Raw genomic sequence first — 61,656 nt, forward strand, 5'->3', positions numbered from 1 at the left:
TTAAAAAGAAATTTAGAGGAATAAATTATTTTATTCATGTATCTGTGTTTTGATTTCTCATCTTATTTTAAAGTGCTTAGATGAATTGTGAATTCAGCTTTTTTTTATTTAATTAAAAAAACTGTACTGTCAGATCATTTTCTTAATCTATAAGTGATCAGTGATGTATTAATTGATAAGTTATTAATTTAATAATTCCTTTGTTCATCCTTTTATTGTATAATTATATACAATATCAATTAATTAATTGATTTATAGTTTAATTTATTCATTGGTAGAGGAATGAACTCATTTATTGTATGAATTAATGTTTGTGTAATTAATAAGTGCCTTATACTAACCTTCAAAACTTTTTGTATAATAGTATTAGAAAACAGGTACGTTAGAGTAGCAATATTACAGTACTAGTAGTAATAGGTCAAAACTAAGTGGACTTGCTGTCTTAAAGAAACATCTTCAAGATGTTTCACAGCTCATCAGAGTCTTGTATATCTGTTTTAGCAGACATCTCATGTCTCACACGTAAATAATTTTAAATTGTTCAATTCAAAAACTGATTTCAAAATGTCTGTCAACTGAATAATTAGTTAATCTGATGATGATGTCATCTGATTCATTTTGAAAATGTAAAACTAACTGAGTTAAGTTGAATGAAAACGAGAAAACAAGTTCAATTAACATGAGATACTAGGCTGAATCAACAGATAGATTTGCTGATAGATTGCTTTACTTTTACGTTAAGTTATCTCACAGATTCAGTTCTTCATTTCAAGAGTTTATAGCTGCAGCTACTGAAGCCATTTTGTACCACAGCCGGAGACAAAGAAAACATGTGAAACGTAAAACTGCGGGGGTAGGGACTGAGTATAACACTAACCTTCATCGCGGTTAGCATTGTTTTCATTATTATGAGATAATGATATTATGAGAAACAACCATGACTTACAAGTTAAACAAAAATGTAGACAAGTATAAAATTAATATCCAACTTTATTTTTATATTCTGTTCACAGCAATAAATGAATTTAATAGAATTATATACTGAAAATATAATAGCCTATTTAGAATATCATAAATATTTCAAATGCACTTATTTGACACTGTTAGTTGTACATTCATTCTCATTCTACATGAGTGGCTATAAACAGTTTAGATGGTGAACTGGTCTAGAAGTTGGTGCAGCGTAAGAAGTAGCTGTTCCTCAACACACGGTACAGCCTCCCAGTCCTCAGGTTATACTCATATATGTACGGTCCGCTGTAGATGTAAGTAAAACCTGCAGAATAGAGGCTCAATGTCAGTGTCTGTAATACTTAAAGGAATATTTTGGGAAATATGTATAAGCATTGGCTTTCTGTCAAGAGTTAGATGAGAAGACTTTCTACTGGAGGTTGTATGTTGGACCGTCTTATTTGATGACCCCAGTTACTACACCCGGCCAAAATAGTCCAACATATACTGCCATGTAACACCACAACTTCTCAGTTTTACACTTTGATTTTTGAACAGATTAAATTAAACGATATATAACATCTTCTTCAGTGAGTTTTGGAGGTGCTGGCAGGCAGATTATGGCAGATTAAGTAACCCGATGTGTCATGTACAGACATGAGAGCAGTATTGATCTTCTCATCTAACAAGAAATCAAGGAAGTGTATTGCTCAAAATGTGGAGGTAAAGGAGGACAGATTAATTTGTCTTAAAAATTATGAACATCTTGTTTTTTTCAGTACTCACCTCTGTACTGGAAAGCTGCAGTCACCTTGTTGGTCAGTCCAGAGAAGGTCTGATCAAGACGTTTGGGGAATCCCCGGTCCATCGTCCTTCTGGCCTCATCGTAACTGAAGAAACACAGACCGTAATTAGATAAATTCAATAAGTAAAAATGGAAAAGAATTGAATATTTTGAAATTAGAAATTAATATATACTCTGAACACACCTGAAGTAAGAGTTGCCCACGAAGAACAGAGTTTTGCGAGACTGTGCGTCATAGAGTGCAGCATCGATTTTCCTCACACTTCTTGGCAGACCTAAACTGGTAAGTGTTTTAGGATAGCCTCGTACTGGAGTATAGCCAGTGAAAGCCCACACTTTACGATCTGCAGGGAAGAAAAGATTTAAAAAAAAAAAAACTCCATAACCCAGGCAAACTTTGAAATGGTGCCAGATTTGTGCCTCGGGGAGATAAAGAAAACACAAACAGTACCTTTAAAGAGAAGGACTCTGTCTGACACTCGGCTCTCATAAGCTGCGTCGATATTGACAGGGGCACTGGGCCAGAAGTTTGTGATGAGACTTTGCTGAGGTGTACTGCTCTGGGGGTAGCTACGCCAGAAGAAGCTGAGAACACAAGACAGGTAATTATGGTGAGACAATCCTAATAGACTTTGTATTCAGGTGATTTAGCATTCTACTCTACAGAATGTCTGATACCTGTCCTTGAAGAAAAGCATCTCTCCTCGCAGGGTGGTGACAGCATCCAAGACCATGGTTGAATCACAGGCATCAGGGGTCTTGGGAGGCTTTGGTTCAGATACAGAGGGATCCTTATCAGGATTTGGGCCTGGAAATCAAACAAAATAAGTCACCACGTATTTAGAAAGCCCTGCATCACTGTGCAACAACGGTTGACAAGCATCACCCATGATTGTGCAAGAGATTCTCTAAGATTTTGACCAAACAGTGATGATCCCTCCAGTTAGCACTAACCATAGAGAGACTGGATGCCGTTGACATCATCCCGGGGCAGAACAAAAGTGTCAGGGTTACTGTATGAGTACACAGGGTACATGAGGGCACCAGGATCATCAGAGTGAGACAAGCCCAGAGAGTGGCCAAATTCATGGGCAGCTACCATGAAGAGGACGTAGCCTGTAGCAGAAAACACAGGTACTGGAAGTTAAAGCATGTAATGTCAAAATACATTAGTTTCATGCCTTGTTTCGAAACTATGTTTCTTAAATTGCATAATAAAAAAACAGTAATTCTTTCAAATATCTCTCTTTGCAGAGCATAAATAACAGACTTACCTGCATTTGAGCGGAAGGTGAAGGTCTCAGCATCATCAAAATGAGCATCTCCTCCAATGCCAGGAGATGGGGCGAAGGCATGAGCAAGAGTGCCATCAGGGCCATCAAAGGGGTAATAATCTCCATGATCTGTTGAGCAAGAGCATATTCATGTCAGGTTTTGAAAACAGGAAAAAAAAAATGTGTGCCATTAAATGTACATTTCAATGTTTTTTCTCCTGTACCTATTATATTTCTGTAAAATTCAACTTATCAGAAAGTGTTTCACAAATGCATCTTATTGCTAACTGTTGGATGATATGTGTAGCTCAGATGCTTTGTGGGGTATAACAACCACAGCCCTGTGCCAAAGGAAACACAGCCCTTTCAACACTTTCCTGAGCCTTTAAACACTTGAAAAACATCTGAAGGCATATGCAGGCAAGCGCAGGCATGCCATTGTGTAATGACTGTTGTCTCTTTGTTGTACTGAATGATATACAACATGTAACTATACTGTATGATCCACTGCCAGTCATCAACAGATAAATTACACTCGGATATACATGACAGTATGTGCTATAGCAGAGGTGTCAGAAAGAGCTCTAGGAGATTAACTCCTTCCACTGGAAAATAGATACCTCACACTGCACTTCCATATAATATATGTGATTTTTTGTTTCCAACAAAGTACAACCAAAAAACATTTGTTGATAATAAAAAAAAGTTAAGCATTACACTTGAATGAAAAGCAAACAATTACAAAAAATAAAATGAATAAAAACAAAAGCTTTCAGTGGTGAAATGTGCCGTTCTTTTGTGTACTTTCCTTTCCTTCAACTTTGTACTTCTACTCAACAACACTTCAGAGGGAAATATGGTGCTATTCTTTTTTTTACTATTTAACAATTATTTGGCAGGTTCAGTTACTACCAACTTTTCAGATGAAGAGTTTGAATGCAAAATATACGATGAGTTTATGAAAGATGATGCAGTGCTATTTGAGCCTTTCCCTTTCAAACCCAGGAGGATCTAAAGTACCAAAAAATGGCTCCACAAGACAGGACTACAGCATTAAAATTGTGCTTACATGTTTAATGACTTATAGTAGTTAATATTGTGATTACATTGTACTAAAATAATAAAACAATGTGAAAGGAGCCATTCTGCGTAATGAGTACTTTTACTTTTGATACATTTTGCTGATAATACTCCTTTAGCTTTACACTGAGCGTGTAGGACTCGGAGAATTTGTAGTCTATGGTGTTTCTACTTTTACACAAGTAAAGAAACAGAGTACTTTTCCCACTACTGAAAGATCTTTTGTAATCACCTCTGGTGCCAAAGGAGATCATGATGTCAGCAGTGCCACTGTAGATCCTTGTGAACCTCAGAGGAGTGACTTTGGCCCAGACCTGCAGCGCTTTCTCTATGGAGTCATCCACCTCTGACTTGGTCATGTCAGGTGTGTAGTTCTCAATCCTGGAGGACAGAAAAATGGTCAACAATATTATCAGATAAACTTACAATAATAATTCTTGCTCACACATTCTCTCTTCAGATCACTCACCTGTAGGTAAGGCTGTTCTTCTGCCACTTCAGGTTGTTTCCAAATGTGGAGTAACGGGCAGTTTGGGTGTCTGGAACGCCACAGCGAGGTTTCTTCATCATAGCCATGGTGTCAGCATCCAGCGTCCCGGTGATCTGGAGTCTGAAGAATCTCTGCATCTCACTCACTTTCTTGCTCATTGGGCCGATCCCCCGTCGGACAGTCGGACCGCTCTCCTCTGTTAGGTTGAAGAATTTCTTCAGGTAGCTCTGCATGAAGAGAAAAGTATAATACCTAGTTGTCACTAATGGTTTTTGAACAATGACAGTTCCCAAAATGTGCGGCTTCAACTCATCTGAAATGTAAAATACAGAGAATACATGGAGACAAGGTAAAGTAAACACACAAACCTCTGCAAAATCCTCATCCTGCACAGTAACTTCTGATAGTGGTACACAGTAAACTGCAACTACCAGGCTTAGTAAAATGCATAGGCTGAAAGACGTCATGCTTCCTTGTTGAATGTAACTTGTGTGTCTGCATGGGACTTAGCCTTTATATAGCTGAGGAGCGGATGTGTTGAGGTCTGAGTGGGCGTGTTGGGCAACTACTTGTTTTGAGTCAGTGCCTCAAGGAGTTTTCCATGTATGGATAACAGAAGCAGAAGATTGGCTTTGATTGCTCAGCCAACAAGACCCAATTCCCAAAACAAGACTGTAATGATTATGACATGACACATGACATATCAAATTTATGAGACAAACAAACATCAAATTAATATTGTAGGTACAAAATATTAAATAAAATAAGTGATATGGAAGTTGAAATCTTTTTAATAATCATAAAAATGATAAATAAAATAATCATATGTCACATCTGTTTAACTCACACAGATGCTGTTAGTATTGTGTAGATGAGAATGCTGATTCTTTTCTTCATCAGTACTTTGGTCCATACTCCTGAGCAATGGAACAATTGGTACAGATACGTTAACTGAACATTCTTCCTTTTATTTTGAAAACGTTTTTGCTGATTGTTTAATCTGTTACTTAAAGTTATGTTACGAGTAATATGCTGATATTTTACCCTGATTCTTAAGGCAGTATGACATGAATTTAAAGGTCTTTGCTCACACGCTGTGCTCTCTAACCCTCAGGCTACTGGGTCTCTTGCTAATAAGACAGTGATGTAAGAACACGGACAAGCTGGGTCATGTCATGAACAAAAAGCCCTGTTACCTCTCGCCTTACACCAGGGGTCATAGTCATAACAAAGTCCTTCTGACAGGTTATGGAGTATTTGTAGAAGCCATAGATTATCACTCATCATGTTGCATGACTTGACTCATCATGTAATAACTAGGCTTCATTATATTTTCTGCCGCAACATCAGATTTTCAACTTCATAGAAAAGTTGTGTATGTTTATTTCTTTGTATAAACTATGTTGTTATTTTTCATCCTTACATCGATATGTGTAATATTATATTCAGCTATGTATCTATTTAAGTGACATTTGTACATTATTGTTAGTGTAAAACTACATCGCGATTGCTGTTTCCACATTGGACGATGGGTTGAGGAGTACTGTCTTCATTGTGCAACTTATGTCTCAGGTAGATTGAGCAACACTAAACACAGACAGTCGGTGAGGAGGAACAGAAAAAATGAGCACCTTATTCTTTTCAAATTATGTTTTTATATTACCACAAAATATAAATCTTGGCATTTTGCCTTTAAAATCATCTGTCACCAGCTGAGCAGGAGGTTAAAAAAATATTAAGTCCACTTTTCCATTTAAAATGTAGAAAATGAATACCAGTTCAATATAGCACAATCCAATACAGCTGTTCTGCCCTAACGTTTCCTACAATGTTCCTATAATGTTCATTTATATATATGTGTGTGTGTGTGTGTATATATAAATAAAACAACAAACAATAACATCCAATTGACAAAAACTACAAATAACTCTAGTTTATTCATTTGTTTTGTGGTTCCAGGACAATATAATAAGTATCTATCTCAGGTGATTATTACAACATTGTATTACACACTGTATGAAATGCTGATGTTAATATTTTTGCATTGTTCATCAGTCAGTCACCACTTTATCATTCATCACAATGTGGTGGTTTATGGGTTCCTAAAAATACACACACGAACACAAACACACACACACAAACGAGGTGGCAGGAGGAACTATTCCCTCATAATACTGAGCTAACATTCCTGGAAATCCACGCACACCTCTGAGAACTCCTTCCTGTAAGGCAGCTTTTGTTTTTTCTAAGCTGTTTTAATCAATATTTGATATGAACAAAAGACCAAATGAGAGTCAAGTCAGGCCTAGGTTCACCTGACCTTGCAGCTGCCTTAAGCACCATTTTTTCATCTTTCAGCTTTTTATTTTGGTGTTCTGGCTCGCAACGTCACTGTTATGGATTCCTCTCACCTGATATTTTGAGTAGGCTGCTGTTTTAAGCCAGAAAGCTCTGATAAAACCACTGTCCACTACCTGCTCATCACCAAACCGCAGACAGACGCAGACACTCACTTGAACATAGAGGAGCATTTAGCAGCTAAAGAGATATTTCCCTGAGAGTTGGTTTAAACCAAAAACATCTAAAAAGAGTGTAAATGTTGGCCTTGGACATTCATTAGGCAAACTCAAAGACAAGACAAAATAAATGCTAATGTCACCCATTCTGTTGTATATGTAAGTACATAAAAAGCCCTTATACTGCACATGCTATAATGTTGTTGTTCTGCCCCCAAGTGGTCAACCATGGATTACTGTTTGATGTTAATGTTTTGATTTTCATTGTTTTTACTTTACACATGATTTTACTTAAATTATACAAATGCTTTGCGTCTTATGTGTCACAGGTGTGACTTACAGGTTAAATTTATTTAAATCTACTGGGGAGTGTACTGACCCAATAACAACATGCAAATGTGTGGTTATAAAATAAAATAAAAAAAAATAATTACAGATTAAAAGATCAGTTTTTAAAACAAAAAGTCCCAAATGCTCCGACCACTGACAAGAATCCCAGTGTTAACGAATCCAGGGTCCCGCAGCGCAGGCTTATGGGCTCCTCTGTAGCACCCACGTGGACCTTGGGGCCCTGCTGCCTCGTGCGTTTTCAACTGACAAGCAAAGTAACTCACATCAACAGACTCACCAGTCTCCGCCCTCTTTCCATCAAGAGTTTATTTGCATCAAGAGTTTGTTTGGAAGGGGTTGTATAGTCTTGAAGTCTTTAACTAAAAAGGATGAGCCCAAAATATTAATAAAACTAACTTACATGCCAATAAAAAAAAGACGAAGTCACTCAAATAAACCAAATGTAATAGAGAAAATAATAAATTAGAACATTTTGGCAAAAAAAAAAAACAAAACCAACAACTTACAACTAAATACACGGCAAGCAAAACAACTCAAATAATTATGCAATTAAATCAATATTCCAAACCAAGGCAAACATAGGCAAAACACAAAAGAAAAGCATTTTCCTGATTAGCAAGTTGCGTCTCAATTTCTTTGATGCTGACAGGTATTACTGCCAGGGCGAAACATACAATTTCATGAAAGGGAAAGAAGCGGGACTTAACTGGAGGAGGGGTGAAGCGTACATTCACCCATCCGCTATCTCACGACGCGCGTCCCTCTCTGCTGCAGCGGCTAGTTGTGGCAGCGTGCGTGTGTTTAGCCTGTTCGGCTCAGCCTCACTCGTGGTTCCTGCTGACTGTCCACCGTTCTCCAAACTCAATGTCTCCTCTGTTCCTCCGCCATTCTCAGCACGCACGTTCTGCACGCCTGTGCTGCATCTGCCGATTAGCTATGGAGGCAGGCAGAAGACGCCGCTGTGGAGCCCAATGCACCAATCAGCGACTCCTGCACCAAGGTGTCGTCTCGGGTTAAATGAACCCCGCGAATCTTAAGCATATTTCCTGGTCTGTGGTTCTCATTGAAAAATCACATCAGCCATGTTGCTTGTCACACAGGTTTAAAATAATGGTGTGGACTGGACTGACAACAGAAGCCAGTTGCTTAGTATCTGGACATCACAATGTGTTTTGCTGACAAAATAATTCCAACAAAAAGAAGTTGACAGTAACCCCGATAGCACAATAGATCCGGCCTGTAGTTTGGCCACATGCTTGTTTTCTTCTGGACCAGTATACGCCCATTTCCATGGCCCAAATCTGGCCCATGCTACTTCCACATCTGGACCAACTCTGGTTCACACACAGAAACTCTTGTGGCTGTGAGACAACACCAGGGGATAACAGCTGAATCTGCCCAGAAGTGGAAGTATATGGGCCAGACTGAAGTTTCATTTTGCTTTCTGGAAAGTTAGACGATAAATGACTTCGTTGAAAAGCTAACAATCAGTAAAATATACATTATCTATTTAACTGACATATGTATTGAATAAACACACTCATATGAGTTTCTGTGTTGTGCCAAACATTTAACCAAACATCACTTTATTTGATCATCCACAGTTCATTAGTGACTTTGCACAGTCAGTCACCTCACATACAGAGCTTTATATCGGTTAGTTTCCATGCCAACAGAGGCTGACAGTCATTTGAAAATGTGCTAACACATACTGTATCAATATCTTCTTGTATGACATGAGTCTATAGGTCGGTCAGTCAACCACTGACTGACCTACAGTATAGTGTGTGTGTGTGTGCGTGTGTGTGTGTGTGTGTGTGTGTGTGTGTATGTGTGTGTGTGTGTGTGTGTATGTGTGTGTGTGTGTGTGTGTGTGTATGTGCGTGTGTGTGTGTGTGTGTATGTGTGTGTGTGTGTGTGTGTATGTGTGTGTGTGTTTTTATAACTATTGGATAGATTGCCATGAAATTGTTTATACACACCATTGCTCCCAAAGGATAAAGCCTACTGATTTTAGCAATCTCCTGTCCTGTAGTCCCACCATGAGGTAGACATTTATGGTTTAAAGTGAAATATTTGATCACCATTGGGATGGATTGCCATGAAGTCTGATTCAGACATTCATGTTCCCCTCAGGATGAATTGTAATGACTTTGGTGAGCCCCTGACCTTTCCCCTAGCGCCATCTTCAGCTCAGCAAATGTAATTTGTCCAGTACTTTGTTTCATGACTAAGTAATTGAAAAAATAATGACATTATCATCAGCCTCAGCTGTACTTTGTCTTCCAATTAGCAGCTCGTAGCATGCTAACATGTTAAACTAAGATGGTGAAAATGGTAAATAATATGCCTACTAAAGTCTCAGTAAAATTAGTTGTTAGGTGCAGTGGTTCTTGACATCTGTATAGTATTACCAGTTGTCTGTTTGTATGTTTGTTATTGTTCTTCCTTCCTTCAATGTTTCTGTTATGCTTAACAGATTAAATATACTGTATTACTGTATATTTCCATATTTGTACTGATTAGCTAAAATTAGTCTGTTAAATTTCAAATAACCAAAATTTTTTAACTGACCAGTGGTAACTTTTTTCTTATATGAGCCAAAAAACAAATGTCAGTCATAAAGCAATATCCTGGCAGAGTACATTGTCTTTTCATCCACAATACTTCTATGAAAAATGAATAAAACATAATTAAATTGCACATAGACAAATTTTATTTGCTAATTCATGTAACAATTTATCTTGACTTTGTCACATTTTTGTAAGCAATTTTCATACATTCATAGATTACAATTAAGTCAAGTTCCAAAGTTCAATAATACATAAACAGTATTGACTTAAATACTTAACTTAAAGTAGCAAAGGCTGACCTCACAAAATGCTACTCTAAAAGAATTAAAAAATATGTACAGTATTGTTGCTCAGGCATGGGATAAATCCGATGTATACCCATAAGTGTGTAACAATAGGTTGCAATTATATGTTAGAAAATACAAAATTATTAATCAAGGACACTTTCCTTTGGTGCCTTCATTGTCATTCAGAGGAGCTACATAAACTGCCTGGGCAATGAACTGGTCTAGACTTTGGTGCAGCGTAAGAAGTAGCTGTTCCTCAGCACACGGAACAACCTCCCGCTCCCCAGGCTGTACTCAAACATGTTGGGTCCACTGTAGATGTAAGTAAAGCCTGCAGGACACAGATGTTAGATGTTAATCCCCATGTTGGGTTAAGGCTGGAAGGACTCAGAACTGTAAACATTTTGTCATGGAAGTAGTCTTGACTCGGAAAACTATGAAGAAACTTGAATGTTACTCACCTCTCAACTGGAAAGCTGCAGTCACCTGGCTGGGCAGTCCAGAGAAGGTCTCATACACCTGTTTGGGGAATCCCTTGTCCATGGCCTTATTGACCTCATCATAACTAAAGAAGAACAGACAGTAATTAGATAATAATTAGATAATTCACCATTTAAAAATCTACATCCACATCATACTGAAATCAGTCACCTAAATTAATTGTGGTTCACGTGATTTAAACACACCTGTAGTAATTGCTGCCTACAAAGAACAGAGTCTTGCCACTGTCCACGTCATAGAGAGCAGCATCGACTTTCTCTACGGTTTCAGGCAGACCAAAACTGGAAATTGACTTAGGATAGCCAGACACCAGATCGTAGCCACTGAAAGCCCACACTTGACGACCTGCAAAAATGAAGAAATGAAGGATTTAGAAGAAAAAGTATTTTAGTGACTATGCGTACAGGCAAATAATCTAGACCTGAAAATAGTATGACTTTAGTAGCTTTGGGTGGACACAGAGATCACGTACCCTTAAAGAGTAAGATCCTGTCTGACTCTCGGCTCTCATAAGCAGCATCGATATTGACCGGGGCTTTAGGCCAGAAGTTTGTGATGAAACTTTGTTGAGGTGTATTGCTCTGGGGGTAGCTACGCCAGAAGAAGCTGAGAAAAGACACAACACAAAAATCAGTTCAGAGGCCTGCTCTAGTGTAAAGAAAAAAAAAGAAGAAAAAAAACAAACTTTTTGGATTGGACATTTAGTTATTTGAACATTCAGTGTCTGCAATACCTGTCCTTGAAGAAGAATATCTCTCCTCTGAGGCTGGCAACTGCATCCAAGACCATGTTTGAATCACAGGCATCAGGCGTGGTGGGAGATGTGGGTCCAGGACCAGGGTTCAAAGTGTTTTCACCTGTAGGTTAAATGAAACCAATGTCACATGTCATTGTAGTCATGTGGACTCACTGAAGTTTGTGCAGAAGTTATTCGTCAGATATTTTGACCAAGTGCTGTTTGTGCAAACAGACAGTGATTTAGTTAGTTAGTTAGCACTAACCATAGAGAGACTGGATGCCGTTGACATCATCCCGGGGCAGAACAAAGGTGTCAGGGTCTCTGGATGAGTACACAGGGTACATGAGGGCACCAGGATCAGTAGAGTGAGACAAGCCCAGAGAGTGGCCAAATTCATGGGCAGCTACCATGAAGAGGATGTAGCCTACAAAAGAAAAGACAGACTTACTGGTAAGTTACAGCTCCCCTCAGGGAAATCAGGTCCAATCAGGTCACATACACTGAGGGAGAAGTAAGCCAATACAACAAGACACTATTCCCTAAATAACAGACTTACCTGCATTTGAGCGGTAGGTGAAGGTCTCATCATCATCAAAATGAGCATCTCCTCCAATGCCAGGAGATGGGGCGAAGGCATGAGCAAGAGTGCCATCAGGGCCATCAAAGGGGTAATAATCTCCATGTTCTGTTGAGCAAGAGCATATTCATGTCAGGTTTTCTAAATCTAATACAGATACAAAGAAGTAGTTGAATTAATGTAAAAAGCAAATGAGTGCTGGGTTTTTAAAAAGCATCCTCCTGCTACGATTGATCAGCTGTCCAATGTGATTCAAGACTCAGAAAACATACATTTAAGGCTTAGATGTTTAATGGGACATCACAATGAACTGAGTGAGAGTTTATAACTGGCAAACTGCTCTGTTTCTTTTGTAATCACCTCTGGTGCCAAAGGAGATCATGATGTCAGCAGTGCCACTGTAGATCCTTGTGAACCTCAGAGGAGTGACTTTGGTCCAGACCTGCAGCGCTTTCTCTATGGAGTCATCCACCTCTGACACAGACATGTCAGGTGTGTAGTTCTCAATCCTGTAGGACAGAAAAACACAGAGTATACTTAGATAATCACATACTCTGCCTGTGGTTAGTCTCTCTAATACACTCTTCAGATCACTCACCTGTAGGTAAGGCTGTTTTTCTGCCACTTCAGGTTGTCTCCAGTTATGGCGTATAGGGAAACCTTGGTGTCTGGAACGCCACAGCGAGGTTTCTTCATCATAGCCATGGTGTCAGCATCCAGCGTCCCGGTGATCTGGAGTCTGAAGAATCTCTGCATCTCACTCACTTTCTTGCTCATTGGGCCGATCCCCCGTCGGACAGTCGGACCGCTCTCCTCTGTTAGGTTGAAGAATTTCTTCAGGTAGCTCTGTAAGAGAAAACAAGAGTTAGATACGTATGTATGTATCAGTTGGCCTTGGAAGAAGGGATCTGTTTGTTAACAACAGAGATTAAGAAACTAAACTTATTTGTGTCTTTAACAGCGTAACATTAGGAATTCAGAGAACTTGAACATTTGCATGTGCACAACTTTGATGCAAAATAAAGTACATGCATGAAAAAGCAAAGCAAGTATACGCACCTCTGCAAAATTCTCATCTTGCTCAGTAACCTGTGATATTGGCATGCAGTAAACTGCAACTGCCAGGCTGAGTAGAATGCTCAGGTTGAAAGTCTCCATGTTTCCTTGTTGAATGTAACTTGTCTGTGCTGGAGGCAGCGGCTATATAAGCTGGGGACTGGCCATGTTGAGCAACTAGCCCCTTGAGTCAGTGATTTAGGAAATATCCCTTCTATGGATAATAGAGGAAGTCAAGGTCTGATTGCTCATCCAATGTAAATGTTTCACAAAACCAACACTGTAATCATGATGACAACACATTTGCTTGTTACTTGTAACAGATGATGCTGGTGATTGTCCCAGTTGTATTCAATCTGGGAAAATGGCTCAATTGCCACTTATCAATGAAAACAAAATGTTTTCCAAAGAAAAAAAAAGAAAAGAGTACCACATTTAACCACACAATATAAACAATTTTGAGAATTGCATCTGCATCCAAATGTGTATCAAAGTACTGAAAACAGTGATAGCATTGTAATGGTAGATATTTTCATTCTAGAAACTGCAGTTCATGTTATAATATGTCAGAAATATGCTCTACCATGCAATGTAAGGAAACCCAAAATCCATCTGTCGAGGAACATTGTATGATATGATTAAAAGCTCCAGAATCACTAAATGGACTTCATTGTGATCTTGTTTTTGATTTAAAAAATGTCTGGATTTGCAATAGATTTGTTTATTGTGATATTAACTAATTTAATTAAACTGGTTAAGTAGTTATTAAAATAACAAAGAAATAATTGAAAAACATGTAATCCTGACCTGAAATGTAACATTATATGCAGCAGCAACAAACGAAAAAGCACATACTGTTTGTTACATTAAGTATCAGGCACTTAAATACTGAAACACAGTGTAAAATGAATGATGACTTTAGTTCCAACAACATTTTTCTCATTTTTTGTCATTCTTAGTAGAGTCAGTCTGTCTTCAATAGTCCCACAAGCTCTCCTCCAGCCTTCATGCCTCTGCTGACAGCAGTATGCCCTGTGAGCAAACAGACATGACGTGTCCCGTCATCATCAACAAAAGCCCTGTTATTGTACATTTAAAATTAAAAGTTCTGCCAGGTAAGGGAGTGTCTTATTAATGCCAGTGATTAGTCATCAAGCTGCACAATATTATTCACAAACCGCATCACAAAAATCTAGCAGCCTCTAGAATAATATTTATCAACATGAGATAAGAATTATTGTTGAGACTGCTTGACTAATGTGAGTCACTTGCAGGATATTATGAATATGGCTTCGTCATCATTTCTGCTGTAACTTCCATTGATTTGATGAAAAAAATTAACTAAGTTCAGTCTATCACCTGTTCCTGAGTCAACTGCAGGTGGTTAATGTCTGTAATATTCCATCACCTGATTATACATTAATGTTAATGGAAAGCTACATTTTGGTCAGTATTACCTAATATTGGACACTGAGAGGAACAGTAATGATGTTGTGCCATGTATTGTCTCAGGTAAATTAAGCAACACCCATAAATGAAGAAAGTCAGACAGAATGAAAGTGTTGTGATAAAAAAGCAATGATTACGAAAAATATGATGAAAAATATAAACCTTAACAAATTTTCCTCAACATCAGTAAACCAATGCATCACAGTGTCACAGTGGTGCAAAGGTAGAAGCACATTTAATATTTTGTGGAGTATATTTAGAAGAAGTGTAAATGCAGAAACACAAAAAGCAAGTGATGAAAAAGGATATCTTTCAAAGAAGTGTTGGTATCATTAAAGAAAACATCTAGCAGCAATATCTGAGCAAAGCACATATATTTCAAAACATGTATAAATTCATATTTCAGATCAAACACAACAAAAACCTGTATTTTGATACAATGTACACATGCTTTTATTACAACATTGTATAAAACACTGAGGTAACGCTTTCAACCACTTCCCTACATTATTCATCAGTAAGCCTATTAGGTACATTGTGGTTATTGCTGAATATACAGTTTTGTCACACTTTATGTCACATGACATGGCCGAAAAGACTTGAGGATGTGAGCCAATGATGGGAGTAAGGCTGGCAGACAAGACGTCCAACTAACTTCAAGGTTAAGGAATGTGTAGTCCACTTTAAAGGTGTCTGATATTGTAGTATCTGGCAGCCCCCCCTGGGGGGGGGGGGGGGGGGGGGGGTTCTGTGCTCTTGCTTCACAGGTGAGAAACTCACCATATTTAATTTTGATATTCTTCTTCTTTTTAGTGCCAGCGAGGAATATACTGTATATTTATAAACTTAATTTCACTGTAAGACCTGTGCGCAGCGCATTAATTCATTCACTCAACCCCCCCCGCCCTATTCACACTTTCTCTCTCTCTATCTGTCACTCACTCTTTCTCACTCACACACACACACACACACACACACACACACACACACACACACACACACACAAACACACACACACACACACACACACACACACACACACACATACACAAACACAAGCATATTGACAACAGACACGTGTATCCATTGACTTAAAAACAAGGAGACATGGAAGCACATTTTAAAGCCAGGTATGAACTGACTTAGAGCTGACCACTTGTGATCGGATCAATGGAGACGCATGTTAATACCAGGTGTGAACAGTTCTTATGAGTGTGTCGGTGATCTCTCCATCATCTTCTGCTTCTCATTACACAAAGAAAACAGAGTAGCTTAACTCAAACAGGAAATGTACATGGTGTTAGTATATCAAAACCGAAGAAGGGAGTAGCCTGGCCTGGTCTGGTCTCTTACTGTATACACAGCAACATAGTTATAGAGCTAATGCATAGCAATATGAGAATCATTCAGAGCATTAAAGAACTGTGGCATTATGGTTATAGTTAATGCACCACTAAGTAAATAAACTTCATTAGAATAGACAATTTATTATTGGCTTAACTTTACTGGTGGGTAAGAGAGATTTCTGTTCTGTTTCCTGAATTAACTCATGTTTACCCTCACTGTTGATAGCTACAGTATGTTCCACTAAAGACTCACAGAGACAAAGTGTGGTTTACACAGTAGATCTACTAGTATTGAGAATAATTGGTAAGGTGGAAACCTGGTATTTAACACACGTGTTAAATCAGTACTACCGTACAATCGGTCCACTTCAAACAAAAGCTGATGTAGCTGAAGCTTTTAATTACCATTTAATGACAGTTGGACACATTTGTGATAGGTTAAAAGTAAATGCATTTTTCTAGGGATACTCATATGTATATCACCACAACAGCTTACACCCCTGTGGCAGCAGGAGGAGCCTTTCCTGCTCTCCAGCTTTTTCTACTCAGGGCCATCACCAGTTCTGAAATATTTAAAGGGGACCTATTGTGGCCATTTTCAGTGTTAATTATTTAATTCTTGGTGTCTACTTAAATAGATTTACATGCTTTAATGTTCTGAAAATATTTAATTTTTCTTCTTCTGTACATCTTTTACTGTTCTCCATTCACCCTCTGTCTGAAACGCTCTGTCCCCTCTGAAGCTGAAGTTTGCTGGTAACTACCATGGCAACGATAGAGACGTTAAGCATGTCTTGTGCAAACAAACAGTTGTGACAGCTTAGGAAAACTATTTATAGTTTTGAGCAAGAGTCCCATTCTGAACCAGAAGATTACAGACCTGATCCACCTTCACAAGCTGGACTTGTGCAGAAAACAAGCGTACCCACTGTCAGGCAGCCGGAAGGAGGGAGAAATATGAAGAGCACTGCGAATCAAGACGCTGGACAGTCTGCAAAGACTTTGGACGACATTATTCATAACTTGTAATACGTTTATGAGAAACCCTGTTGATTTTTTAAGTGTGAACACTTCCGGACTAAAGGAATATAAATAATGGAGGAACAGACAGACAGTGGACAGGTGAGGAATCTCCAACATCACTCCAACATTCATCACTGTTGAGATCCTTTCTATGAAAATCAACTCTGGTCATCATTTTGCATAAAAGTAGCTCCATTGGTTAAAGTATATGAAGATCTCTCCCACCTTGCAAAGATAATTGTGTTCTCCAGACACAGCAGTTTTAGGTGATGGTTTAGTGCTATTACAGCGACTGACTTTTTATTAAATGATATACATGTACATTCTCTGAACAAGAAACATCACTGTGCTGCCATATTTTTGGACGGCCACTTCATTGGATGCAGCCGTCATGGTTCCAGTATCTAATGGAAGCACTTCAGAAGCAGAGCATCTTCATATTGTATCTTGCAAAGATTTTTCGTGTTTTACAAGCCAATTGTATACACATTTGCAGGTTGTTGGGGATTTATATTATAGAAGACACTTGTACTTGTTCTGATTATTGCATTATTTGCTATCTGTACTTCCCCAGTAGTGTATTTTAGTAGAAGAAAAACTGGCATTCCTTCATGAGCGAGATAAAAAACAAACAAGAAAAAATTATTTTGCTGTACTATTAAGTAACTTTTGAATAATTATTAATTTAATTAAATATTAAATATAAAATAAATAAAAAATAATAAAATAAATATTAAATTCATGTCTGTTGTCATTAAACATGGGGTTGAATTCTGTTTTATTTCAGTGTTTCCTGTTGATCCTGTTGCCGATCCCTCCAGGTTGATCGCCTGATTGACACACACCTGTGCTGACTAGTTGTCTGAGTAGGCCATTCCTTTGTTTCAGCTCTCGCTCTCTCCCTCCTGCTGCAGCAGCACCTTTGTGGTGAAAGGTATCTGTTTTCTTTTCAGTTATACCCATCTATTCAATAAACTTTAATGTAGAAGACTTCCGTCTGGTGTTGTATCCATTATTATGTTCCGGGGGTGAAGGGGTGAACAGTGAAGTGATGGAATCAGAGCACTGACCATCACAACTGAGCTGTTATCACAAAAAATATTCAAAATAATCACAAACAATGACTGCTTAAAAATTATAACATGTAACTTTTCCACATTAAAATGTCTGAAAATGACAACACCTATCTTATATATTTTTGGAGTTGTGTACTTACATTATCCCAAATGTTTCCATCAATTCTCAAATCTAAAGAAATCCATGTTTTAATCATGGTAACGGTACATGTCATTTGGTCGCCTTTCAATGACATCATATCCCCTATACCCATGGGTCAGGGGTTTTTTAATTCCCTGATCTGTTTGATATGGAGAGGAAGGCACGTCTGCGGATAATTCGACTTCTGGAAAAAACCTGCCGATTGCCTGGGTCATAAGTTGCTAAAGACAAGCAGTCTCAGTTTCCAGATACTCCCGTCTGCCGAAGAGCTTCAGAAGTGAAACTGCTTTATTCGTTAACCAGTTTTAATCCCCTGGTCCATTTATCATAGACAGGAGGACAACTCTGTAGATAAATCAGCATTACTGAATCACTGATTTGTTTATTTATTTATTTTTAAGTTATATTTTTGGGGGCATTTATACCTTTATTTTCGATAAGGGGCAGTAACTAAACTGAGAGTTAAAGAGGGAAACATCTAAGCCGTTACCTCCTTGACAAAACTTTTGTCCTGCTGCAGGTATCAGAAAGATCAGCTGATGCAGTGCATCTGTTTCCTTTGGATTCAGAACATATTTGATGAATACAAATAGTATTTTTACTCAACCAGCAAGTTAGAGACTTGTGTCTATAGTTGAATCAAACATTTGATGATCCTTTCTTTCAGCACCTGTAGTCAGGGGCACAGGCATGTGTGTGGTAGATGTGGGCAACATCTACACTCAGAATAAGCAAGGAGCTGTGGCCAGCTGAGGTTCTATTACCTGAGTGATGTTACTGTTACGAGGAGTCCTGGGGGTGCCAGCCAGTTAAAGAACTAAACTTCACACATAAGTGAGGTTGGCGGGCTTTGGCTTTGACTTTGTAGTTGGTTGTTTGACTCTGCTTCTCTAAAAGCGACATAATACCACTGATTTATATCAATATTTATATGTATTTCTATAAAATCTTGTATACATTTGGGTCTTTACATTTGGGCCCAAAAGAAGCCTTGTGTGCAGTCTTCTTTAACATTCTTCAGACATCTCTGTAAATATGTCCTGAGGGTAAAAAAATATTTTATTCTCAAGAATCCATGATGATAAATCTTACATCTCCCTGGCATCCATACACATAATGTTACTATATATTATTATAATATAATTTTATTATAATTAGCTCAGAATTTGGTTGGATACAGTAATCGTCTTAAGCCAAAAACAGTTAAAAAGAGAGTGTACATTGGTACATTGGTTGACATTCATCCGGTGGACACAAACACAACTGAGGTAGACATTTTTAAATTTGGTCAGCACTTAGATGGAATTTGGTTCGGACATTCATGTTCCTGTAGTATATAGTGCTGTGCACTAATACTAAAGTAATGATGTGGAGAGGTATGCGAAGTGATACTTTAGTCGTTGCACGGTCGATCTCGGGTTTAGCGCTAGGTGCAAGTTATGTTAACTGAAGGGCCTTCAATAAAGTCGATCACTTGGAGTTAAAGTCAAGTCTCTGGATGTTCATGATGTCGAAGATATTACAGTTCCCCTCATGATGAATTGTAATAACTTTTGTGATACATGGACATTTTTGAGAGCGACATAATCAGGTCAGTACTTTGGTTTATGACTAAATAACTGCAAGAACTTATCACCAGCTGCAGCCGTACTATGTGTGAAACTATAATTAACAACTTATAGCATGCTAACACCACAGGAAATAATATGCTTCAGTACAGTTAGATATTAAGGTGCAGTGGTTCTTGACATCTGTATACTGTATACCAATTTCATATTTCTGTTGATGAAAAACTACTCTATTCAATTTTAAATAGCTAACATTTGACTGACCAGTTATGTCAGCAATAAAGCAACATCCCAGCAAAGAGTATAACAAATAATAATCAAAATGCACTTGAACAACCTTTTATTTGCTAATTCATGTAACAATTTCCCTTGACTGTGTCACATTTTTGTAAACAATTTGCATACATTCATATGTTACAATTAAGTTAAGTTCCATGGTTCAACTTCACTAAACACAAAATTAAAGCAGCAACAAAATTAGCAACAACAATACTTAAACAGTGATGATGAAATAAAATAATGTAGAGTTAAATTAACTTAAAGTAGCAATGGCTGACCTCACAAAATGCTATTCTAAGAAAGAAAAAAAACATATAAGGTGCTGTTTTCAGGAAAGGCAAAAATCCAGTGTATACCCCCATGAATGTGTACAATCCTATATCATAAACTATGAAATTATATATTATGGAACTTTGGTGCCTTCATTGTCATTCAGAGGAGCTACATAAACTGCCTGGGCAATGAACTGGTCTAGACTTTGGTGCAGCGTAAGAAGTAGCTGTTCCTCAGCACACGGAACAACCTCCCGCTCCCCAGGTGATACTCGAACATGTTGGGTCCACTGTAGATGTAAGTAAAGCCTGCAGGACACAGATGTTAGATGTTAATCCCCATGTTGGGTTAAGGCTGGAAGGACTCAGAACTGTAAACATTTTGTCATGGAAGTAGTCTTGACTCGGAAAACTATGAAGAAACTTGAATGTTACTCACCTCTCAACTGGAAAGCTGCAGTCACCTGGCCGGTCAGTCCAGAGAAGGTCTCATACACCTGTTTGGGGAATCCCTGGTCCATGGCCTTATTGACCTCATCATAACTAAAGAAGAACAGACAGTAATTAGATAATAATTAGATAATTCACCATTTAAAAATCCACATCCACATCATACTGAAATCAGTCACCTAAATTAATTGTGGTTCACGTGATTTAAACACACCTGTAGTAATTGCTGCCTACAAAGAACAGAGTCTTGCCACTGTCCACGTCATAGAGAGCAGCATCGACTTTCTCTACGGTTTCAGGCAGACCAAAACTGGAAATTGACTTAGGATAGCCAGACACCAGATCGTAGCCACTGAAAGCCCACACTTGACGACCTGCAAAAATGAAGAAATGAAGGATTTAGAAGAAAAAGTATTTTAGTGACTATGCGTACAGGCAAATAATCTAGACTTGAAAATAGTATGACTTTAGGAGCTTTGGGTGGACACAGAGATCACGTACCCTTAAAGAGTAAGATCCTGTCTGACTCTCGGCTCTCATAAGCAGCATCGATATTGACCGGGGCTTTAGGCCAGAAGTTTGTGATGAAACTTTGTTGAGGTGTATTGCTCTGGGGGTAGCTACGCCAGAAGAAGCTGAGAAAAGACACAACACAAAAATCAGTTCAGAGGCCTGCTCTAGTGTAAAGAAAAAAAAAGAAGAAAAAAAACAAACTTTTTGGATTGGACATTTAGTTATTTGAACATTCAGTGTCTGCAATACCTGTCCTTGAAGAAGAATATCTCTCCTCTGAGGCTGGCAACTGCATCCAAGACCATGTTTGAATCACAGGCATCAGGCGTGGTGGGAGATGTGGGTCCAGGACCAGGGTTCAAAGTGTTTTCACCTGTAGGTTAAATGAAACCAATGTCACATGTCATTGTAGTCATGTGGACTCACTGAAGTTTGTGCAGAAGTTATTCGTCAGATATTTTGACCAAGTGCTGTTTGTGCAAACAGACAGTGATTTAGTTAGTTAGTTAGCACTAACCATAGAGAGACTGGATGCCGTTGACATCATCCCGGGGCAGAACAAAGGTGTCAGGGTCTCTGGATGAGTACACAGGGTACATGAGGGCACCAGGATCAGTAGAGTGAGACAAGCCCAGAGAGTGGCCAAATTCATGGGCAGCTACCATGAAGAGGATGTAGCCTACAAAAGAAAAGACAGACTTACTGGTAAGTTACAGCTCCCCTCAGGGAAATCAGGTCCAATCAGGTCACATACACTGAGGGAGAAGTAAGCCAATACAACAAGACACTATTCCCTAAATAACAGACTTACCTGCATTTGAGCGGTAGGTGAAGGTCTCATCATCATCAAAATGAGCATCTCCTCCAATGCCAGGAGATGGGGCGAAGGCATGAGCAAGAGTGCCATCAGGGCCATCAAAGGGGTAATAATCTCCATGTTCTGTTGAGCAAGAGCATATTCATGTCAGGTTTTCTAAATCTAATACAGATACAAAGAAGTAGTTGAATTAATGTAAAAAGCAAATGAGTGCTGGGTTTTTAAAAAGCATCCTCCTGCTACGATTGATCAGCTGTCCAATGTGATTCAAGACTCAGAAAACATACATTTAAGGCTTAGATGTTTAATGGGACATCACAATGAACTGAGTGAGAGTTTATAACTGGCAAACTGCTCTGTTTCTTTTGTAATCACCTCTGGTGCCAAAGGAGATCATGATGTCAGCAGTGCCACTGTAGATCCTTGTGAACCTCAGAGGAGTGACTTTGGCCCAGACCTGCAGCGCTTTCTCTATGGAGTCATCCACCTCTGACACAGACATGTCAGGTGTGTAGTTCTCAATCCTGTAGGACAGAAAAACACAGAGTATACTTAGATAATCACATACTCTGCCTGTGGTTAGTCTCTCTAATACACTCTTCAGATCACTCACCTGTAGGTAAGGCTGTTTTTCTGCCACTTCAGGTTGTCTCCAGTTATGGCGTATAGGGAAACCTTGGTGTCTGGAACGCCACAGCGAGGTTTCTTCATCATAGCCATGGTGTCAGCATCCAGCGTCCCGGTGATCTGGAGTCTGAAGAATCTCTGCATCTCACTCACTTTCTTGCTCATTGGGCCGATCCCCCGTCGGACAGTCGGACCGCTCTCCTCTGTTAGGTTGAAGAATTTCTTCAGGTAGCTCTGTAAGAGAAAACAAGAGTTAGATACGTATGTATGTATCAGTTGGCCTTGGAAGAAGGGATCTGTTTGTTAACAACAGAGATTAAGAAACTAAACTTATTTGTGTCTTTAACAGCGTAACATTAGGAATTCAGAGAACTTGAACATTTGCATGTGCACAACTTTGATGCAAAATAAAGTACATGCATGAAAAAGCAAAGCAAGTATACGCACCTCTGCAAAATTCTCATCTTGCTCAGTAACCTGTGATATTGGCATGCAGTAAACTGCAACTGCCAGGCTGAGTAGAATGCTCAGGTTGAAAGTCTCCATGTTTCCTTGTTGAATGTAACTTGTCTGTGCTGGAGGCAGCGGCTATATAAGCTGGGGACTGGCCATGTTGAGCAACTAGCCCCTTGAGTCAGTGATTCAGGAAATATCCTTTTTATGATTAATAGAGGAAGTCAACGTCTGATTGCTCATCCAACTTATTTTTCCCAAAACCAACACTGTAATCATGATGATATCACATTTGCTTGTTACTTGTAACAGATGATGCTGGTGATTGTCCCAGTTGTATTCAATCTGGGAAAATGGCTCAATTGCCACTTATCAATGAAAACAAAATGTTTTCTAGAAAACATACCAAAACCTTTTTTAAAAGATAAAAAAGTGCATCTGCATCCAAATGTGCATCAAAGTACTGAAAACAGTGATAGCATTGTATAGGTAGATATTTTCATTCTAGAAACTGCAGTTCATATTATAATATGTCAGAAATATGCTCTACCATGCAATGTAAAGAAATCCTTTAAAAAGACCCAAATTCTATCTGTTGAGGAACATTAAGCAACAGATGGACCTCATTGTGATCTTGTTTTTGGTAGCCTTCAAAACATTTCTGGATCTACATATTAATTGAGATTTGTAAGAGATTTGTTTTTTGTGATATGACCTAATTTTAAGTCAATGAAATTATACCGGTAAAATAGTTATTAAAATGAGAAGAAATAATAGAAAACACATAATCATGACTTGAAATGTACCATCATATGCAGCAGTAACAGCTGAAAAATCACATATTGTTATTACATTAAACATTAGGCACTTGATGAAAAAAACAGTCTATCATTTGTTTGTGAGTCAACTGCAGGTGGTTAATGTCTGTAATATTCCATCACCTCATTATACATTAATAGTAATGGAAAGCTACATTTTGGTCAGTGTTACCCAATATTGGACAGTGAGTAATGATGTGGTGTGTAATGTACTGCCTCAGGTAAATTAGCAACACCTGTAAATGCAGAAACACAGACAGAATAAATGTGTTGTAATATGAAAAAAGCAAGTGATGAAAAAGAATATCTTTAGAAAAAGTGTTGTTATCATTAAAGAAAACATCTAGCAGCAATATTTGAGCAAAGCACATATATTTCAAAACATGTAAATTCATATTTCAAATCAAACACAACAAAACATTTTGATACAATGTACACATGCCATTAATCCAAAATTGCATAACACACTGAGGTAACACTTTCAACCACTTCCCTACATTAGTCATTAGTTGGCCTATTAGGTACATTGTGGTTATTGCTGAATATACAGTTTTATCACACTTTTTCTACTGTATGCACATAGAGTAGATACACAGCATCATTGTCATCAAGCTACATGAACTGCCTTCCTTCACTTATCTTTTCTCTGTCAGTATTTCATTGTTGTCCATCTTGCATTCCAGCAGGTCGTTAGCAGGGCTGGTGGAGACCACATGTTTGAAGTTTGAGTCATATTTGTAGTGGATATTTCCCTTGAAGAAGTGCACAAATCCTGTTGGGCATCAAGATTCATCATTGCTATATATGAATCAAATGTATCAAATACATAATGCTATGTGTGGAATTTTTTGAACATCAGTGTTCAAAGTAAGGTTTTTTGTTTACTGGACAGGAACTCACCATATTTAACCTCGATTTTCTTCTATTTTTTTGTGCCAAAAAGTAACGTAGTAGAAAACCACCCAGTGTCAGTGAGAAATATACTGTATATTCTTTTGTTCCCATTTCATTTAATGAGAGTGTATTGTTGAAATGCAACTTTTAAAAAAAAAACTGAAGACAGAAAAGGAAGGTTATGTAACTACCCTCATAAAAGACCGCTGCATCTATGGGAGCTGGAATCCCGGGCCACAGCTTCTCTATGAGTGTCGGTGATCCCTCCATCATCTTCTGCTGCTCATTGTACCTAGGTATGATACACAAAGAAAACAGGGTAGAACTTTGTCTCTGTGTTTGTCCTGCTGGCACTTTAAACCCACAATGTATGTGACATAGCCAACTCAGCGACAGCAAACAATTCTAGTTAAGTCAAACAGGAAATTTACAAGCTTTAATTACATCAAAACCTAAGAAGGAAGTAGTCTGGCCTGGTCTGGTCTCTGTTTACTGTATACACGGCAACATAGTTATGGAGCTAATGCATAGCAATATGAGAATATTTCAAGAGCATTAAAGAACTGTGGCATTATGGTTATGGTTAATGCACCATTAAGTACATGAACTTCATTAGAATATGTGCGCCTCATAATAAATGGATTAATTTCAGCTTAATTTTAATGGTGGGCTTTTTGGAAAAGTCTATTTTTTTCTGTTTGATAGAGGAGCTTTTTCTCCTCAGGCACATCACCAGTTCTGGAATATTTAAGGTATTTGCTGGTTTAAATGTATAATGCAGCACTGCACTTGTATTAAATAATATCATACATTCTCTGAACAGGAAACATCACTATGCTGCCCTATTTCTCGATTTCCAGTTCAATGGATGCAGTCATCATGGTTCCAGTGTCCACTGAAAGCATTTCAGAAGCAGAACATCTTCAAATTGTCTTTCGCAAAGATTTTTCATGTTTTACAAGTTATAAAATACACCTGTATCTGTACTTCTGTGGTTTGATTGCAGAAAACAGCATGCTGCCATGTTTACAGTTGGCATTTGTACTTTCTGAATAGTGTATCTTAGCAAGAGAAAAATAGTGGTATTCCTTCAGGAACAAGATTAAGAAGTATTTTGCTCTACTAACTGTTAATCAATAATTAAATATTAAATGTTTATTGTCAATAAACAAAGGAATGTATATTAATTTAAAAGCTTATTTTATGCTATAGACCTAGAATATAGCTGCAACAGAGCCAGAAAGCAATGCAGATGCATACAGTGCTCCATTCCACTTGACTGAACAAAAGGCTCTGTCTTGATTCTATCATTTGTCTGGTGGAACACAGACAATCTCCACTGATGGTCTCAGATCATCCTGCCATGTTGCAATTATTGGGGGTACCCCAGGGATCTGTTCTTGGTCCTTTATTATTTCTTATCTGTAAAAGCAATAGTAATACTCTAACACAGAACTATATATCGATTTTTATAACAGTTATATAGGCTGAAAATAGACATCAAGTAGAACAATTCCCAAGTGGAAGCGATATCTCGCCTTACATCTGTACAGGGTTCTGTAGTTGGTTGTTTGACTCTGCTTGCCTGTCTGTGAAAGTCACAGAACGCCACAGATTTATATTGATTTTTCTATGTAGATGATACAATCTTATATACATTTTAGGTCTTCTTCAAAAGAAGTCATGTCTACATTCTGCCCTAACATTCTTCAGACATCTCCTGAGGGGGAAATGCATTTTATTCTCAAGAACCCATTATATTAAATCATACATCTCCCTGCTATCCATACACATAATGTCACTACGATTGAAGTTATTCAGTCTTGTCACCTGGTGCCTGAATATTGGGTGTAAGACATTTCCACCATAATATGATGCACAAACTGCATGAACATTCACCAGAAAAATGTTTGATTCTCAAAATAGTATTCAAATGAAACCTACACCATGGGTGGTTAGCTTAGCTTAACATAAAAACTGGAACCAAGGGGGAAACTGTAGGATCTTACATACTTCCAACACTCATGGCCAGTGAAGAACACAGTGTAGCGTTCAATTCGGAAATGAAGAGCAGCATCTACAGATTTTATTCTGGAGGGGAAGCCCAAGTCTGAGATGTTTCTAGGATAACCCTCCTCAAGTTTTAGCTGCCTCAGCACCCAGTGCTGATTACCTGAAACAAAAACACTACCGTCACACATTTCATATGCACTACCCATTCAGGTATATCTGCTTTTTCATTATAAATTCAATTTAAGTGCATATACTGCGCAACTCATGATGGTCTTTTGGGATATCATTTAATTTTACCTTTGAAAAACACAATTACATTCCTCTCCACATTCTCATAGACAGCATCTAAGTAAGGAGGTACCGTGTCTGGCCACAGACTGCTTATCAGAGTGATTCCAGTTTCATCAAACTGAGGATGTCTGCGCCACATAAATCTGAAAAGGCAGAAAGTTATCTCAAACATCATTTGAATAATTGTTTCTTCCAATATTACTGGACCAAGGTGACACCGGGTAAGAATCAAGTCTGCCTGTCCCCCTACATTATGTAGGCATACTGTGAAAGTTTTCATACCTGTCTTTGAAAAAAACGACCTCCTGTTGTAATTCTGATACAGCATCAAAAGACAAATCTGGATCACATTTGTCAGGTGTTCTTGGAGGAGGCTTTTTTGAGAATAGTGAAGCAAAACTGGGACTGATACCTGCAGGCAAGTAAATAAGTCAATAAAAGTTGCAGACGAATGCAAGTGTAGTGTAATTTACTGGGCATTTCTGTGCTGTTTGTGTTATGCTCTTATCAAATTTATTATTGCACAACTTTGACAGAAACCTATGAGACTCTTCTATTTTGATGCTTTCTGCCAACAGATTTCATTCTTCCTAATGAGCTGCTTTCGTCAGCTGTTTTATCAGCCTGCACGTAACATGCAAAACTGAATGTCTAATGTAATAAACTGCATATATGTTGATGTGATTTAACCAACACGCATTTATTTCATACTACAGCTATATATATATATATTTTTTAGATAACAAGAAACCTTTCAACCTGACATCAACTGAAATGCAAAAAATTAGTCAAAATCTGACATACTCATGTAGACTGAGAATTTTGATTTCAAAATAAATCTCTGATGCTGGCAATATAAATAATGACTTCACTGTCACTGAACAAATTTCAGTAGTATTGTGTTGAAACATTAAAAAGAGGATGCTGTGGTTTGAAGCTGTTTGGCACTGGTTTCCCACACTACTGGTATGTGAACAAACAAACGTTATCTGCAACAAATGACTGTGTAATTACTCACATACGTTCAAGTTCATGTTCAGTGGTACTGAAGTGATGTTTCAATATTTTACATGCAAAAACTATCCAATATACATGTGTACATTGAAAAATGTGAATACATTTTTGTTTGAGATCAAAGCTGAGGTTATTTTGAACCAAGCAGCTTATACAGTCTATCTCACAATGCAATCACAGGGTTAGCATGTTTTTCATTTCTATTCATCTGCTTTAGAAACGAATCAGCAACCTCTCTGAAACCAGTCATTGAAATAATGCCCCATCTTTTGAATCCAGCTCAACTCACCATACAGGTGTTGGACATCTTTGACGTCGCGAAAAGAGAGCTGCAGGTCATAAGTGGGGGCAAAGTTGTATACTGGGTACATGATGGCTCCCGGGTCAGATGAGTGGGGCAGGCCAAGTGCATGGCCAAATTCATGGACTGCCACAGCAAATAGGTTGAAACCTTGAGCAGGAACACAAGCCATGGGAGGTTAAGGTTAAGCTGCACAAAACAATTAGATAGATGTAAACATAAATGTAGTGTAAGGATTTGTGGTCACTCCAGGTGTGGTTAGTTTGTTGTTCACATTTGGTTTCCCAAACAAAATATCATGCACAGTATATGTCAAATCTTAACATTTATATATATAACCCCCATATAACCCCTGTAAAACTGCAACTGGTCATTTTTATACTTCAGTATTTATATGGGTTGTATGATTTTAAGAAAAAAAGACATGTAGGTAAAGATACTGTGTTTAGTGAGCTTTAGAGCTGTTTCCAATGTTAAACTGTTCTTTTAGCTAGCACCAAAATTACACTAACCCTGTTTCCTGCAGGTTTTTCATACACCTACCATGGAGCCTACATGTTTGTATTGAAGAGAATTAGAGGTTTTTTTTTTATTGTAGTACCAGTAGTATTAAAGCTCCAGTCTTCATCAGCATCAAAGTGCACATCTCCGCCAATACCAGCCCCAGGCATAAAGGCATGAGCCAGGATTCCGCCTGTGCCATCAAAAGGTGCGCCATCCTTATGGTCTGCAAGAAACAGCACAGTTAACCATTCCACTCAGTAAATCCTTTATGCCACATGTCAGAGACAGGACTTCTGTGCAATACTATTTGACTGAGGAGATCTTTATAGACCTCACCGCCATTATAGAAGGAGATGACAATGTCAGCCTCTTTCCTGCTCCGCTTGCGAAATTTAACAGCCGCGACACTGGACCAGAGTTTCCATGCCGCCCTGATGACTTTGTGAACATTTGAGGCTGATTTGGGGAGGTTGGAGCCAGCTATCCTGAGGAACAAATACAGAATTGTACTAATTAACGGTGGAAAGAAAGATAGTGAAGAAATTTCAAGCAGTGGCAGCGTGACAGCAGAATGTCATCCTCAAGATAATTGCATCCTCAAGATGGAGATATCAGAGGAACAGCAAAAGAGGAGAAGGTAAGAAGAACAAAAATTGAAGAAGAAGAGCAGTGATCAGGCTGCGTTAACATTGGTAAGGCTTTCCAGTGGTGGAGACTACAAAGTCAGACTGGTAAAGAGGCCTAGACAGAGAGTGAAGAGACCGGTAAAACAAACTTTGTGGATGTTTTGACTATACAGATAGAAAAGTTCAGCCATTAAATAATACTTAAATAGAAATAAGGAACTGAGCAAGGGATCAAAATGACGTGCTTATGACATTTCTATATATTTGCTAATAGGGGAAATTCATTTTTAGCCATTATTCATTATGAATTTCACAATAGGAGGGAATAGATATAGTGAAATTAATTTTATAGGCTATAGGATTTTATTATGATGATGATATTGTTAACTATAAATTCAATATGCTTGTTCTTCATGTTGACTCCTGACTGGTCAGATTTGAATGAGAAGAAATCTAGTCTATATTCATGGAATTGGGCTTCAGTCAAACAAGGATTTCCATTAGTGTTGGATCCTGTCACAAACATAAAACAGGTGCTCTGATGTTTTCTACATTTATGTTGGTCTGACGGGTTGAAACAACAATGGTGCGTCTCTTTAAATGTTACTGCTACAAGGAATTGTGGGACATTTCTCATTTGGGCATTTCTCCTTTCCTTTTGTAAAAGAAGGCCCAGTGTTTCCTACGCTAAAGGAGATAAGATGGGAAGCACTGAATCACCTTTCCTTATCATTTAGAGAATGGGACCAGCTCTTATCATGGCTGCCGCTTAGAAACTTCCGGGTCATTTCACTCAGTTTGAACTTTCCTAAGCAAAAAAAAACTTTTCTTCCACAGCAGTGTTGTTCAATACTTTGTTCCTTTTTAAGTGAAAGGCATAGTTTGGGTGTTTTGACGTGGGTTGTGTGAGGTAGTCATGCATAGTCGGTACATTACCTGCATTAGATGTTAATTTTGAAATTGTTTTCTGAATTTGTTTTTCTTTTGTCTGTTTGCCTGTGTTTTCTTAAGTTGCAGCTCTCAGTGCCGCCCTAGCAGTGATGGGATGTGCTTGCATCTCAGTAGAAAATCAGCCCCAATTCACCGCACTGCTTTCTGATCATTTTCTAACCTGTAGCTGAGGGTGCTCCTCTTCCAGCGAATTCTGTTACCAAATCGTTCCACATCTGACAGACCACATCGCGGCCTCTTCATAACCGCCACAGTCTCTTCGGTCAGCTCTCCACTTGGCGGTAAACCAAAGAAGCGCTGCATGCCTTGCAGTTTATCACAGAGTCCGGTCTCCCAGTCAGCATCTCCAGCCGTGTCTGCATTCCTCTTCTGTCTCTCTGACTTGGGCTGGTAGCCGTAGAAGTGCTGTAGATATTCCTGAAGATGATAATTCAGTCAGTGCGCAAAATGGTGCGTTACTACAGTCAACTGAAAGGTGACACACGTTTGCTGAGATCTGATGGAAAAAAAAAAAGCCAGATGCTGCCACACGCAGCTTGAAAACAATTTGTAGAAGGTAAACTCCTTATTTTCCAACAATGTCACGTCAGTTGAGGAGTAACACAAATGTTCAGCCATTCATGAAATGGCTTCAATCTTTACAGTAAACATTCCAAACATTTTCTCAAACCTTTAATAACAGTATGCTGCAGAAAATAACCATGTAATTTTAGGTGCCGGCAACAGTCACACAAAGTCTAAAGACTCTGTAGCCTGCAGCTCTGCAAACATTTGTATAATAATCTTCAAGGCCAGATGTTCTTTGCTTTTTCTTTTTACTCCAGCACCTCTGTAACGTGAGCACTGATTGTTCCAGACAGATTTTGTACGTGAGCCCAAGTGAAAGAAAGTGTAATACAATCAGAGATTTGTGCTGATATTTTTTCTAAGTATTATTGTTAATAGTCCATCTAAGGATTCTGATGGCCGTCCACTGATAAATCCTTCAGTTTAAAGCTGATTCCAGTATATGTTCACAAAATATATTAATGCAATTTGACTACTTTTGGGCCAACAAATAATAACTTATCAAAGAACTTGCACTGGGGACTGATAGTGAGGCCTATATGATATATTTGAGACACTGTAGATTTGATATATTTTAGAAATATTAACACATTTGACCTTTTTTTATAAAAACATAAAATAAATATCAGATTTAAAAAAAATCTTTACCTGAATAAAATATACTCTTAAGTTGAAGAAGTTTTCTATTTTTTAATAAAGGAACTAATTGATCAAACAATACATAAAAAGACTACAGAAGACTAAGAAGTATCAACAAGCATTTACTACCAACTTTTGACATTTCCGACACTTCATGCTGCAGACATATTCAGTCAGTATTCATAATGTATTAAGTTTCAATACCCAGACTTATAAGAGATTAGACTCAGTGACCAAAATGTTTGTCCTGGAAGTGTGGAGCCACACAAAATTTACAGAAAATATTATTTAACATCTTACTGAACATAGAGAACATAAAGATAAAAATGCGTGATCTCAGTTAATAAAGTCAACATCATGATTTATCAGAAGGTATTTAAGTTAACTTTCTCTCCATCGTCAAGCTGACATAATGACAGGACTGATATTAATAAAATATATTTTACTTGGTAAATGTTGTAATTAACACTGACTCTGTGTGTGTGGCTTACCACAAGACAAGGCTGGCTTTGAAATGGCAGAAATGTCAAGCAGGTAGCTGATTTGAACCTGTGCATTGGAATGTTTTCCAATGTGTTTACAACTCTCATCAAATCCAAGTCATTTAACTTGAACATAACTTTTTTATAATGTAGTGGTGGAAAAAATAATAGGAATACTATGGCTTTCGTCAGTCACTATCATGAGAAAAAAAATGCCAATATAAAAGAAAATCAGTTACATGTCAAGAGAAATGTTTGTCTGTGTAACTGATAGTTTACATATATGCTGAAGTATATCCCCACAGCAGCAATTCTACAAGCAATTTTATGTTGCCATAAATTCGTGGACTTGTGGAAAAAGATTCCTGGAGCCATATACAGTATTTTTCTGGAAGCTAAAACTCAGATCCTATCAGTGGGTCAACAATGAGGTCATTAATGAAGCTTTTAGGGAAACTTAGTTGACCTAACAAATCACTACCTGAGCAGGGCTCCACTCACGCCGAGGTATTGGGTCTATAAAGCTGTCCAGAGCAAATCTCCCATAAATACAACAACACAATCCGAGCACAGAGACCTGTAAATCCAGCAGCTGGTCTTTCAAACTTTTTTACATCACATGCCATGTATAAAGTGATAAATACCTTTGCAAACTCCTGGTCAGCTTCAGATGAACCAGCATGGGGTGGTGTGTGCAGGTCTGGGTTTCGGAGAGGCAAGCTCATGACGAGAGTTTGGCCGGGCACCAGAAGAGTCAGACGAATGAGCCAGAACATCTTCATGTTCGTCAGGTCTGGAGTCCCAGTCAGTCAGACTGTCTTTGAGAGCTGTAGATACACAGGGCTGTGTGCAAAGCTGCGGTGACCACCTGTTAATTATGAGTGGCTGCTCCTGTCCCAACAAGAACAGCAAGGGGGCTCAGTGCATAAATAGGGTCTTTTTTAATGTTGTGTCCAAGTGACATAAGACCCATATTTATACAGCGTCACAGAGTAGCAAATCAGTCATAACCTGCCCAAAATTCCAAGAAAGAGTTTTGATCAGATTTAGAGATAAAAGCTATGGACCATATCTCATCCAGGGTTCATGCGAACTGCAGAGTTGCTATAGGCTGCAGATGACAGATGACAAAGACAGTATGAATATGCTAATTCAGAATTCGAAGGAAGAATTCCTTCGGATGATTCTGCCAGGGATAATCCTATGTTGGGATCTACGTAACTGTCTACTTTGCTGAAAAACAACTCCTTTCATTTCACACACAAAAGAATTTCTGAGTCTTTTGTTCATCTGTGAAAACAACCCCTGAGAGGCAAGTGAAAAAAAAAAAAAGTCTACTTTTTTTTTCATCCATGAAAACAACCCCTGAGGGACAAGTGAATTTTTTTTTTTTTTTTAATTCTTTTTTTATTGTATTACTTCCTGATCCATTTAAAGCCTTCTATGAGACTCAGCTGTGAACAAAACTAATTTAGGACCAGTGAAGTAAATTAAATTATAGGCATCCAACAAGAAGAAAAAGAAAATTAGATTAAATGCAAAAACATAAATACAAAAAAAACACCTAGTACACACAACCCAAAAGGTTTGGGTCTACCTGCCTGATACTCAAAACCTCTTATAAAATAGGGTGTACAAGAGAAAGAGGGCATTTGATGAAAAAAATAGACATTTTACAAATGATGGGCATACAGGTGTTATGTACCTTATCCATCTTTCCCATTTTTTCTTCACGTATTTTTCCGATGTTTCCTTTAATCTGTCAGCCGTCTGTTGGAGAAGACATGAAAACAACCAGGCTGAGACTTCACATGATATAAGACCAGCACAGTCTCCAGACTGAAACGACGTGGGGCTGGTTTGGGATGAACTGGACAGAAGATGAAAACAAAGCAACCTGCAAGTGCAACACATTAGTGGGACCTTCTGCAACAGTGTTGGGACCAACCTTCTGAACAATGTTTGATTTCCCTGCTAGAAAGAACACCATGACTGTGTTAGGCTGTTGACTAAAACTAATAAATAATATTAGTATAATAACGTTTTTGTTTCATCTTTTATTTGTTCAGTACCATAGTTGCAGTAACATGTAACATATTGGTACAGTTGGAACATGATGCAGTGGATTTGCATATTTGAACTGTTTAGTGTTATTTTATGGTGGTGGATCATTTACAGTTAAAAACCTAGATAGAATTATAGCCCACAGCTGTAAATTAATTATAGTCTTTTCTTTTACTGAACTGTCTGCAACACGTTCCCGTTGTTGTATTTGTTCTGTATTTTGGTATGTGTTTGTCAGCCACCGTAGTAGACAGCCGACAGGATGGAATACGTAGTCTAACCTTGAAGATGAGCATAGAAGAGATCCATGACTGCTGGTCTGGCAACTCCAAAATCAGGGCTGATCAACCAAAACAAACACTGTTAATTCACAGAAATGTGATTAGCAACCTTCTATTCTAAATATTCAATACAATTTAGTTATATTTACTTCATTTCATGAAGTTTTTCCAACTTAAAAATGGCAACTAAAGTTTACTTATTCCCTTATCCTCTTACCTATTTAACTATTCAGTACAGACATTTGTGCCCTGTTAATTTTTTCAGCTCCCTCTGGAACCACAATAGGCTTTATACATTTTTTTTAACAATTTTTCACTTCACCTTTAACTACACAACAGCAAAAAATTAATTTGTCCAATTAGTATTTGATTTATCACCAAAATCCTGCTNAGTTTTTCCAACTTAAAAATGGCAACTAAAGTTTACTTATCCCGTTATCCTCTTACCTATTTAACTATTCAGAACAGACATTTGTGTGTTTAACTACACAACAACAAAAAAATAATTTGTCCAATTAGTATTTGGTTTATCACCAAAATCCTGCAAAACTAATGGCATGTCCATCAGCTTCAGCTGTACTTTGTGTGTGCTATTTAGCAAATATTAGCATGCTAACATGACAAACCGAGATGGTAAACATGGTCAACTTTATACCTGTTAAATATGCTAAATATGTTAGCAATTAGCTCAATGCAGATGACTGCAGATGAAGTCTTGTTAATGTTTTTCAGTTTTCATTTAGAGTTAAGGAAGAAATGTGCTTTATGTGTGAACTGCTAAAAGTCTGGTGCAGTTCTTTAATCAAGTTTTCTTAATAGAAAACAGTTTGAAGTGAACCATTGAAGTGAGTTGACCATCATCACTTCAGGATGATGTGCAACAAAATCCCAACTCCTTTAAAAACCTGCATTAGTGAAAGACAATCTAAGCAGGCAGGAACTTAACTAAAACTATAACGTTCCGTACTGTAAAAACAAAATCTAAAGTTGGAACCTAAAGTGCATTTTGAAAAGAGAAAACAAATGAATATTTATGTACAGGCACATTTAAGTGAAATACACTGAACAATGGATACCCATTCTACCTCAAAAAACTGTGCACTAAAATTTAAAGAACAAACAACTACTTAAAAGTAGTCCAAAAAAGTGTTTCAGCTGTAACATCAGAACCAGCAGCCTTTCAGCAGGTGCTTTCACTCAGCCGATCAGCCTCTTCAGCAACTTGGGCATAACCAGCATGAGTCATCTCTGCACTGAGGAGGCATCAGCCAGACTCGGTCTATTTTACAGCTGGTATACACACCCGAGTCAGGACTGCAACCTCAGTGACTGAATACAAATCTAATCATATCTCAGACACAACAATCCTGCGTCAAAGGAAGTTGGAGCAATGCATGGGAAAACCCTGCTAATGACGCTCATAAAGACAACACTTCACTCAGCTTGAAACTGACTCACAGTTGCTGTGCCTGCAGGCCAAGACTGGATTTGATGTTTCCTTTACAACCTGTAGCATTATATGAATGAAGCAATGGTGTTTTGCAGCGTGGGTAATGATTTATACTTTTCTCTTCCAGATACTGTGTGATGTTTTTCCAGTATGTGTACACCATGGTTCATATTACATTACACTGATCTTAAAATGAAAATCCTTTCTTTGAACTTGTAACACCAGTTAACCATTTGCCATTTTCTCCCTTTGTCAACATAAGGAGGAATTAATAAGTCACGTAAAACCACAGTGAGGAACAGGTTTGTATCACCAAATAATAAAATCCTAACTGTTCCATTACTGTTGTAACATTGGAAATAAAAACAGACATGTATGTGCAGCCAACTGCGGGAGGAAGGGGATTTTTACAGATTGGTCAACACATTTAAGTGGTGTCTTCCTCCTTCTCTCAACACACTATTGGAGTCATATTTTCACTATTGAAAATACAGCTGTGGCAGGGGATGTATGTGTGTTTTTGCAAAAAAGAAACTGAAAGGTTTGAGCCAGAGCTCTGTGTTTCAGGTAATGACAGTTCAGGATACCTCCCTCTGCTACATACTCTGATCGAGAGTGTGTGTGTGTATGTGTGTGTGTGTGTGTGCGCGCGTACTATGGTATTAATGCAAAGTCTGATTGATGTGTGTACAGCAAAATAACACAATCAGGGTCAATGACAGCCATGTTTTTATAGCATACCAAATACCAAGATCCTGTTGATAATGACTTGACAGTGACAAGATGTTTGCGTTGACAACTGACAAGAACATAACAGCACTTATATAACACTCAGCATCAACCGCCCTTTCATAACATTGTTTTCTGATGACCAGAGAGGTATGTGGTGTGGCCTATGAATGTTGTCAAAAAGACGTCAAGACCCTGACTGTCAAGGATAATTGCAGCCAAATAATACACAGCAAATTTCTGGAGTTCAATAATCTAGATTGAGACAAAAAGTGTGGGGGAGTTAGATTTTTGGAGGGTTTTTTTGTCATTCATATTAGTGTTGGTGTTCTTTCTTTGGGGGAGTAATATTTAGGTGTTCATTCAACACTAGAGCTGGTGTTAATCCGTCTTTCTTGTCATCAGCAGTTTGACTTGAATTTAGTCGAGAGGCAGGAAAAGGTGCTCTTGTCAATCTACATGTTACACTGTGAGGGATTATCTGTCAGGTAGCTTCTGAAGTTAATGCTTGCCCCCATCTTGCTGCACGTGCTGAAAATAACTTGGTGGCTTTGCGCACTTTGCTCTGTGATTTGGTCGATTAAAATTAGCGTTATACTCCTCATTACTTCTACTTTTGTGTGTATTGTTAACAACGTTAACAACATGTTAATTGACATGTTGTATACGCATTACTAAACGGATGTATTTGAACTGTTTGGCATTCCTTAGAGGGATGTTGACAATATAACACCTCATTGACACACAATACACACACACACACACACACACACACACACACACACACACACACACACACACACACAGGAAAAAAAACATTTTCAAGCAGATCATCACACAAGGCGTCCTGGTCCTTTTAATGTCATCGTTGCAGTAGAAGTGACGCCCTGCTTATCCAGGAACACATAAAAAGCTCTATGTTATAAATCCACGAGGTTATAAGGTCTGCTCTATGTGTGATTAAAAAAAGTGCAGAGGAGCAGAACAGTATCACCTGCAAAGAAACACCAGTTTGCAGTAGCTTATCATTGGGAATGATTGACTTTAAAAGCTATTGAGTCTGGTCTCGTCAAAATGTGTTGAAACACTTGAAACACTAGAGCAAAGAGAAGATATATCTTCACACATACACCAACATTGACTCACAAGCCGCTGTCAACGTGGCAAACTGGCTAAGGCTTGCTTTCCAGATAAGTGAAAACATCCCTAAGAAGATAAGATTCAGATCATTTCAAATGTTTTGATACCCACATGTCCTATGGGTGTGATTAATAGTTTTATGTTGTATTATTTAATATGTCAACATTGTTGGCTTAATGGAATTGATCCTTGCTTTTATGTACATGTTTAGTAACATGTTTAAAGTCAACAGTCAATCTAATGTTAACAAAATCCTGCACTGCGCAGAAGTTCTTTTTGTTATCTTATCAGGCTTCTGTACAAAGAACAAGGTTTTTTGTACAATGTTTGCACTTCCTGCATTTTCCTCAGAAATATTTATGTAATACAAAGGGATACTGTTTTGTTGAAATATCCAAATTTTTACTGTCATTTGCATTTTAAATTTCATAAATGTTAAACTGCTTTATAGCAGTTTGTGTTAACTGTGAGACGCATTCAGAAAAAGTTTTAGTTTGAGAGATTCTGAAGTGTACTGAAAGCAAGATGAAGATAATCTTTTATTCTCATGAAAATGTCCTTCTGTAACAACCACTGCAGTGCTGGACTGTATTCTGCTCTCTACACAGAAGCAACTGTTGATGATACACTGTGCATCATTGAAATAAGGTACGATACTAAATATCCAAATCCTGACCACCTCACAGAAAAAAGCTTAAAAGTCCCATATTTTACACCTTTGCTTTGTTTTAAGTTTTGATATCCATAAGAAGATTAATTAGTTTAAGTTAAGTACCAAAAACCATCTCGATCTGACTGTTTTCTGAGTGATCGAAAAAAAATATAGCATATTTCAGGTAAAAACTCTGAGAAACCAAATCCTGCAAGGCTGGATGGTGGGGCCCGGTGGGCCTTGCTGGGGGGCTTAGCTGAGGACAGTGACTATAGTTGTGACGAAGTGAAGGAATTCCTGATGGCTCGTTTTAGGGCTCAGTTTCTGAATACAGGTTGTGTGAATTTGTCTGTGGACTGAGCACTTTGATATTTTCACAGTATTAATATAGAACCTAGACCTGCTTTATAATCAAAAAAGACATGGAAATATCACTTTATCCAATAAAAACCCTTTAAGTTTTCCCATTTAAAATATACTAAAAACAAAGGGATGTAATGTGGGGCCCTACCCCGTCACATGTATGTTCACTGCTCATTCCTTGAGCAGAAGGTGGACTCTGTGAACAAACTGTGGCTGTGTGTTACAGATTAAGCACTTACCACAGGTGCACCACAAGCTTTATTTAGTAAAAAGTAAATATGCTGGCACTTACAATTTAGGCATTTCATTCAGACATGAAAAAACAAAAAAGGGGTGACTATTATGATAAGAAAGAACAGCAGAAAGGAGAGGATCAAAAGCATTAAAACAGCACTTCCTCAAAGTGCTGCCAGTTTCCTCAACCTCTGCAATGAGTGGGTTGCACTGTTTGTTGAGTGGGTTGCACAATAATGTGCCAGTAGTGACATTTGCGCCAGAAAACTATCCTTATCCACATAGAGTCAGAGTAATGGAACCATGCCAGTGTCTGCAGTGAGCTGTGCTTGTGACACTGCCAGTAACTGATTGCCACACCTTCAAGGTGTACGAGTCAATTCAAACCCCTAACAACATAACATCATCCACTATGAGATGCACAAAACTGCATAAAAGCGATTCATGAGTCATATATTACTATTTCAGCGGTTGTTGACACTGTAGTTTTCAGTGTCAAACTCAAATTCCATTAATCTGTAATTTGAAGTGAAATGCAGTCTATGGCTTCAACGAGAGGAAACACACAAACTGTCTGAAACATTTTCTTTTATTTGACAATACAGGGCATCATTAAAGACTGGCACATGAACAAAGTTCAACAAAAACAATTGCTCTTCTGGCCTGAACATGTAATTATTACCACTTTGAGCTACAGTTAACATCATCAGAACAACCTGTAACTAATTTGTTGGACACATGAAATGAATGGAAGGCCAAAGAATCAGGCACAGACTTTGCATTAGAAGCTGTTATTGTTCGTCCTCCTGATGCCTTAACTGCTAATAATCAGCGGAAGGGCTCAATGCAAAAACACAAGGGACAAATTGAATGGTTTATCACAAACATCAAGGCAACTTGGGATTACACTGCAAGGATAACAATAAGGCACCCTCTTTGATACGTGCTCACCTCTACTGATGAGCAGTGATAACATACATTGAAGGTTCCACACAGACATTTGAAAAATGTTAATACATATCTTTCATACGTTATACTTATGTGCTTATGAACGTTTGTAACACTGGGTTTAAACAGCTGTTATACCCAAGCATATCAGAGTTAGTGACACAGCGTGTGTGTATAATGAAAAACTAATGTGTTGTCTCAGGACAAAGCAGCTAAGGAGGCCACACTAATACAGATATCTCCATACAACAATAATGTTGTGCATCTTCCAGTTTACCAGTTACTCCACAAGTTCACAGTAGCAAAATAAATATTGTAAATAAAAAGCCCTTCATTTAACACCACATGAAAACTGAGGCCTAAACGTTTTACAGTAGGTAGGTAGTTTGTCAATGCACTATATGGCATGCTTGGCAATGTCTGAAATAAGCTGGAAATATCTGCCACCTAGTGGTTGTATCATAAACTTCACAACAAGGATTGTGCATGTGCCACTTGACTCTTCATCTTAATGCCATGGTGTGAATAAATTAAACAAAGACTAATAAATAATAGAGAAATAAATAAAATAGTGGTATTGTGGGGAAGGTTTAAGTACCTGTAGATAGAGGGAATCTAAATACTTTTCACATAAATCAAGCGTTGGTTTTTTTTCATAAGAAAGGGAAACATTAGTGTTTACTGTCATGACAGATGTTAAGGAAGCATGAGACAAGAGCAACCCAGAACTGGCTGTGTCTAGTACCTGATTCCCTACAGTTTATTAAGATGCAATTATTCAGATATGTCCCATTCATTCACTTGGTCCTTTGACTGAATATTAACAATTAAGATTCAGAAATGTATTTCTTTCGCAGGTAATCTTTGTTAGCTGGCTTAGTTAGCTGGGTTTCAACTCTTACTGCGCTCTATGCGAGCTGAACACATCAGCTGCAATAATCTGACCACTGATCATGGCTTGAGATAGAGTACAATCACACTGTCATCGGGTCAGTGTGATTGTACTCTATCTCAAGTCCATCTCAAGCCAAGCATTTCCAGTGATGCTTCTGCATGTTTGCCTGATCATGTCCTCAAGATATTTGTAAAATCCAAACAAAGTGGTCTAACACACCCTAAAGGAGGGTCATTGTGATTCTGATACAAAACCAATACAAAACCCACGTGGGCCTGAAAGGTGGCTCTAAAGTCCTAGTCCTTCACGGACTACAAATTTGTGTGGACTATCACTTTAACGACTGTGACAGCACTGTAAAAGTGTCCAGAGACCCGAGGTGTAAATAGTGGTCCAGCTTGCGCTGTGTAGCTGGGCAAAGTTAAACCTGGTCCTAAACACAATTATGAGTCAGTGTAATGATGTTTTGTAACAAAATTATATGTAGGTGCTGGATTTCTTGTTTGCTTTCAGTGAGGTAAAACATTAACATTTCTCACACAATCCTTGACTGTTTTAAATCCCAGAGGAACTTTGGCAACAACAACAACAACAAAAAAGAAATGTATAATTCCAGTCTTTCCATATGTTGATAGGAAAATTTCAAGGAAAAATGAAGCCTGTGGCCAAACAAATGAATAAGGATCTTGTGGTAAAGACAGCTGAGCTACAATAACACAGTACCACTTTCACTTTCTAGATGATAGTTACTATCCCATAAAATACAATATGATACTCCTTGAAAAGGGATAGGACAGCACTGAGTTGTAAGTACAGCTCCCTCAGCTACTTGTAAAACTACACATAAGCAATAGTTATACTTAGTTATACTTTAGTTTAGGGATCTATTTAAATATTTTTAGGTTTAGGAGATTTAAACTTTGACAGAACCGAACATATGAGGATAAATATGTTAATGTGAATTCTGAATTAATGACACTGTTTTCCCTTTTCCCAAACCCCAATCAAGATAATATCCATAATCCCTTCAACAGTTGCCACTGCAGTGGACTACATATCATATTTGCGTTGGAAATGAAGGAGAAAATAAAATTATTATATTTCAATGAAGTTACAGAAAAGCTAGTCTAATAAATTATGACTGATGAAAAAATCTCCCATTTCTTAAAACTGGAATCAGTGCTATACTGTACCCACAGTGCAGAGCCAAAGGCTCCCTGGGGTGATGTCTTGGGGTCCACCTGCCCCCTGCCTGTGGGCTGACGTGCCAGCAGTGGGTCCCTGTGCCGATGGTGTTTGGATATGGCAGTCACCATCCTTCAGCTGGTACCAATCCCTTCACTTCAGCTTGTCTTCTGTGGTTCAATGTGCAATGTGGGCCAGACTCCACACAGGAACTGAGCAAAGTTAAGATAGAACAGAATAAATAAATAATGATAAATGAATAAAAGAATGAATGACAATAAATGAAAGCTACAATATGTGCAAATGCTAAAAGCAAGACATACCTTTACTTTTGGTCTGTACTTGAGGTAGGTTGACCTGATCTGAAGGCTAAAAGAAAACAAACATTCAATGTACATGAACATATCTCACCACAACAAAACTCACTGCAGCTGTAATCTCCTGCGAATGAAGCAGAAGCTTACCTGAGAAGTATGTGCAGGTAGGACCCCAGGCCTGTGAAGATGTGCCACCAGGCATGGAACTGTGTTACTACTCCAACACCAGGGGGCAGTGTTTGTCTACTGGCTCTGAGATACAAAGAAAGCGTTGACCCAACAAATTAAATACATGACAAAAGAGGTGCTAAACACTCATCACGCATTTTAAATAAAAAATTGACATTACATTGATCTTGTCTGACCTTGCAATGAAAAACATGCATTACATTCATTATTTTGCCTCCACAGGTCCTCACCTTAATGAGTCACAGAAGATGTTGTCAATGTTCCACAGCAGGAACCCCAACATAAAGATAGATAAGGAGGTGTAACACAGCGGTCTGAGCCATGGGTACACCCTAAAGATGAAACATAAACAATAAAGAAAATCCTTTAGCAAGTTCTTACTTTGTTGAATATTAATGAACAACAGCTCTTTTGTTATGGTAATGATTTCAATTTAAATGGTCCTTTTGCAAAACTTACCATGTAACAATGAAGATGGATCGCATCACTAGGCAAGCTACTAAAGCACCATACATGACCTAAAAGAAGAGGCAGTGATTTGGCTTTGAAACACTTCAGTAAAGAACTTGTGGAACATGACAGATAAAACATTCTACAACTATTCACAAATTTCCATCAAGTCACCAGAGCTCAAAGTGAGCCAGGCAGCCTCAGCTGCACACTGAGAGTAATGCTGATAGAGCCTGTTCATATAGTCTTTGACAGCTTTTCCAACAGAAGCAAAGTTGTCTCTAAAATGTTCTTCCAACTCACATTTTTGTTTCCTTGAATGTAACTTACAGCCAGAGCTGTAGATTATGACTCTTTTTAAAGGATAAATGATTTTAACTGTCAACACATTTCTTGTGTCAGTGAACTGACTCATCTGCAAACTGATCAAACTAATAAAGAACCATTAACCCCCTTTTTTAAAATTTTATATCAATTAAATCTATAAATTCAATTCTGCTACAGTACATCAGTGTTTTCTGGGACCCCACAAAGGGTCCTAAAATGAATCTGAGCAGTCACCAGATAAAGGAAGGAATAAGAAAATAATAATCCTGTAGCACAAATTATGTTTTCATTTTTCTGACTCTTCTTCAGTTTTGTTTTTTCTTGCCTTTCAGATTACCTGAAAATCAGACTTAACTGTCATCTCACTTTCACATCATTATTTTTTTGGTTTGGGGAAGCTAGAGATGTGATTGGTGTTTCAGAAATAATATATAAAGGAAAATCCACTCTTTGGTTGAACTACACACAACTCATGTCCACACAAGGTCATGAGCCACTCATACAGAGAGTCGTCACTGGGACCAAACTGTGGGCTCACTGTACTAAGCCAGGAACAGTATCAGTCTCGTTATGAATCGCCATTGAGCAGTGTGGTTAGTAAACAAACTCAGGTCCAAAGGGTAAACAAAGGCAACTTCGTCACATTGTCTGTACTGTTGTAAAGCAACACGCACAATGTGAGACTCTGAGCAGGTACAGACAAACACTGGGTACAAAAGAAGCTTTTTTTTTACTTCTCTTTCAAGTTTTTATGAGATTATTCTTCTTCTTGGCAGGAAATTTGACCTATGTCTTCATCTCATGGTTAAGGTTTAAGTGCTTAGCTTTGTGTCGACATTTGCTCTACATGAAAAAACTTAAGCCTCCACATTCATTTCAATGGGGAAGCGCACTGATCTGCAACGCATGATAACGTCAATTCAAAAAGACCCTGTGCTGGCCAGTCACATACTGTACATGCAAGCGCACATTCCTAGTGCATTACTTTACCATTTACCGCGACATGCGACAAAAGATAACACGGTTGTTCCTGTGATAACTTTCCAGAGTTGTAAAATCCAGTCTGTGAGTATTACACAACACTGTGCTCTGATTTGGATCTAATAAGCTTTTAAATGCACAAATCCGTTCCTCCATCTGGACTTCCCAGATTATATTTCGTTTGAAACTGGCTGTAGCTGTGAAACTGACCTTAGAATCTGTGTTTTTTTAAATAATACACCTCAACAAATACTTAACTGATCATCAACTGACTATAAAATAAAATGTCATTAAATGCTGCATTTTGCATATCTGCTTTGATATGAATTGCTACTTTACTGTACATTTAACAAGCAGTGTGCAGCAAATTAAGTATTGCATACTGTGTTAGAAAGCCAAATGTTTACACAAGGTAAAATGACTTAAGACACACTGAGCCCTGATAGCAAACAATGAGCAAGGTGACATAACACAGAGCACGCCCTTACCTGGTGAAACACTGGCTCCTTCCACTGCAAGTATACCTACAAAACATACATAGAGAAACTACTAAAGAGGCCATGAGGGATGTAATGTTTCCTTTACAATATGGTTCAAAGTAAATGATCATATTGTAGTGAAAGTGAATACTCACCACAGTGACTGAGACGCTGAAGATTAATAAAATTGCAATAGGAAATAAGCTAAGGCTGTTCTCCTGTTTGAAGCACTCATATCTGAGAAAAGAAACAAATGTTTATCTTACATTTTCAGTTTGAACAATCATAAAGAACAGAGAGCAAATGACAAGCTGAGATGAAGTGGAAATCCAGTTCAGAATCAATAGTTCCACTAAAATACAGTACACTCAATAGATCAAGTGATCGGCAGGGGATTCACTGGTTCAGTTCACAGGCACAGTCACACTAAATTTGTTCTCAGTGGTTCAGCAGCAATAAATGGTTGGGCCACTTACAGACAGTAGACAAAGACGCATGTACTGTAAATCATAGGCAACTCGTCCAGTAGCTGCAAATGGAAATAGAGATGAAACACACATGAATACATCACTATAGGATGATGTTACATTTGGCACCAAACATTTGACCACATATTTACAACAATTAGTCTGATTCATGTAGTTTCAGCAAGAAAAAAAACAATTCCCAATGTTAAAGTATTCAGATTTCACTGTAGCTCACCTGCATCTCATATAGCAGTGTCATGTGGAAGCACCAGGAGCCGACGCCAACAGCTGGGTGACACACAACCCCACAAAACATTAACACTGAAAATTAAGACATTCTCACAGGTATGTATTATCATGTAAGGGCATCGGCAGAAAACACTGTACAACTGCAAGGGATGTTGACAGCAACTATAATATGTAAACAAGAGCAGTGTTTGCTTTAGTATTGTCCCAAATGTAGATCCAGGTAATTTTCAGTTTCAAGAGACTAACCTGCCAGTCCGAGGAAGGAGCAGACGTAGCGAAACTCGAGGCCGTCTCGAAATGTCTGGATGGCCCCACAAATGGGAGGGAGAATCATAATGAGGTTGCTGACAGTGTTCCCTGTTCCAAAAGATACCAGAGATGAATTAGAGCCAGATGACATGAGCTGTGTGATATCTGAAAAGCTAAGAAATGCTCTGTGATTGGGTGACATGATGGCAGTGAAAGTTCAGTGAGGAGACAGCCCCGGTTAGACGTATAACAACAACATGAATGGTATCTTATTACAGAAACCTGATCATTGCACTGGGAGTTCATGCACACACGTCTGCTATTGTATTACTAAAACTGAAATCACAGCACTAAAATACTTGAAGTACTGTGCATCTGAACTATGCTAACTAATACTGGTAATACAGTTGTATGTTTTGGTTTGCAGGTACAAGTAATGGGTATGTGGGCAGACAGTAAATGATGGATGGACCATTTTTATATTGTTTTTTACCTGCAATAAATGGATTCATAATTTACACAACTAACAGAATATTAATCAGTAACTCTTTTGAAAAATGACTAATTGAAAAAAAATAAAATTTAATAACGTGTCAGTTCCAGATTCTCAGATGTGTAAATTAGCTGCTTTCCTTGCTCTTGTATTTCAGTAAACTGAATATCTGTGGGTTTTGAACCGTTGGTTGGTTGGTTTACCATGTATTGTTGCACTATTTTGTGTTTGTACTGTTGTCAGGATCTGTGGTTTCAAACCTGAAAACAGCTGAAAAGAAGTACTTGAAGGGTGGTGATGAATAAAGCTTCAACAGCTATCTTGAGGTTCGCCTCAAAGCATTTAAGCCTTATCTGAAAAAGTGGCCTACGTTTGAACTGGTGTCAGAGATTGTGTTTGTAAACCGCCTTCCCCCAGGCCATCGTTACTGTATGTACTCACTGTTGGTACATCATCAGGCTCATGGGGAACCTGATAAAACAGCTCAACACTGATCCTAACTTTGCTCATTATGGGTGTGGTGATGTACAAACTCATGTGTGGAAAACAATCAGACTTACCAGGATGTTAAGTACCTTGAAAACTAATACTGCTCACTGGCATTTTCATAAACAACACAACACATCCGTTTCACTGTGGATGTCTGATACAAGCCAAAGAAAGCCCTTGGAGTGACCATTTTAAAATGTGTGGAGAGCACATGAATGTTTCGCATTCACATTTCAATGACAGCTGCAGACAACATGATGAGACACCTGCCCCCAGTATAACGGACACTTTATAACCTCACTCTGTCTGCTTCCACTGTCACCATGGGCTGATGTTTTAAAAAGAGAGATAGCAAGCATCAAGTGAGGATTAAAGTCATAGTGGTATCTCTTTTTCACGTGAACAATGCCACATTCCCACCATTGTAAACTGAATCACTGTTTAAATGCCAAACAATTCTTCTGTGGCTGAAAACAACAATCTAGCTAGGCCAGCGTGGTGTCTAACAAAAGCTTCAACTGTCACTATCCTAGATATGCTGCATTCACACCAGTGCCAAATTTTAAAAACGTTTCAATGGAATTAATGAATACAGCAGCCCAGCAATATGGACTCGAAGCTAGTGGCTTACAGAAGGATTTTACACTTTATTGGGCAAGAAAATGTGGTGCATGTGTATAACACTACGAAGGGCATAGCATGGACAAAATATAAAGGAGATAAAAAGTACAGTAATCTAATTAAACTCTGGCCCACTTGGATCAAGTTCACCTTTGACTAACTGTTGCATCACTGAGTACAATGAAAATCATGGATGACATGATAACAGCACATGGTAGGTGGATTTAGTGAAACTTTACTCCCAAGAGTTTATACAGTGAATCTCTAATGAATTTGTGAGGTATAGAATTTTTACACATTAGAAGATAATACAGAGTTGTTTTATATTACCAATTAATAGTACAAATCATCTTAACACTCAGCCTAGTTCCCTTCTAAGATCTTAAATTGGCTGCGCAATAATGAGGAACTTTAAAGTATTATTTTCAGTGGGAATGTGTGTCCAGTGTAGCTCTGCTAAAAGCTTCTGAAGGAATATGTCACTGCATGTCAGTAAAACACCCGTCATTTCTGGAAGTCCCGCTAACATTACAGCATCTAGTGACTCTAACTGTTAAAATCTAAGATAATGGTTCCTGAACAACCAGTTTTTATCGTTAGACAAGCTGTGAGGCGCCCCAAAGTATGAAGGAAATGTTTTATCAAGTTTCAAGTTTAGCCTCAGAGACACTAAACCACCTTGTTGAAGGGGAAACACTGAAGACCAGGTCCCGAGCCGATTTCAAACACAAATGAGTGGTAAATAATGATGTGTCTGACAACGTTAGCAAACACTTACTCCACCATGCAGAATAAAAGCCTACGGGAGAGCTATATGCAAAACAGCTCGACACAGACAGGTTGACTTTGTAACGTGAGCCTTTCTTTTTCCTCGTTACAGCTCTAACGTTAGTTAGTTAAATGCCGTATGGGGAAACATTTTGCTCAAACTAAGGGAAAGAAAATTCATCTCGGCCAAACACGGTAACACAAATCCACATCATCATTATTATTATTACAGCCGCTGCTCACGCTTCATATTTACGTTATTAAGGGGCGACTACACGTACACAGTATGGCTGTCCTCCCTCAAACCAACCCCCAAATTCAGCATTTTTTCTTAGCGTAAATGGTGCCATTATATTTAACTTACAGAATTCCGCGATGTAAAAAGAGACGACATAATTTTCTTCACACCAGTCCAGCGTTGAGGTCGGCCGCCCCCAGTATCCTTGCCTGTCTATCGTGGGAGCCATGATGGAAGAGGAGGAGGTTGTGGCCACTAACGGATTTGTAGTCATCACGGCCGAGCTCCCAGAGCCCTCCTCCTCACGCGCCAGGGAGAGGCAGGTAACAAAGTCCAGGAATATAAGAACCGAACTGAGATTGCGGAGCATAAACTACAAAACGCTGTTATGTAATTATCAGACTTTTATCATCACGCTAAGTGCAGAATATATATATACACATATATCATATGTGTATATAAATATATATATATATATATATATATATATATTATATAGTATATATATATATATATATATTGTGATAATTTCTTTAGCTAATATTTTATGACACATTTCAGAATACTTTATTATTTCATAGTTAAAGTAATCAAACTTCACTCTGTTCTGTGGCACGACAGCAAAATTATCATAGTCATACCTTCACATGCACACCTGACCCTGTTATGTATATCCTGGTTTTAGTCATATAGAACATAACCTAATTATTTATATTCATGTACGATTCTAACGTGTGTCTTTGGAGTCTCCACATCACAGACAGGCTCTGTCACTTCTGTGCTGAGGAGCAGGTGTTATTATAATGACTCCCCCATACAGAAATATAATATATGAGATACAGTTTATGTCCCTATATCAATAGTCATGTTGCCACAAATGTCACCTTAAAGGTGATATACTATTATCACGTATACAGTAGACATCCTCTGGATATATGAAGCTATAACTTTATAAAATATATGAAATACCCATTGTTAAATTTGTATATGTACATGTATTAGGAATATCTATGGTGACTTTTTATATGGTGCATCATATAAAAATTCACCATAGATATTTTATATGTTATATTTGCAAGCAATATAAATTTCATTTATATGCATGTTCATTAACACAATGTAGGCTACATATAAAAATGATATGTGCTCATATAATTTGTTCATATTAATTTATTATTAATTTTAACATTAACATGTCTATTTCCCCGTTCTGGGAAAGTGGTGTCAGACTTTTGGACCCCTACTGTATAAAATATCATCATGTATTGACAGGCTTTTTACATATGTCTACAATATAAGCATACATACATAAACATACATATTTGAATGGGCTAGACATATATGTCATATGTCTTAGATATAATTTTTACATTTGTTTTTTATTCTATATGTACATGTATTTCATATAAGTAAATTCAATATACAGTAAATACATTTGCATAGGGGCCTGAATGTTTCATGGTCCAATACTTATTTTAATTCTATAGGGTACATCAAAATTTGAAAAGCAATTTAAATCAGATTTATAGCTGAATAGCTCAGCATTAACAACATATGACGCAATTGTTTCCTGTACTATTTTCTGTTGTGTGTGTCCTATAATACTTTCTATAGAGAAAGGATGTCAGTGTGAGTCTGATGTGTCAGTGGGGTCTGGACAGGATTTGGACACAAATTCCCTCAATAGATTATTGTTTATGATTATAGGCTTTCTTCTGTTAATTCCACTAATGCACTGACTACATAGCATGAGTTGAAGACACACCTGCATACACAATGCACCCTTTATCTGTATCAGGATTAGGATTTATCTTGATGTAGATCATATTATAATGTTACTGAACCTCAACAGTTTGCTTCCTGTTTATATTAGAGTGTAAAGCAAGCCTTAGCAACCAATAAATAAAAGTATAATAAAAGGGTTTCAGTTCAGTATTTTATTGCACATCAGCAATAATTTGACAGAAACTTATGATGCAGCTCCGGCAAAAGAGGAACACAACCATATGACATCAGAGTACAGTCCAGACACACAATACAGTAACACACACAGAACAGAATGCACACTGGTGTTAAAACAACAGAAAAAGAAAAAATGATTAGGAGATATAGTTAATTTTTAAAATGCCTGATGGCTTTACAGTACATTCAGTATTCAGTAGTTGTGAGCTGCGAGACCTTAGGAGTGTGTCTTTCCAAATCATGTCTAATTAATTGAATTTACCACAGGTGGACTCCAATCAACGTGTAGAAACATCTTAAAGTTGACCAAGAGAAATGAGAGGCACCTGAGCTAAATTTTAAGTGTCATAGGAAAGAGTCTGAATACTAATGTTAATGTGACATTTTAGTTTTCACTTTTTAATAAATTTGCAAAAAATTGTGTTTTCACTTTGTTATTAATATTGGATTAAGATTGATTTTTATTTTAGCATAAGCCTGCAACACAACAAAAAAAGTAAAGGGGTCTGAATACTTTCAGATTGCACTGTAGTGTTGCCCTGCATTTCATGATCCTGCATCTCTGACTCCATGGCAGATGGTTGGTGAACTTGCTTGCTTCATTTTAGTGAGGTTAGGTATAAGACTGTATGCATCACACTGCATAACTAGAGCATTAAAGAGCATTTAACACCTACAACTTCTATGAGTCTTTGTCAAAGTAAGCTGAAATGCAGTTTTGCTGCTCTGAAGTAGCCAGGTTTAAGAAGGTGACACAGTAATATTCAAAGCTGAATGCTAGGAATTACTTACATTATAATTATCCTGAATTATTGGTAATAAAGACATTCCTAACAAATACACTGGGTATAATTTCCAGGAAAGACTGCTGACTTATAAAATTCCAAACCATGTTCTGCCAGTAGTCCAGATGTCCTCTAGGTGGTGTGATACACTCAAAAAAAAAGAAGAAAAAAAAAAAGCAAAGACTGAAACTAGAAGAACACTCAGCGGGTGCAGCCCTTGGCCAAGGCCAATGTGAAACAACACACACCAGACTTCAGAGAAAAAATTTCCAATTCACAGTAAATGATCCAGATCTGTCCCAAAATGTAAGCTTCCTCAGCAGTGGATGTAACAATGACAATACAAAATCCACTCACGTCTACTGATGCACCACTTTAAGCCACCTGTAATTATGTTATTCTATTCTATTATTAAACCTTCTTCTATTAAATACTTAATCATTTGCTCATTTTTGGCTGTTTTTGTTTTTGTGTCTTTGTGAACCTAATGCAAGCACTCACGTGGAGGTTGATGATGTGGCTTTTAACAAGTCATTTTCTCATTGGAGCAGCTGCAGCAAACATCTGGATATGCTCAAATATTTTGTTAAGGTTTAAATATTTACAGTTTATTATTAGGTGGATATATTTACCATATAGCGTTTACCATTGCAAAATTCCACGCTACAACAGAGCTGCCCAGGAGGTCCCACATCACCCTCACTGGTATTTGCTCATGTTATTCAGCTTGAAAATCCCACTGGAGGCCTGACTTCAAAAGACCTGCCGAGGGCTAAACTGCTATTGCAAACAGACATTCGAACAGACAAACAAGGTGAAGAAGTCAGTGTCCTTACAAATGCAAGGGAAATGCCAGCACCAAATGTCCAAATTTAAGATGACACATGTTTCACATTTTTATTGCAAAAACAGGAAATTTGTAACAGCCTAAAACTATGTGTGCACATGCTGTTTTACAGACAGTCCTTGTTAAATCTGCCATCATTTGGATTTGATGGCCAGTGCAGATCTGTGTAGCATTACAATACAGTGCAGAACAACACTGTAGCCTCTTGGTTAAAGACAAACAGAGAAGTGCAATGAATGGACAAAGTATTTGTGAAAACCAATGGAGTTTAAAATGAAACACAGCAATGCTTGACAAACTAATATTTTTGTTAAATTAAACAGCAAGTACCATAAAATCTCTTCAAAAGTAAGACTGTTGTTCACCTTTTACAAAGAGTTTTTGTGTTGTCACATACTGATGATAAAATCCCTTCTCCATTCAAGCAAACTGCATTTACATGTTAGGCATTAATCAGGGAAATAATACTTCAGTCCTCAGTCCAAAATGTGATCAATTCATAACAAAAAAAGCCATGTAGTGATGAGAAATATTCTCGAAGATAAAAATATAGGTGCCTTTGCTATGATTTGGGGAATGCTGTCAACATGGGACATAGGAATGCACTTATCAAACCATCTATTTAATTTCACACTTCTCTCAGCATATTGCAGTAGAAAACCTACATTCACACACACAGTCAGACGTCTAACTAAGACATTTCTAGTCAACACGTGGTCACAGTTCATCTCTCATCTTTTCTCCCTTTGGTCTGACCATCCTGCCAATAAACAGGATGGAGTTTGTCTTCTGGTCCTTCACGAGGAAGATGAAGGGGTGATCAGCGTAGAACAGTTTAGGGCTTTTCAGCTTGTCAGTGCCAAAGATGCTGGTGTCAATTTCATTTCCAGCAGTGTCCCACTCCATGGCGGAGGCATGGAAAACACTGGACAGGTAGAGGTCCTTTTTCCCGGAAATTTTGGAGAAGTCAGCTTTGGATTTGTCCACAGCCTCTGTCAGGCCCAGCTCCCCGAGGTGTTTCTACAGAGAGGCAGAAAAATAAAGTGTTACAGGGAAAGACTGAGGTGTAGTCATTGTAATCAACCAGCATGCTCTTGATTTCTTGTATCTTTTACCTGCAGGTCGTGGCTGACTTCCATGCTGACTTTGGGCAGAGACACAGCCACTGCTTTTTCCTGCAGCTTGCCCATCCATGTATCCAGCTGCTTCTTGGTCAGTATCTTCTCCAGTCTCTCCAGAGGTTCCAAATGGTAGGGCATGATGAACACCACGCTGGACTTCTTATGAGCCAGAGGCATGCTCAGGATGGACAACTTGTTGGTGCTGTCATCGTAGAAGCCATAGAGACCTGAGGAAACAAATGAAAGGTATTACAGATATTATCCTGTGTGTGATGTTCTGTTTTATACATGATCACAGAGAAGGTGGTTTCTCCTCATCCTATACGGCAGGCAGGTTTATTGTCTTGATGCATCACAAATAATATTCCATATTGCATATTCACCTACATAAAACCAGCATGTACGACTTTTATGAAGCAGCTCTTGACTCTATAAAAGTGACAGTTCAACATATTGGGAAATAAGCTGACTCGCTCTCTTATCAAGAGTTAGAAGAGATGATCCATCTCATATCTCATGGTTAAAAGCAGCAGCCTTTTAGCTTAGCTTAGCTGACCGTAAACTGGCTCTGTTTTAAGATAACAAAATCCACCTACCAATTAACATTATATCTTCTTTGTTTCATTTGTTCAAAACTGCAGTGCTATGTCTGAAACCACTCACTCTCTCACTCTCTCATTCATCCCCATATAATAGACAGTTATTTTTGGACACTTGTGAATGAATGTGTATCACACTGCAGAGTAGGATTGTCTAGAGTCTAGAGACCATGGACACTCATTTATGGGAATATTTATTCAATTAAATTCAATTTTATTTGTTCCAAATCACAACATCCATCATCTCAGTGCACTTTACAGGGTACGGTCAAGACCAGGAACAGCTGTATATACATTTGTGTAAATATTAGAGGGTATTCTCAGTAATTTGTCCAGCTGTGATGTTTTTTGTGACCCACGATGGTCTAGGGTGTAACATTAGATCATCAAAAATAATTACAATCCTTATGCAGACATGTGAAGTGAACCGCACAAAAGACTATCTATCGAGGGAAGTCATTTTACATGGATTTGTTTATGTTTTTATAAATGTCAGTGTGATTTTGAATGAGGTTTTCTGCAACAGAACCCTGAAGTTCCAGTTTTAGTTTGGCTCTCTATACAATTTGGACATACGAAATAAATAAATATATAAATACAGTTTACTATATAGTAACAGTAAGTGATTTTGGACAGAGGCCGTTAAGTTACTGCTCTGAGCCAAAAAATAGTTTGGCAGATAAACCACTGTAAAACTATGAATTGTTGTTTTTACATTTTCTGTACAGATAGTAGTAGCTCTCAGGCACAAAGCGAATAGGTGTATTTCTCCAAATGTTGAACTACTCCCTTAAGTGTTAATATGTTTCTGAACATATTAACAGGCTCGTCTCCACCTACCTGTGCGGTGCATCATCTGCACTGAGACTGTGTAGCTGCGGGACACCATGAATCCACGGTTGTCCACCATCTGATGATGGAACTGCTCATCCCAGTGAGCTGTGACGAAACAAAATTAACTTTAAGATCATTTAAAAGAATAATATACTGAGGTACAGATTTCATGCAGACTCACGTTTGAAAAACATAGCATTGACGATCATCGCCCCATCAGTCTTCGCTACATCCTTGGTGACCTCAGGCAGTTTGCCGCCAGTGGACTTGGCTGCCCACTCATTGATGGAGTTCACAGCGCTCTTCTTATCTTTGAAGTTTATCTTGGACTGGTCACAGTTGTAGTGTTTTTTGCTGCTCTTGACAAAATCGTCCACAAAGTTGACAGAGTTGGGTCCATACAGACGGTTGCTGATCTTCCAGGTGACGTTGCGGGTCTTTGGGTCGCTCACCTCAGTCAGCAGCTCTGCCAGACCAGAGTGCAGCTGCTCATCTTTAACTTTAGCTGCATTCAGAATGGTTTTCACCTGAGAGGCAGTGGAGGCCTTTCCCCCAAGGGCTACCAGACCCAGAGAGGAGGCCACCACGACAGGGGAAATGAGGATGTTTTCTATGTTCTTCTCCTTTGCCATGTTTTGGTAGAGTGTGAAAGCCAGGTTGGCGCTGTTGTCGGCCAGGATGGTAGCATGGTTACTGAGGACCTTGTCTGCTGATGCAGAGGTGGCAGCTGAGGCTGAAGTGGCCAGGAGGGCCAGGGCTACCAGGTTTGTCACCCACATGTTGTAATGCTAATCAGAGAAAACATATAAGACGACGTGAGGACAAACGTGACATGCTGCCATTGATACACTGTAACTGATTTAAGAAGTGAGATGACTAATTTTCTTGGTTAGGATTTGTTCTTTTTCAGTTCTGTTTTACTGAAATATCTTATTCAACTCAAAAAGCACAGATTGTGGTATATTCAGTATTTGCTCTGGAGTTTTAATATAATAGCAGGGGTAGATTTCTCCCAGTAAACCTCAAGGCAAGACTTACATAACAGCCACGTAGGCAGCCACAAGATGCATCTAAGACAAAACATTTGCCAAGTAGATCTGAATTACTCATGTCTTGACAACACAAGATCTAAGATTTCATAAATTCTCTTATAGGGGTATTTGTCTGGTTGATGCTGGTTGGTTCCTTGTGATGTGGAAGAAGGGACCACATGCTGACACACACACACACAGGCCATGTATATAGAAACGCAAGACAAGATCATGTGCATATGGTCAGTTACAGTTATAGTTAGGATATTTTGCATCATAAAACACTGTTAGGTTACTGATAAATGATCTGTCTGGCTGAGCAACAGGCTTTTAATATAAATGTATTAAGGAAACAGCAGGCTACTTAACATTATATACATCAAGATTGTCTCTCCAGCAGCTTCCTAGACATGTTTGTACAAGCTCACAAAGCCACAAAGCCAACAGAGAGAGATGGACAGATATCTGACGTCTGCATGCAGTTATTTTCTACATTGTTCTTAACAGTGTCTTTAATAGTGTTTTAAACAGTACTTTTGAAGGATGAATACATTTATTAAAAGCTGATAATGTGATCAAAATAGCATCTGAAAAGTGACACTGCATTTGACATTTTCCTATGTCCCAAAGACTAACACGGAAAATTTGTTTGTTTTTTTGGGTATTTTATGGGACCTCATGGGTCTCATGGGACCTGAGAGTTATCTATGAATGAATGATAAGATGTTCTTTTGTGCAGTTTTAATGTACCAGAGAGCTTTTGTTTGAACAAATCATCAATAATGTTAATTTATTTAGGGAAAACTATCAGTGCAGTACGTAGACAGAGGAAATGAGAGACGTCCTTTGTCACGGATGAAATTAGGTCAAAGTTGCAGCCAACTCCCTAAAGTTTTGTGTGTTTTTTTTTTGTTTATGTGTGTGTACCTGAATTGTCTGTGCACTGTTGTTTGCAAGATCATATGCTTTAAATCGCCCCTTGAGGGACCAGTAAAGTATTTTGAATTGAATTGAACCAAAGTTTAGTTGAATGTTTCAAGACTCATGCATTTCTGATTGTGTGCAGCATGCTTTTACATTTTCTTCTACATTTACTTTTTTCTTACTTTTCAAACCTCTCCAACAACTTGGGTGGCTCAGGCTGCTTCAGTCTACAATGGAAGCTTTAACTACATATCAGGTCTGACTTTGTGGCCTCTTTTCACATGCCTGGGCATTTCCCACCATTTGAACACTGCTCAGGATACACTCCCTCCCCCAACTCCCACCGCTTTTATCTTACCTTATTAGGGTTCCTTAGGTTGTCCTCAAGCTGCTCACGAATAGATCCTCCAGCACTGATCTGCTCTATATGAAGTTAATGTAGCTGACGGTCGAGGACAGAAGTTTAGGACACAGCTGCAGGATTTGTCATGCCTGGTTTTCAGAGCATGAAAATCTCTGCCCTGGAATCTTATTTCCAGGCCCGCCCATGGTATTTAGTGGCAGTGTGAGGAGAATCCTCCCCCTCCAGGTCCTAAAGCCTGAAATTACAGCTCAGTTGGAGCCCTCACACTCACAACCCAGTGACCCATAATAAAGTGACCCCTCTTTACTTACTTGTAGTTTTCCCTTCAGTTTCTAAGACAGTTTCATCACTATAATATATATACTTTGTGCTATATAAAAGCGGTTGTACTGTTTTTTAATGATGTCTGTTCTAGATATGCTTTGTTCGCATTTATATCAAACTTATCAAAACAATGGCGGTGTTTTGATGTGAAAACCAGCATCCATGCTTTTATATTCCTGTTTTTATGGTGGCTTCAGTTTGGCACCGATCTGCTGTGCCAAGCAAACTTGACATGGTCACAAAAAAATGCAAGGAATTCATTGTTACTCCAAGACTGTTCGGTTTCTTGGGGCTGACAGTGTTATTTAATGATCTTTATTGTTGTCTAAGTGCTTTAACTGCCTTTTTTTCTTTCCTCTCCCCACCCCATAGTTACACTTCTGCCACTGTGAAGACTGAAGAGGGGGGTCCAGCTTAGGGGTTCTTGTTCAAAGTTTAAGTATTGGTATTAACCCAACATATAACTTTTTAAAGACGTACTCCTCAAAAACCTTTACGTTATTTGTTTTCTTTCTTTCATCAGCGTCGCTGCAGGTGTAAGGTTATTGCTGTAGCCTTACCTCCCACTCCATAGTCAAAGAGTTTAGTCATGTAACATTGATTTTTTTTGGACTCAGTGTTGATGATATGTGACTTTTTAATTCATAGTTTCTTTGTGTTATAGTTGAACTTCACAGTAGTTCCACTTGCTGAGCTACCCTGTTTTTCTTGTGTTTAATTCAAACATATTAAAAACAAAAGATCTGTAGGTTCCTGTGAAGTAAACAGATCAAGATGTATTTGGAGGACAGGGTTTTGGTGCCATGTGTTCTAATAATCAGCAAAAGAGAAGCAAAACATTTATTAACATGAAAATGTGCTTACAACTTCTAGTGATTACTCTGAGATGATTTAGAAATCATATTAAAATCAAACTTACACTAACTATAAACAAAAAGTTTTCCACACTCTTGTGCTTCCATACATTTGTGGGACTTGGAGGAGACAAAAATTTTAAAGAATGATCAGAATCAAAGCATAATGCAACTCAAAAGTGTTTTTCATTAGACATCCATTGTTTCATGACCTCATCTTTGAAATTCCAAGCCCCCTGTTTATAATCCGGTTTTTATGACAAATAATAGAAGTCGAAGCCGAACTCGAAAAATAAAAAATGAAAAAATAAAAAATAACTGAACTGATTGACTCATAATCAGGGTTATTTTCTCAGATTCAGCCCCAGAGCCACATATTATACAACTGTTTTACATTCCATGAATGACCTTTACATGTAAAATCAGTGGACTGCTCCTTTATACATGAGCCCTCTGTAGGGAATTCAGGTCACGCTGTGTTAGTTACAGCCCTATCACAAGTGGAATGTACAGTAAACTGCAGGAGATAACATCAAACCGAGTCCATCCAACAACATGAGCGAGTTGTAGACTCAACATGTCTGTTACATAACGAATGGGACAGATTTTCTCATGGTTGTAGTTTGACTAGATTTAGCACATTAGGCTACTGACACAAATGTGGTGAACATGGCAGCAACACACTGTGTGATACTGTGAGTCTCGGGTCATTTGTATAGTGATGTTTGTAACCAGCTCCATAAACAATGTAGAGACACTTAAGAGGCAAGATCAGATACGGCTTCTGCCTGATTCCTCCTGATAACTACATCACTGGAATGTATATGGTGACAATAATACAATAATGATTCAGTTCTGTATGTATGAATCTGATATGTGTATGGGAGTGTGGGAGTATGGGAACAGAATGCTCTGTTTTCATTTTTTCCCATGAATGCTTCCCTCTCTTCCTCCCGGTGTCATGTGTATCCTCCCCCTTCTTGAGAGTCGCTCTGTGAGGCAGCAGGAAGTTACAGAAGGAGCGGATGTATGTCCGGTGTAACACTGCTCTTGGTCTCTTATAGTTCTGTGCAACTGTCGGTATGGATAGAAAAAACATACTTACATGTGGAATATTTCATCATACACACAAGAGAATAATGTTAATGCATAATAGTAGTGTAGCATCTCTTATTGCCATGCACGTACTTTTACCTTGCTGATTCAAGAGAATAAGAGGTAGAGTAAATCTTTCAGGCATCATATCCATGCAGTCAAAAATCTCATCCATACAGGTGAATGTGTTTATGTGTCTATAACTGCAAATCCCCCGTTCACAGATCTGTGCAGCAGTGATGCCGCCATGAAAACATCAAGTTAAAAGCACGGATACTGGTTTTTACATCATTACATTATCATAGTATTGATGAAATTGATGTAAATACAAAAAATAGCATATGTAAAAAAAAAAAAAGACATAATTTAAAAATTCACAATTGGTTTATCCCTAGTTAAAGGTCTGAGATATGTAGCACTTCCTGTTAGCTGCTTCCAGCCTTGTTTGTTTATGTTTCTATAAGATCATTTTTTGCATATCCTCTGTGCAACAGGACATGCAAATTAAAAATCTATAACCAGTTATTTTAATTCAGTGATGGAATATGTATAAGTATGCACCCGCCTATCTTTACACCCATTTCAGTACTCCTCCAGTTGTATTTCAGTGACACTCCTGATGCAGATATTATAAGATACAACAGGTCAGAGGAAATTGCAGTTTCAGTTTTATTACTTCATTTTCAATGAGATGAAGTTTGCTTTTGCCTCAGTTTCCAAGTTTGTTCCCCAACTGCTACTCTTCTAGCAGAGTGTGCCAGGTCGATGAAATCAGATGTTCAGATGTTCCTATTGTGCTTTGACTGCAGTAGGTAGATCTAGCTTTTTTTAGCTCAAGCTCCCAAAACTCTACATTTCCCATAATGCAACAAATACTGCTTTCACCGGACTTCCACAGCCATGTCGTTCAAACTCCATGCCCTAATTTGTAATGGAGGCTTTCCCACAATCCCTGATGACATCATGAGGGTTATTTTCTCAGACCATAGAGCGTCGGTTCCTACAGGGGCACTGTGTATCATTTTAGTTTTCTTGTGAGGCTTTATCAATATTATAGAGGGGGTAAGCAGTAGGAAAGGCATTATAAATGCATGTTTTCTTGTGTGGTTTGAGCCATAACTTGCTTGAGTGGTGTAACAGCTTTTGATTTAATTCATGCTTTATTTCACTACAAATACCTGTTTTTGCGGTGTGGGGTTCAGTCTGTTGTTATTGATTCATTCATGTAATCACTGCTAGTACTTACTGAATCCATTTTTGGCTGCATCTAAGCCGTCTATCAGCCCTTGTCTTTAAAAATTCTCTGAAAACCTCAGAGATTCATTTCACACCGTCCATATGCCAGGTGGCCATTAGTCTTAGTGGATACAGGTGCCCTCTGGTGGCACAAATAGTAACTTTCATTTGAGCAGTGGAAGTAATTCCCATGACCACTAGAGGCCAACAAAGAGCCAGCTAGAAATTCAGGAGGCAAAGTAACATTCATCTTTATTACTGTTGGTACAAGTGCTACTGTTACTGCCACAACTGCTACCATCATATTCATCATACTCGACTAAAACAATAGACTGAAATGTTTTCGGTGACACTGTGTTGAACTGAATCACTACTGCAATATGAATTCAAACTAGTGATTCAGATTTGGAATTAAGCTACTAAATATTAGGGTTTACTAAAGTGCTTCTCTTGCTTCCACTTTCACTCAAAGACACCATCACAGGTGCATCACTAAGAGAACTTGTGGCTGCAGGACTGTCACTGCCACCGCTAAATTGTTTAGGATTAAAGGGATCTGACGTAATTATCCCAAGCCAAGGGTTAATCTCTGACTGCTGGGCCTGGAATAGATCTCTTAGAAAACGTTACTCATCTGCTCTACCTCTTTGCCAGGTGTTGGCAGTGCAAGGCCTGCTGGATTTTGTACAGTGATGTACAACCGAGTGTTACATAATCAATCCAACAATGAGGTTAATTGCTGAAATAGTTTATAGTTTAGTAGCTCTAAAGTGAAGAGAATAGTAGAGTAGAGCACAGCAAGTCTCTGCATGTGGAGAAGGTTTCATGCTTCTCTATGTGCTGACAGAATTTTCTGACCCTTTCAAAATGACTAGATGAAAAGATTTCATATCAAACTTAACTTTGCATAAGGAGACAAAGAGACTGGATGCTGGATTTACAGTCACTGTAAGTCGTAATTATTCTTGGAGCTCCTGCTGTAAAATAGTAGGAGTCCATGGAAATAACAGATATGATTTGTGATGTCCCCTACCTCTGGACCTACATCTGCACTTTGAGCCTTCAGGCTCATGTCTGCTCCATGGAAACAACCCTTCTCACTGTCTC

At 38.2% G+C, this 61,656-nt stretch overlaps 6 protein-coding genes across 7 annotated transcripts; all 6 read right to left on the reverse strand.

The window, feature by feature from the left end:
• Positions 1 to 990: 990 nt before the first annotated feature.
• LOC111222178 (collagenase 3-like) lies at positions 991 to 5,074 on the reverse strand. Its single transcript, XM_022745777.1, has 10 exons — positions 4,969 to 5,074; positions 4,580 to 4,827; positions 4,343 to 4,491; positions 3,031 to 3,159; positions 2,711 to 2,872; positions 2,435 to 2,564; positions 2,208 to 2,341; positions 1,941 to 2,100; positions 1,738 to 1,841; positions 991 to 1,276 (listed from the first exon to the last, which is right to left on the reverse strand). Exons 1-10 carry the CDS (start codon positions 5,065 to 5,067, stop codon positions 1,167 to 1,169), a joined length of 1,425 nt encoding a protein of 474 aa, XP_022601498.1. The 5' UTR covers positions 5,068 to 5,074; the 3' UTR covers positions 991 to 1,166.
• A 5,086-nt stretch (positions 5,075 to 10,160) lies between these two features.
• Positions 10,161 to 13,325, reverse strand: LOC111222300 (collagenase 3-like). The gene is made up of 10 exons (XM_022745989.1): positions 13,204 to 13,325; positions 12,743 to 12,990; positions 12,505 to 12,653; positions 12,124 to 12,252; positions 11,830 to 11,991; positions 11,562 to 11,685; positions 11,301 to 11,434; positions 11,014 to 11,173; positions 10,789 to 10,892; positions 10,161 to 10,658 (listed from the first exon to the last, which is right to left on the reverse strand). The coding sequence occupies exons 1-10, from the start codon at positions 13,300 to 13,302 to the stop codon at positions 10,549 to 10,551; spliced, it is 1,419 nt and encodes a 472-aa protein (XP_022601710.1). The 5' UTR covers positions 13,303 to 13,325; the 3' UTR covers positions 10,161 to 10,548.
• Positions 10,161 to 23,331, reverse strand: LOC111222301 (collagenase 3-like). Of its 2 annotated transcripts, XR_002665127.1 has the most exons (11): positions 23,210 to 23,331; positions 22,749 to 22,996; positions 22,511 to 22,659; positions 22,130 to 22,258; positions 21,836 to 21,997; positions 21,568 to 21,691; positions 21,307 to 21,440; positions 21,020 to 21,179; positions 20,795 to 20,898; positions 20,504 to 20,664; positions 10,161 to 10,497 (listed from the first exon to the last, which is right to left on the reverse strand). XR_002665127.1 is itself a non-coding variant. In XM_022745990.1 (10 exons), exons 1-10 carry the CDS (start codon positions 23,306 to 23,308, stop codon positions 20,555 to 20,557), a joined length of 1,419 nt encoding a protein of 472 aa, XP_022601711.1. In that variant the 5' UTR covers positions 23,309 to 23,331; the 3' UTR covers positions 20,128 to 20,554. The 2 variants fall into 2 exon arrangements, 1 of the variants encoding a protein (XP_022601711.1); XM_022745990.1 differs by lacking the exon at positions 10,161 to 10,497 and having other exon boundaries at positions 20,128 to 20,664.
• A 1,182-nt stretch (positions 23,332 to 24,513) lies between these two features.
• LOC111222299 (neutrophil collagenase-like) lies at positions 24,514 to 33,169 on the reverse strand. The gene is made up of 10 exons (XM_022745987.1): positions 32,960 to 33,169; positions 30,788 to 31,044; positions 29,387 to 29,535; positions 29,148 to 29,273; positions 28,535 to 28,696; positions 27,514 to 27,643; positions 27,238 to 27,374; positions 26,941 to 27,100; positions 25,119 to 25,219; positions 24,514 to 24,805 (listed from the first exon to the last, which is right to left on the reverse strand). Exons 1-10 carry the CDS (start codon positions 33,095 to 33,097, stop codon positions 24,669 to 24,671), a joined length of 1,497 nt encoding a protein of 498 aa, XP_022601708.1. The 5' UTR covers positions 33,098 to 33,169; the 3' UTR covers positions 24,514 to 24,668.
• Positions 33,170 to 39,799: 6,630 nt separating this feature from the next.
• On the reverse strand, positions 39,800 to 48,802 carry acer3 (alkaline ceramidase 3). Its single transcript, XM_022746064.1, has 11 exons — positions 48,700 to 48,802; positions 45,962 to 46,072; positions 45,702 to 45,754; positions 45,476 to 45,528; positions 45,155 to 45,236; positions 45,009 to 45,044; positions 43,222 to 43,280; positions 42,993 to 43,094; positions 42,721 to 42,825; positions 42,580 to 42,625; positions 39,800 to 42,468 (listed from the first exon to the last, which is right to left on the reverse strand). Exons 1-11 carry the CDS (start codon positions 48,800 to 48,802, stop codon positions 42,415 to 42,417), a joined length of 804 nt encoding a protein of 267 aa, XP_022601785.1. The 3' UTR covers positions 39,800 to 42,414.
• Positions 48,803 to 52,536: 3,734 nt separating this feature from the next.
• Positions 52,537 to 57,203, reverse strand: LOC111222221 (serpin H1-like). The gene is made up of 5 exons (XM_022745863.1): positions 57,035 to 57,203; positions 54,903 to 55,509; positions 54,728 to 54,826; positions 53,283 to 53,515; positions 52,537 to 53,187 (listed from the first exon to the last, which is right to left on the reverse strand). The coding sequence occupies exons 2-5, from the start codon at positions 55,498 to 55,500 to the stop codon at positions 52,885 to 52,887; spliced, it is 1,233 nt and encodes a 410-aa protein (XP_022601584.1). The 5' UTR covers positions 55,501 to 55,509; positions 57,035 to 57,203; the 3' UTR covers positions 52,537 to 52,884.
• Positions 57,204 to 61,656: the final 4,453 nt, after the last annotated feature.

The sequence above is a fragment of the Seriola dumerili genome, unplaced genomic scaffold (assembly GCF_002260705.1).
Source record: "Seriola dumerili isolate Sdu_G_001 unplaced genomic scaffold, Sdu_1.0 BDQW01000091.1, whole genome shotgun sequence".
Classification (NCBI taxonomy): Eukaryota; Metazoa; Chordata; class Actinopteri; order Carangiformes; family Carangidae; genus Seriola; species Seriola dumerili.

Bases quoted from the DNA above. Each gene is read 5' to 3' on its own strand.
- LOC111222301 (XM_022745990.1), bottom strand. From the start codon at position 23,308: ATGGAGACTTTCAACCTGAGCATTCTACTCAGCCTGGCAGTTGCAGTT. The intron at 22,997-23,209 runs GTGCGTATACTT...TTTCTCTTACAG, and splicing joins AAGATGAGAATTTTGCAGAG to AGCTACCTGAAGAAATTCTT. The intron at 21,998-22,129 runs GTAAGTCTGTTA...TTTCTTTTGTAG, and splicing joins CACCTACCGCTCAAATGCAG to GCTACATCCTCTTCATGGTA.
- LOC111222300 (XM_022745989.1), bottom strand. From the start codon at position 13,302: ATGGAGACTTTCAACCTGAGCATTCTACTCAGCCTGGCAGTTGCAGTT. The intron at 12,654-12,742 runs GTGAGTGATCTG...TCTGTCCTACAG, and splicing joins AAAAACAGCCTTACCTACAG to GATTGAGAACTACACACCTG. The intron at 12,253-12,504 runs GTGATTACAAAA...CTTGCTCAACAG, and splicing joins GATCTCCTTTGGCACCAGAG to AACATGGAGATTATTACCCC.
- LOC111222178 (XM_022745777.1), bottom strand. From the start codon at position 5,067: ATGACGTCTTTCAGCCTATGCATTTTACTAAGCCTGGTAGTTGCAGTT. The intron at 3,160-4,342 runs GTGATTACAAAA...CTTGCTCAACAG, and splicing joins GATCTCCTTTGGCACCAGAG to ATCATGGAGATTATTACCCC. The intron at 1,842-1,940 runs GTGTGTTCAGAG...GTGTTTCTTCAG, and splicing joins GTGGGCAACTCTTACTTCAG to TTACGATGAGGCCAGAAGGA.
- LOC111222221 (XM_022745863.1), bottom strand. From the start codon at position 55,500: ATGTGGGTGACAAACCTGGTAGCCCTGGCCCTCCTGGCCACTTCAGCC. The intron at 54,827-54,902 runs GTGAGTCTGCAT...GTTTCGTCACAG, and splicing joins CAATGCTATGTTTTTCAAAC to CTCACTGGGATGAGCAGTTC. The intron at 53,188-53,282 runs GTAAAAGATACA...GCCTCTCTGTAG, and splicing joins AAGTCAGCCACGACCTGCAG to AAACACCTCGGGGAGCTGGG.
- LOC111222299 (XM_022745987.1), bottom strand. From the start codon at position 33,097: ATGAAGATGTTCTGGCTCATTCGTCTGACTCTTCTGGTGCCCGGCCAA. The intron at 31,045-32,959 runs GTATTTATCACT...TATCATCTTCAG, and splicing joins CTGACCAGGAGTTTGCAAAG to GAATATCTACAGCACTTCTA. The intron at 27,101-27,237 runs GTAAAATTAAAT...TTTTTGTTTCAG, and splicing joins TGTAATTGTGTTTTTCAAAG to GTAATCAGCACTGGGTGCTG.
- acer3 (XM_022746064.1), bottom strand. From the start codon at position 48,802: ATGGCTCCCACGATAGACAGGCAAGGATACTGGGGGCGGCCGACCTCA. The intron at 46,073-48,699 runs GTAAGTTAAATA...CTTTTGGAACAG, and splicing joins TTTTTACATCGCGGAATTCT to GGAACACTGTCAGCAACCTC. The intron at 42,626-42,720 runs GTAAGCTTCTGC...GTTTTCTTTTAG, and splicing joins TACCTGCACATACTTCTCAG to CCTTCAGATCAGGTCAACCT.